Source organism: Sorex fumeus, unplaced genomic scaffold, assembly GCF_029834395.1.
Source record: "Sorex fumeus unplaced genomic scaffold, SorFum_2.1 ptg000007l, whole genome shotgun sequence".
NCBI lineage: Eukaryota > Metazoa > Chordata > Mammalia > Eulipotyphla > Soricidae > Sorex > Sorex fumeus.
The window spans coordinates 364,769-436,857 of NW_026606064.1; the positions used below are offsets into that span (position 1 = coordinate 364,769).

At 39.0% G+C, this 72,089-nt stretch overlaps 4 protein-coding genes across 5 annotated transcripts in view; 2 read left to right on the forward strand and 2 right to left on the reverse strand.

Annotated features, from left to right (window-relative positions):
- The first annotated feature begins 6,478 nt into the window (after positions 1-6,478).
- On the forward strand, positions 6,479-21,921 carry LOC130045492 (membrane-spanning 4-domains subfamily A member 4A-like). 2 transcript variants are annotated; one of them, XM_056138429.1, is made up of 7 exons: positions 6,479-6,593; positions 11,674-11,848; positions 12,868-12,996; positions 15,411-15,467; positions 17,262-17,420; positions 19,941-20,042; positions 21,682-21,921. In XM_056138429.1, exons 2-7 carry the CDS (start codon positions 11,690-11,692, stop codon positions 21,799-21,801), a joined length of 726 nt encoding a protein of 241 aa, XP_055994404.1. In that variant the 5' UTR covers positions 6,479-6,593; positions 11,674-11,689; the 3' UTR covers positions 21,802-21,921. The 2 variants fall into 2 exon arrangements, with proteins under 2 accessions (XP_055994404.1, XP_055994410.1); XM_056138435.1 differs by lacking the exon at positions 12,868-12,996.
- Positions 21,922-31,445: 9,524 nt separating this feature from the next.
- On the forward strand, positions 31,446-43,051 carry LOC130045348 (membrane-spanning 4-domains subfamily A member 6A-like). The gene is made up of 7 exons (XM_056138172.1): positions 31,446-31,550; positions 32,904-33,066; positions 34,178-34,312; positions 35,185-35,241; positions 38,275-38,472; positions 40,979-41,080; positions 42,503-43,051. The coding sequence occupies exons 2-7, from the start codon at positions 32,920-32,922 to the stop codon at positions 42,578-42,580; spliced, it is 717 nt and encodes a 238-aa protein (XP_055994147.1). The 5' UTR covers positions 31,446-31,550; positions 32,904-32,919; the 3' UTR covers positions 42,581-43,051.
- A 5,383-nt stretch (positions 43,052-48,434) lies between these two features.
- MS4A2 (membrane spanning 4-domains A2) lies at positions 48,435-57,519 on the reverse strand. The gene is made up of 7 exons (XM_056107304.1): positions 57,458-57,519; positions 55,953-56,085; positions 54,912-55,046; positions 51,436-51,492; positions 50,250-50,405; positions 49,743-49,841; positions 48,435-48,533 (listed from the first exon to the last, which is right to left on the reverse strand). The coding sequence occupies exons 1-7, from the start codon at positions 57,517-57,519 to the stop codon at positions 48,435-48,437; spliced, it is 741 nt and encodes a 246-aa protein (XP_055963279.1).
- A 7,209-nt stretch (positions 57,520-64,728) lies between these two features.
- Positions 64,729-72,089, reverse strand: part of MS4A3 (membrane spanning 4-domains A3) — an 11,647-nt gene continuing 4,286 nt past the window's right edge. The window contains exons 4-6 of the mRNA XM_056106583.1: positions 67,878-68,036; positions 65,534-65,635; positions 64,729-64,911 (exon numbers count right to left, since the gene is read on the reverse strand). Of these exons, the coding sequence (XP_055962558.1) occupies positions 64,852-64,911; positions 65,534-65,635; positions 67,878-68,036 (321 nt within the window). The 3' untranslated portion in view covers positions 64,729-64,851. The remainder of the gene's footprint in view (positions 64,912-65,533; positions 65,636-67,877; positions 68,037-72,089) is intronic.

The window sequence follows — 72,089 nt, forward strand, 5'->3', positions numbered from 1 at the left end:
CATTCTACAAGGAAGTGATCATCGAATATATGTCACATATAAATATATATTTAATTATAGTTTTAGGCAGAATGATTAAAATGGTGTTTATATTTGTTTTGTCCTTTGGGCCACGTCTGGCTGTGCTCAGGCTTACTCCTGGCTCTACACTTATGGGTCATTCCTGTGTGTCTTGAGGGACCATATGGGTTGCCAGCGATTGATCTTGGATTGACTACATGCAAGGTAAATGCTAGATACCCTCTGTACTATTGTACCGGCCAAAATGCCCAAGACCTTCTACCACCTTTCCTAAATTACTTCTAGTTCTTCTCCTCACATGTCCCTATGCTCCCAACACACACACACATTCCCGCCACTATTTCACAATCTGAGTTCTGTAATCCAGGTTTATTTTTGTTCAATACTATATATTCTATTGCCATTGTATTTTTCTCTCTTATTCTATACAGTCATTCTTGTGGTAGCATCAACTCACTCATTAGACTAAATAGTGTGACTCCTCACTTTACTTTGTTTATGTAGCTAACGCTGCACTAGACAATTTATCAGCTTTCTTAATGTTTCATTTTTTGTTTTTTTCTTTTTATATTTGCATTGCACGCAGATGACCTGGATTCAATTCCTCTGTCCCTCTCGGAGAGCCCAGAAAGCTACTGAAAGTATCTTGCCCACATGGCAGAGTCTGGCAAGCTCCCCACAGCGTATTCAATATGCCAAAAACAATAACAACAAGTCTGACAATGGAGACATTACTGGTGCTCGCTCGAGCCAATCAATGAACAATGGGAGGACCCATTCTTTTCATATAGAATAGTCAATATAATATTTCTGTAGCACAGGATTGAGAATGGTAAAATCCATTAACATCCATTTATCTGTAAATTATTTTATTTCTCCTTCATATATGAACCATTATTTTGTGAGGTAGAGTACTTTTGACAGTTTTTATCTTTTGGAATTGTCAATATTTCACTCCACTTTCCCCTAGACTCTAATATTTCTGCTGACAAATTTGATATAATCAGAACTGAGTGTCTTTGTACATTATGTATTCCTTCCATTAAAAAATATGCTGAAATCTTTCTTGTAATTTTGGGTCATTTAACTTGTAACTTTGGATAATCAAACAATGCTGTGTTTTGGGGTATGTCTTTTTGCATTAAAAATCTGGGCAAAGGAGGACTGGTGGATAGTAGAAAGCTTACCACAATGGGGTATGTCTGTGATTAGGACAGAAAAGAGACACTATGACACTGATAGTTGGAAATGATAATTCTGTACTAGAACTGAGTGCTGAGAGGAGGTAAAGTGATATGCGTGATACTCTTTAAGCAGCAATATTGCAAAGCACAGCGCCTAAAAGGAAAAAATGAAAATAAAAAGAAGAAAAAAGTATCTGGCAAAGAGACAGATTCCCTCCTACTGGGAGTAGGAGAAAAGCTAGGGACATTGGTGGTAGGAAATGTACACTGGCGAAAAAATGGGTGTAGGAACATTGTATGACTGAAACTCAATCATGAACAACCTTGTAACTGTGTATCTCACAGAAATTCAACAACAAAAAAAGGGGCATTATATAAGCTTTGTATGTTGATGTTTTCCTTAGGATTTGGAAATTTTTAGTTATTATTCCTTTCAATCATTTCTTTGCTACCTTCTCTCTCTTTTCACTTACCAGTTTACCAATATCCTTCAATTTCCTCATACGCAATCTGACAATTCCTGAAGGATTTCTTCACTATTTCTGAACTTCATTTATTATTATTTTTCCATAAGATTATTGCTATTATTTTACCTCTGGACCCTCTGCCACGCTGTTTCATTCAAAGCACCCCGGAGTGGGGCAGGCGAGACCCTTCCCCACCCCAAGTGACCCAACCTCGGCAGCCAAATATCTAGAACTCCACTGCTACCATGCCCACGGCTGTTCTCCATGTGCTTGGGCTGAACTTCAACCATGAGTAAACCTCTCCCTGGACTGCACAGCCACATTTGCGGCTGCACAACATCTCATACCTCAGACCACTCATACTCCAAGAGTAGTGCACCACATTTGATGGATTTTAAAGTAGAAGGCAACCAATCTTAGAGGGAAATATATTTTTACAGATATATATATACACACACATATATATGTATATATATATATATGCACACAAAGCTCAGCCCTATATTAGTAGTCTCTTATAGAAGGGCTTGGATGAAATACAACAATCTTCACACACTCTCCTCTAAGAAAAGTTTTTGGAGCATTTTCAGTGATTTATTCATAACAAACCTTGCCAAATAAATTATTTTGATTCTGCTTTGGGGCAGATGTTGGGGTTCAGGATGGAAATATCCAAAATATGGTGATGGAAAGGTGTAACGGTGTTGGGATTGGTGTTCAAATATTAAATATAATCAAATATGTTAACTGTAGCACTGTATCACTGTATCACTGTCCTCCCGTTGTTAATTGATGTGCTCGAGTGGGCACCAATAATGTCTCCATTGTGAAAACTATTGTTCCTGTTTTTAGCATATCGAATACGCCATGAAGAGCTTTCCAGGCTCTGCTGTGTGGGGCGGGATACTCTCGGTAACTTTCTGGGCTCTCAGAAAGGGACGGAGCAATTGAACCTGGGTCGCCACGTGCAAGGCAAATGCCCTACCCTCTGTGCTATCACTCCAGTTACTTTATAAAAATAAAATAAAATAAAACACTGTCCACTGTCCTCCTGTTGTTCATTGATTTGCTCGAGCGGGCCCAGTAATGTCTCCATTGTGAGACTTCTTGTTACTGTGTTTGGCATATTGAATACTCTCGGTAGCTTGCTGGGCTCTCCGAGAGGGGCGGAGGAATCAAACCCAGCTCTGCTGGGCTGGCTGCGTGCAAGGCAAACGCCCTACCACTGTGTTTTAATTGAATGATTTCATTTATTTTGGTGCTCTGATCATTGAACCCAGAGTCTGACACATGTGAGATGTCCAATAAACATGGTGTCAACATTCCCAGATCCATGACTGCATTATTATCTTGGCTCCTCTCTTCTTTTACTCACAAGTAAAAGCCTTTATGATATGATTTCCATGGAAATTTTTGAGTTATTCTGTCTTATCCATAAATTTCAGTCACCTGTCACCTTCCCCAGGCAATCTTTTCTGACACTGACAAAGGATTAATTGCTCCTTGTGTAAGATCTCTGAGAATGGTTAATTTAATCATATAAGGGATATGAATAGTTCTCCAGTAAGCTTTTGGGGTCTGGTTCTATTTCTTATTCTTTGCTACCATTTGATTTGTATCACTCAGAACTTGCTTGGTTCAGAGCAATTTTCTCTAAGGATATGTGAATTGAATAAGAATTAAAATTCTTTGTTTTTCTCTTTCTCTTTCAGATAAATTATTGATTTCACTTTGAAAATGAGAATCTTAATTTCAACCAAACAACTAGAGCATGCAATGAATGATTGTATTTTCTTTGGGGTTTGTTTTAGCCAATGGTCAGTTACATCTGTAATTTCTGATGGCATTATATAAATTACTGCTACACAACTACTTTGTTGTCATTTTATTGCCATTCATCTCTAATGGCAACATTTTTGTAAGCAATGTATTCATTTTGTGGATAGAATGGTAAAATACAGTTACCAGGCTTTAGCGATAGTACAGCGGGTAGGGCGTTGTTTGCTTTGCATGAGGCTGACCTGGGTTTGGTCCCCAGCATCCATTATAGTCCTCCAAGCACCACCAGGAGTAATTCCTGAGTGCAAAGCCAGGAGTAACCCTGTGCATCGCTGGGTGTGACTCAAAAAACAAAAACAAAAAAAAAGTTACCTAGGAAGACAATGAAAATTTGTAAAATTATGTGAAATTATAAAAATACTTTTTCCTATTAAGGATTGAATGAGAGTGTCAAGACTGGAACACTGCTCAGTGGCATAGCCTTGCATGTGGGGGAAAGAGAGAGAGAGAGAGAGAGAGAGAGAGAGAGAGAGAGAGAGAGAGAGAGAGAGAGAGAGAGAACAAACTGGGTTTGCTGCATCTGCTGCCTGAGCCCATGTGCAGCTTGTGTCCATGTGGCCAAGCATATATGTTGCCTGAGCACATGTGTCACCCACGGCTCCCCTCTTGAGATGTGTACTGGGGCTCTCTCCATTTCTGGAGATGCCCGTGCTCTCTCTTGAGAGCATTGCTCTCTCTCCCTTTTCTCTCCCTCTTTTCCCTTCCTAAAAGTCTCTGCATATTTTTTTTACTTCACTGCTTGTCTCTGCCTGAAGTTCTTTTCTGTGAGATAGGACAAAGACCTTGAAGTCCTGAATAAGGCTTAGGACTGACTTTTCTTTCCTGCAAAGTGTTAATTCCTCGCTCCAGTCTGAGTCCGTGACTCTCAGAGAAACCCAGTAGTGGGGATTAACTCCCATGCCTAGAGGTCAAACAAAAGTCAGATGTTGCTTGATGACCATCTTGTGGGGCTGATGGGACTCAAGGTCCGCAAGTGAAGGGGTTCATCACAGATTTTATCGGTCCCAACTTTCTCAGCTGGTCCCAGGGGAGCAGAGGTGGATCAATAAAGAGTGACCATCTCTCTCCTCTCTGCCTCACATAAGCTACCCATGGGGGCCTACTTTATTCTTGGTGAGCCAGCCAGGAGATTGCAGTGAAGAACCCCACGAGGAAAGAGGTAACCTGTGAAAATCTGCTGTGGAGGTATGCTCCCTTTGAACACTCTAAAAGGGGATGGGAGCGGACTGTAATGACCTCTAAGTGAATGTGTGTGTGCATAGACCCTCATTTTGGCATGATTCTGTAATCCTGACCATTATGGGAGAGACAGGAATAAGCCCACTAGCGAAAAGATCCTGGGAAACTCAGGCAGGGAACTAGAGGCAAAGAGGTTTAACTCTAGATGGTTTAAGAAAGAAAAAAAAAAGGAAAAGGAAAAGGAAAAGCCCAGTAAAAGACACAGCAAGCCAGCAAGCCAGTGGAAAAGATACAGCAGGGCAGAATTTTTTCCCTCTTCTTTCAATTTGTGGCAAGTTTTCTTAAAAGCCACACCCAGAATAGGTGAAGCTCCACAAATAAGCTGAGATTGTGTGTTGAAAGTCAGATATCTACCCAAGGATGCTTGGAGGTAGATACAAAGATCACTGTGGAGACATTCAATTGGATGATTCTCTGTCAATCTGAGATACGGGGGTGGCATCCTCTCCCACAGCTTTCAGAAGACTCTATGCCAGGGTATGGGAGAGCATCCTCTCTGGCAGCTACTAAAGACTCTACACCAGGGTTTTGGGAGGGCATCTCCTTCAGCTATTTTGCTAGTTTGGGAGGGTGTTTCTTCCAGAAGAATTAAGGGATTAAAGGTTCCTTCACCATAGAAATGAGTCACATTGGAAAGGCTAATGTAGGAAGGGGTCAGATCCTCTTGGGAGAAATTAGAGACCTGGAGAAAATATTTGCCAAGGAACCATCATGGGTTATTGGCACAGCGGGTAGGGCATTCGCCTTACAAGCGGCCAACATGGCCGACCCGAGTTCGATTCCTCCGCCCCTCTCGGAGAGCCCGGCAAGCTACCGAGAGTATTCGATATGCCAAACACAGTAACAACAAAGTCTCCAATGGAGACGTTACTGGGCCCGCTCGAGCAAATCGACGATCAACGGGAGGGCCTTTACCTTTACCTTTATTAGTGAGACACCATGAGGCACAGTTGTAGACTTACAAATTTTTGTGCTTGGGTTTCAATTATACAATGATCAAATACCCATCCCTCCACCAGTGCCCATTTTTTACCACCACGGATCCCAGTATCCCTCCCACCCACCCCCCATTCCCCCATCCCACCCTGCCTCTGTGGCAGGGCATTCCCTTTTGTTCTCTCTCTCCTTTTGGGTGTTGTGGTTTGCAAAAGAGGCATTGAGTGGCAATCATGTTTGGTCTATAGTCTACTTTCAGCATGCTTCTCCCAACACCCTTTATTTGGTGCTCCTTTCTCTATCTGAGCTCCCTTTTCCCCTAGCATGTGTGTCTGGCCTCCAAGCCATGGAGCAAAATTCCTGGTACTAATCTCGGCCATTGTTGGGTGTTAGTCTCCTGTTTTGTTACTTTATGGAACCATCATGTTTAAAGAAGTGTCTTATCAACCTTTGTAATGTCACATGTCCTATGTATAAACTAGAGCACAGGGAAAGATGGCCAGAAATTGGCAGCCTGTGTTATTATACTTTCATGCAGTTAGACATATTTTTGTGAAAGCACCTGGGTTTGCTGGCACCACAATCTACGACAACAGAAGTCTCTATTTGACAGTCACTTCTAACTCAGCAAATTCACAAAAGATAGCCTCACCCTTGTTAGAGCTACAAATCTCTTCTCATTTCCTAACATAAAGAGGAACTAGGTACCAAAAGAGGGAACTGATTATGAATTTTAGAAATACTCAGCTCAGTGTTTGAGCTCAGAAAAACTGACACGAGAGAAATGCAGATTTACACTGGGTGAGGTTTGAAGTTCGAGGAATTCAAACTTATTGATTGCACCTGAACTGAAGCCACTTTCTCAGTCTTGACACTCAGCAGACATCGCAGGCTTGAAAAAAAAAAGGTAGGCCCAGGGAAGTATTTTCCTAAGCTTTGTGTAGGATGAATTTTCCATTCATTGATAGTGGGATCCCTATGGTGGAATAAATGGGAAATCTACCTTTCATTAGACAAAACTGTTCCTGATTAAGGTGCATCCGATATGTTTGGGAAAGAAGCAATCATTTCTGCAGAGAGTAGCTTCTAAAGGTTCATAGAAGATTATGTATCTTGAATTATTTTAGTCATATTTATTTCTAATTTTTCAGGATCTCAGAAACTTAAACCATTACCCTACCCTTAAAAAACATATGATGAATTGTTTCATTGCTCTTTATGTTCTTTTTCTCATATTTATTTTCTATCTCTGACCTGTTATTTTTAGACATCAACATTTAAGATAAATCTGATGAAGAAGTGGGAAAAAGATGTTTTAGGGCAAAGATAGGCTTTTCATATAAACCTTGAGACACATGTGGCCTGTCCTAGCTCTCTATCATAGGAACCATTAGTGAGCTTAAGGTGAATCTAAACTTCTTGTGAAGAAGTCTTCTAATAGAAGAGATTTCAAATATTTTCAGCATTGCTGAGAGCAGCAGAAAGAAGCTTAAAGGTAATGGTGTCCAGTGCAATCCAGAGAAGGTAAATAACTTACCAGAGTTTGCTGACAGAATAAAAGAACTAAGAGGAGATTCCAGTTTTCAGTCTAGGTCTTATCCTCATAGGTCATGTTCTCTATAATGCCATCTTCTCCACCAGCAAACCCTAGGAGTCATTTTAAGACTATTATGTTTTGCATCCATGTCAAAGTGAGAGGAATAATCCTTTTCAGACCACCCTCTTCATGTTTCTTTGTGGTAACTATGATGGGATGAGGATGTGGGGGGAACAAGGTAAAGGTAAAAGGTAAAGGCCCTCCCGTTGATCGTCGATTTGCTCGAGCGGGCCCAGTACCGTCTCCATTGGAGACTTTGTTGTTACTGTGTTTGGCATATCGAATACTCTCGGTAGCTTGCCGGGCTCTCCGAGAGGGGCGGAGGAATCGAACTCGGGTTGGCCATGTTGGCCGCTTGTAAGGCGAACGCCCTACCCGCTGTCCTATCGCTCCAACCAGTGGGCGGGGGGGGGGGGGGGGACAAAACAAGTTAAAAAATAGTAGTTTTGTACAACAGATCAGTGAGTAGAAGAAAAAAAAATTCTCTTTTATTCACCTTTGTAACAGAAAGCAATAGTGAAACGACAGGAAGAAATGTCTATAATTTTCTCTGGTGTTTGGGTTTCCCTGATATTTGAATGGTTGAACCTGGGAGAGGAAACATAAGCTTTTGTCTCTAGGGAATTTATCTTCTCTCATTTATACATGAATGTCTGTAGTTTGATTTCCAGGTACGATCACGTGAATTTTTAGCTAGAGTTCTCTCGAGGGACAAAGCAGCAGCCTTTAGTGACTAGGATCTGGTGATAATATCATAGGACTATGCACTGACCATTAGAACCAATTGAAAATGTTATGTTCATGTAGTATCTCTGCTCCTTGTAGATTCACATTCTTATTCAATACTGAGGAATAATCACCAAAGATGGTTGAAAATACAGAAACTCTCTCTCCTAAATATTTAGCCTGGTTTTTTTTGTATGTGAAATGTCAATGCAGAGATTCCTTCGCATTAAGGAGAAACTAACTGAAGCACATATTTTATTGGACTAATAACAATCATCAGTTAATTATTTTAATAACATTTTTGGCTTCTATGATGCAAGATGAAAATAATGGATGTTTATAAAAATGCTTTTTACCATTATTGTTTAAGTAAGCAGGAATGGGGAGCTGCTTCTGAGAGAGATCAAACTTTGGTCAAGAACAAATTCTGAGGTCATTTGTTGCAGAATATGGAAGGGGTGGAACATTCCTGACATGGGGTCAACATAGGTAAATGCTCTCATATAGAAATGAAACTGTTGACTTGGAAATACAGAAATAAATTTTAAAAAGCATTGATCACTCCAAAATAAAAAAGAAGAGAGTCAAAATAAGGTTAAAACTGTATATGTGGGCTGAAGTAACAGAATCCATTTTGATTTTATATTCCAGCAAGAACGATGAAATGCCATAGGTAGACTGTAAAGATAGAAAGGGCACAATAATGTTTTTTCTCTCAACATTATCATTTTAGCTACAAAGGGGGGAATGAACTGGATTGAACTGGATTTAAAGGATTATAAATGGGTGCAGGAGAATATCAAATGGCTATGAAGCATTCTTGATCAGTTTCTGCTCAGTTGGACCAAATAGGTGAGAGAGAAAGAGAGTTTCCAGAGTTGAAAAGTGGTTGAGTAGAATCAGAAAAAAAAATATATTTACTAAATCTGAATTCAATTAGGATAGATAGACTCAGGGACAAGCTAAAGGCTGTTAAACATGAATAACTGAACTAATAATGGCGCCTTCCTCTGCAAAAGAAACTACCTGGAATCCCCTAGTTTGACTATGGTTCCTTTTACCCTTAGATCTTGTCACTGAGTATTTGGATAATTTTAAGGCTATAGATTCATGCATTATAAATGCACTTTGTTGCATCATATTAATTTTTTAAAAGAAAATTGTCAAGATAAAAGTAGCTTCTGTTTATGCCGAAATGAAAAAGTAAATGAAACAGTTCTCTCTTAAACAAGATGGAAATGAACATTACTATGAAATTTATTTACAGTAATCTTTCTCAGTGAAGCTCAGTAAAAAGATTTCCCAAAGTAAAATATGAATTAGAAGACTTACATTACATTTAAAAACCAGAAGGAATATTTCAATGTTCTTTTCTCTAAAGCAAGTCCTTGCATTCTCCTGAGAGGACGCTCCAAGTTTCAAAGTCTGAATACACATAATAGTTAGCTTGTTAGGTTTAGTTCATTTATTTATTTTGGTTTAGGGACCACATCTGGCAATGCTCAGGGTTTAGTTCTTAGCACTGGTGTGGCCCAAAAACCAAAATACTACTAATAAATTAATAATAACATAACCATAATTATTATTATGATGAAACAAAGGAAAGGGGAATTATGATTATGCTTTATATATTAGATTTATGTTTTCTTTTATTATTTTATTATGTTTTCTTTTATCATTTTATATTTTCATTATTTCATTTTAAATGGACTAAATAATGAATTATAGTTTTTCCTCAAATATTTAACAAATTTCTAATCTAATGACACCAATTGTCTCTCATCCTTTTGATCAGAAATCACAAAGGAAAAAAGACTTTTTCAAGACTTCCTCATCACAGAACTGAGAGTCAGACTTGGGGGATTTGAATCTTAGGGCTCAGGAACTCAAGAGTCTACTTTGACTTCCTTCCTTCTTTTGGTTTTTTTTTTCCTTTGCTCTGATATTGGGCCAAGAAAATATTGCCATCTGTTGTGTATCCCAGGCCATTTTAAGGGGAATCACTTTTCAGGCTGTTGAATTATTATGAAAAATTCAAATCGATGCATAGGGTTGGAGAAACCTTGTCCTCTTTGGAATTTAAATCCATAATTAAAACAGTCCAAAGAGAAGGAATTTCACTGTCACTGTCACTGTCCTCCTGTTGTTCATCGAGTTGCTGGAGCGGGCCCAGTAATGTCTTCAGTGTGACACTTGTTACTGTGTTTGGCATGCTTTACCGTGCAGGTGACATACTCTCGGTAGCTTGCCAGGCTCTGCGAGAGGGGTGGAAGAATCGAACCTGGCTTGGCCAGGCCAGACGCATGCAAGGCAAATGCCCTACCACTGAGCTATTGCTCCAGCCCAAGGAGGAAGAATTTAAAATTTCTTTTCCTTGACAAGAATCTACTTCTCCATTTAAGAGAAGATATAAATTAGAGATAAACAAAAGACTTAATAGAACTCTGGACAAGTCTAGGCTAACACAAGATATATTCAACAAATGTTAAGTTCCTTTGCTAATTTTCTTGACAATCATGTTGCCTTATACCTTGCATCAAAGGAAGAGATTAGTTCTATGAGACTCCTCTTGGGACATGAATCAACATCCTCTTTCATGTAGATTTATTTATTTTAAATTTATTTATTTATTTTGAATACCCATCCCTCCACCAGTGACTATTTGCCACCACCATGGATCCAAGTATCCCTCCCACCCCCCACTACCCCCATCCCACTCTGCCTCTGTGGCAGGGCATTCCCTTTTGTTCTCTCTCTCCTATTGGGTGTTGTGGTTTGTATAAGAGTTAAGCCTGATTTTCAGGGAGAAACGTTGGATGATTTACTTTCCATTGAACACTTTGTATATAGGGAGATGTCGCGCGGCCGCATAAGTGGCCGCGTGTTTTGGAGTAAAGGTCCTGGTTCCCACATACTCGAGCTATGCTTGTAGAGGTTCATGGTCACCGGGGTTCCATCTGGAGGAGGCGGGATGCGGCACCTACCCCATCTGGGACTTCCCGGTAGAAGTTACTGATCAATTTGTACTATCCAAATGCTTTCTAGGACATCCAAATTCCCCATCCTACTGGTTCATCTGATTGAATTTCAATTTTTTAAAAATTTTCAATTGTTTAATAAATAACCTAGATGCCCCACTAAATTCAGGACTCTTAAGGAGGAGTTACTATTACTCTAGTTAAATTTAGAGGAGTTAACTATTACAACTCAAGTACTGAGTCTCATTTCACACTATCTTAGGTTGCTTGAGTAGGTGCGTTAATCAAACCCTGAACCTCATTATAAATTTGAGATGCAAATGACTGTGTTCTGTTACTATTTTAGCATCTATCCTTCAAAGAGGACAGGGATAGGGTTTTCTTGTGAGTACATAGAATAGAATAGATTAGAATATTCAAGTGAGTATGCATAATCGTGGTTGAGATAAAAGCTGAGTGCAGATCTGAATTCATTCTCTAATCTGAGAGCCCCCCCCAAATGTTATTTACCACTTTCACCTCAATTCCATCAATATTTAACTCTGCAATCATTCTTAGAATTTTAAAGTCATATGGCATTTATAAAGATGTTCTGATAGCTGTAATGCAGAGAGGATCAGAATGATGCAGATTGAGGCTATCCTGTCATTCCCATAATCTTGTGCTAAATTGCATTTCTATTGTAGCCCCTCCTTAGCTGCCATGACAACGATGAACGGAATGGAACAGACCATATCAATACCTGGTCCTGGAATGTCCTTCCCAGTACCTTCCCAGCCAGGGAAGTCTGCTACTCTACATTCATATTTGTGGAAAGGGATGCCAGAGAAATTCTTAAAGGGAGAGCCAAAAATCCTTGGGGTAAGTTATGGATCTGGGTAAAGAGCAGTGGTTTTGTGAACTCTTAACTACTCACACCTAATTCCTACTTAGCTCTCTGCCAGCCTCACACTATTTTAGTCTATGGTTCTGAACTTGATGGTCAGCCTTGATTTCTTAAAATGTGATATCTTAGTATGCTGAATAATGCTCCTAACTTTATTGGATTTAAAAAGTGACTAAGTTCCACTGTAGTGTTGTGGACCTTGCCTAGAAACTGAATTTCATATTAGCAGGAAGAGTACAAAGGAAATAGTTGCACGTGTCTTAGGTCTATACCCACCAGATATTGCTAGCGGTCTATGCTCCTATATTGTTTCTTCCTGTCTTCAAAATCTTCGCATCTACTCTTCAGAGGGTGAAAATTCTTCTGCTACCTGCTCTGTCTGTGTTTCAGGAGGCTATCCCTAAAGAAAGGGACGATTTAAAGAAAGACAAGGTAGTTCAGGTAAAAACAGTGGATAGAGTTTATCTTTATCCTAAGATTGAAAGCAGTGAGTCTAAGTCATAGCAATATGATATAACTTCCTCATTACTTCTGGATCATTTAATTCAGTTCCTCAGTTTTTACACCCAGCAGTCATGTTTGCTGTACACAGACCTCATTAGAATGTCACAGTACTCTTCTCTTTTCTTCTAGATATATTTTAATTTGCAAAACTTCTTTTTAAAATCAGCTCTTTTTAAATTACAGATTCCATTTTTCTGAACACTAGTGAAATGGAACAATAGTTGTGAAAGGAGCTGAGTATTATTTACAGAGCTCTGCTGGGAAGTTTTGGTACATTGTTTTTAATGCCTGGAAATAATTGAAGCCATATATAGATATGCTAGAAGATGTTTTTATTAATATAGTATTGGACATTTCTTTACATAAATAAATCTTACACAAGCCTATGAAGAAGGTTCTCCAAAGAAGAAATGAACAATAACTGCACAGAAGAATGGACTGGTGTAGGCATCATTTTTTGCAGTGTATAATAATTCTTTACCATTTCTAGGTTGTACAGATCCTTATTGCCCTGGCAAATCTCAGCTTTGGAATAATAATGATGTGTACCACATTTCCTTTTAATGAACCGGTTCCCTTTATAGCATACACTGGGTATACGATTTGGGGGTCTGTGAAGGTAAGCAGAATTCTTTCTAATATAGTTAGAAATAACAAGACCGTGTCATTTATCTCCTGAACTTGGGTGTCACATCTCAGTCCTACATTGTGGTTTAACATTTGAAAATAGTTAGGGAACCCACTTGTAACTCAGTTTTCTCCAATTTATTAATAATATATAATTTTTAAAAAACACAGAAAGTTATGCAGACTTCACATATAATGTGTGTCAATTTCAGAATATTATAGAATTATAAAGCAAAAGACGTAAAACAGAATGGATTAAATATGAAAGAACTGGTTATTTTCCCAAGAATTCTAGTGGCTATGCATTTAGTTCATTGACAAGGAAGTCACAGAGGACAGCTGACATACATGTCAGATTTGTTGAAGATGATTGTTTGTTCATTGTTATTTATATGCACAAACATTTTCATGTCTCTAAGCAGATCTGAGCAAAGGCAATGGTTGTGCCATTGTTGATTTTGTGTCATGAGGTTTCACCTCTAGAGTTGGGAAGGGTTCACTGAATCTCAGGGGAAACTAAATTAAATACTCAGAAAAGAAGAGAAGATATAGTTGGTATAAAGGCAAGTTATACTGTTTAGTCAATCCACTATCAAGACAAGAGCAAATAAATAGTATTCTAATAGATTTTCTCTTATAAATTGTATCAAAATAATTGTAATTAAATTAAAATTTAAGAAGGTTTTTAGATCTCCTAGCACAGAATTCTGGAGGGTTTCTCTGCAAGTTGAAAGTATAAATTAAATATGAAGTATTGTGTTATTTACTGATGAGGAAAATTGTTCTAGCATCTTGTGGTTTCCAACTATCAACATTTGAGAATAAAGTACTTTAAAGTCTTATTGGATTTTATTTTTATTACATTTCCTCATGTTTTACCATTTAGACGATTATAAAGACTTCTAGACTAAAAGGTATTTAGTCTAAAAAACACCTATGCTATTAAAAAAATTAGACTTGATAGTCTACAAATTTTGTCAATGTTACAGAGGGTACAGTAACAAAATTTATTTAGAACTATAAACTTGTGGTTAAGTCATAAGTTTTGATTAAAAGTGATTAATTTGGAAGAGTATTAATGTTGAATTTTATTAAATGTCTTCTCAAATTAAAAACATAATATTCATTAATATTCATCAATATAAACAAATTTATGAATATTAATGTAAATATAAATAAACTATCTCAGATTTATTAGTTTTATGAGTTACAATAATTTCAAATTTAAAAATCTGTACAATTAAAGAAATACCAATATATCTATGATGGATTTTTTTTATTGTAAGATGGATAATTCTCTGCTATTTTTTCCCCGAGGTTATTTTACATCTGTTTATCTTTTCTGTACCTTCTGACGTTTGTTGAAGATCATACTACTTCATTGGATTAGTCTTTTTTTCTTCTTACATTAAGATGCAATATCTAAAATTTAATGTACAGGGATTAAGGCATCTGCCTTGTACAAGGCTTATGCTGATTCAATCCCCAGCACTGTGTATGGTCACCTGAGCACCACCAGGAGTCACCCTTCAGCACAAAGCAAGTAGTTGGCTTGAGCACTGTCCAGTATGTCTCCCCAAACCCAACATAATTAAATAGCACTGTAGCACTGTCCTCCTGTTGTTCATTGATTTGCTCGAGCGGGCCCAGTAATGTCTCCATTGAGAGACTTGTTGTTACTGTGTTTGGCATATGGAATACAGGCTTTGCCATGCGGGCGAGATACTCTTGGTAGCTTGCCAGGCTCTCTGAGAGGGGTGGAGGAATCAAACTGGGTCAGCTGGGTCGGCCAGGTCTGCAGCGTGCAAGGCAAATACCCTACCCACTGGCCTATTGCTTATTTTTAAAAATTACTTAGTTTTTTAAAATAAAAGGAAAATTGGAAACCCAACACAAAAACCCCATTAGTTTAGGACCATGAGTCCACTCAACCTCATTCTAGCTATTTGAGCTGAATGGAAAATAATTTCCCAGTTGATGGAACCAAATTGGAAGAATAACCTAATGATGATCTACTATGGAATTTAAAAGTTGCCTGATACTATTTTAGTTGTAACATTTGATAATCAGTTAAATAAAATAGTATTTATTTTTTTGATTGCCTTATTAATCTTGACACTCGTTAATCTTGATTTATATCAGGAAGTTGGATACTTTTTAATTATTTCATGATCTTCAAGCAGTTTAAATTTCATCACATCTGATGCTTCTACATAGCTTCATAAATTCCCTGAAGCCATCTATAATGATTTCTCCATTCTGGGGGAAAGTCTTAATTACTTACAAAAATTTATGTTTCTTCAAATATAGTCTCTTACAGACATTTATTAATTTTGAGGTAAAGTATAGTTATGACTTCAATTATTTGGTAAAAATTTTTTACCTGAACTTTTTTCTTGCTACCAGTTCATTATTTCAGGATCTTTGTCAATTGCAACAGCAAAGAGAACTACAAAAGGACTGGTGAGTAACAGTTCTTGTTTGTTGGCATAGTTGTTCTAGAAGAATTTTATTATATTAGAATTATATTAGAATAGAAAGCATAAAATTGCTTTTTAAAAATCCTAAGAGATTAGTTTAAGTCACGGTCACGGTCCTCCCGTTGTTCATCAATTTGCTCGAGCGGGGACAGTAACATCTCCATCATGAGAATTGTTACTGTATTTGGCATATCGAATACGTCATGGGTAGCTTGCCAGGCTCTGCTGTGTGGGTGAGATACTCTCGGTAGCTTGCCGGGCTCTCCGAGAGGGGCGGAGGAATCGAACTCAGGTTGGCCATGTTGGCCGCTTGTAAGGCAAACGCCCTACCGCTGTGCTATCGCTCCAGCCCTTAAACTAAGAGATTATTTTAAGTAATTCAAATATTATAATATAGATGGTAGAAAGTAGAATTCCTACTGGGAGAATGAACAGTTTGGGTGAGAGTTGTAGAGACTATAAAAAATTCAGAAATTCTTAAGAAAAATCCAAGATAGGAGTCAAATTAAGTTGCAGCATGATCACAGCCTATAGCACAGACTTTTGGTATGGCATATAATGTTTTGACTTATTAATAGAAAACATATCCCAACTATATGCAAAGGAAATTTTGATTCCACTTGCAATTGAAATAAATTCACAATAAGGTCACTAAATGAAAAGAAATAAAGAATAAGCCTCAGACAATATGTCTTTTACAAAGCCAATTAAAAGTAAAAGTACAGAACACCAGTTAAAAGTAAAAGTACAGAACAACAGATTTTTTTCTTAGATAAAAATATTTGTGTTTTCCGCTCTCAAAGGATAAATATCAATGAGTGATTGTCAATATGAATCTGAATATCTCTTCAATCTGCCTCCCTCTCATCTCCTGCAAAATCTGTCTCATGCTACAGCTCTTAAACCTCACACCTCCTGTGGAATTTCAGTTCATGTAAAAGGCATTCAAAACTTCACTAGAAGCAGAGCGTGTGAGGAAAAGGAATACAAAACACAAGGAAATGAGATGTAGAAATGGAGGTCTAACTCTCATGGAGGTGTGAGAGTTAGACTTAATGTAGAAAATCATTGAAGGTTAAACATCTGAAACAGACCATGCTAAGAAATGGACCCACTTGGGATTACACGTCTGGCAAGCCTTCTGAGGAGATTGGAGTTTACCCCAAAGACTTACCTGTGGAAGTCAGAGGGTCATATTTTAGGTTAGTCAAGTGTTTTGAAATGAAACACTATGAAGCAAGAAGCAAGTTAAGAAATTGATATAGAAATCCCTCTAGGCTTATTACTAAAGTATCAGAAATCCAAATTTGCGTGGCCACTATTGTGGCCACGCAACATCAAATGCTTTTCATAATCAGCAATAGAAAACAAATTATCTAATGATGTCTTTTTGGCAGGTCTGAATGTTGGGGAAAATTCCAAATAATAATGTTGGGTCTTTTGTTGTAATATTGAATGTGATCAACGGAGAGAGAGAGAGTAAAGTGGAAATCTGCCACATGGGTGGGGTGTGTGGGGGAGGGGTTGGTTACTGGGGTTCTTGGTGGTGGAAAATGTGCACTGGTGAAGGGACGGGTGTTTGATCATTGTATGACTGACCGAGACTTAAAGTGAAAGGCTTTGTTACTGTTTTCACGGTGATTCAATAAATAAATTAAAAAAAAGAGAAAGATTGAGATAGAGAGAATGGACCTTGGTGAGCAAGAAGTGTTGGGCATAAGGTAGAAACAACTAAGGATGCTGTTGGATTGTATAATTGATTTTCATTCCTTTCTAGGTCCGAGGTAGCCTAGGAGTGAACATCATTAGCTCTGTCTTGGCTGGAATAGGGATCATACTGAGTGCAATCAGCTTGAGTGCTTTTCCATTCCATTATCGTTACTGTCACTATTTTAACGCGTTAGACAATTGTTCCATGGTAGCATTTATTTTAATGGTAAGTACTTCCTCTAATCATGGAATACTGGAGGCAAGTCCTGAGAGTCTTGATTCTGATAAAAAGTAACAAGCAGTATATCCTAATTAGTGAAACACTTCAGGAATTTGGATATGATTGAGAAATGAGACAACATGCTATTGATGAGTTGGACACAGATTTTATTATATCCTCTGAACCTTCTCTATGTTGTTGAAAAATTGATAATAATGCTCATAGCTATATAACATATAGTCTATAATAGTATTTTAAGCATTTTGCATATATTTTCTATTAATTTTAAAGCACCTATATGTATGCAACATTAACCTATATAAATGTCAGTCTTCTTGCATCCCAAACGTCCTGATGGGGACTGATAGTCCCTTGATTCTCTAATAATCAAATTAATTTATTTTGAAATATTACTGACAAGCGGTAAATAATCCAGTATCTCCCTAATCATCTCTAGATGTTCTTACAAGACAAACCACATTTAACCTCAACATCTCCGTTCTGGCAATTTCTCAACCTCTGTTCTGCATTTGTTACTTTTTCTGCATCACATTCCCTTCTCTAGGTGTTATTTAATGATTTTATTTTTCAAATTCCATGTTTACCAAAATCATAGGTAATAAAACTTTTGGACGTTTAGACCATTGGTCAAGGAATGAGAAAGTTTCTGTAACACAGCATAGACAACTGACATTCAATTAAATCTTTATAATGAACATGCCATTACCTATTTTGACATCACTGAGTTTTCTGTTATTTCCCTTCCATATGAGTCACCGGATTATCACAATACTGTTTACTTTTTTCTCATTGTCTCCTTATCTCACCTGAATTGGAAACTTAATGTCCTTCCTATTTTATTATTAAGAATGGTTATTATCTTTTCTTTATTCCTAGACCTTCATAGATGAAATTAAGTATCACTCTCACTGTCCTCCCGTTGTTCATCGGTTTTGCTCGAGCGGGCCCAGTAACGTCTCCATTGTGACACTAGTCACTGTGTTTGGCATATCAAATATGTCACGGGCAGCTTGCCAGGCATTGCTGTGTGGGCAAGATACACTCTGTAGCTTGCCAGGCTCTCCGAGAAGGGTATCGAACCTGGGTCGGCTGGGTCAGCCTGTTTAAGTGACTTTCCTAAACTACTTTACTCCCTTTGATATTTCTATAGGGTATGGACATCTTTGATCCATTATTTTGCCTACAGCTATTTTGAGTTTTATGTTTATTTACCATTTGTTTACAATTCAAAATATTTGTGAAGTACAGCTTCATACCCCACCAATACAAAGTTCTAGTGCCATTCACCATCATCAGATTTAAGTCTCTTTAGCCATTATTCCCAACCATTTCATATTCCTCTCTGTTAACCACCATGCTTTTACCAGTTTGAGTTCATTTTGTGGTGTTTCATATTGTTTAATATATTTCATACGTGCATATGATTATTCTTTGCATCTATGCTTTTTTAACATAGTAAAATCACTTCAAGTTCAATTCATACTGCTCAATGGCAAAGATTCCTCTTTTATAGGAGCTGACTCATAGTCCACTGGATATAGGTACCACAGCATCATTACCTATTCATGGAAATACTTTTATTTTTTATCTACTGTGATTAGTGTCGCAGTAAAAATAAATTCATATATACTCCCCAAATAATTTTATACTCTTTGGATTAATACCTAATATTTAAATTGCTGGATCATATGCTATTACTTTTCTAAATACTTTTAGGACATATTGTTTTTTGTTGGATCAGTTTATATTACACCAATGTTACATTTAAGCTATCAGTTTGTTTACATTTACTCAACTCAATACTTAATACTTGTTTCAACTCTTTTTCGGCAGAAGAGATTCTCACATATATGAAGTGAAACTTCATTGTGGTTTTTAATTTGCACTTCCATAATGTTTGACATTTTTCTTTGTCCCTATGAGCCATTTGTTTGTATTCTTTGGAGAAGTCTTTATTCAGATTTTCTGTCCCATTTTTACTGGGTTATTTGGTTTTGGTTGTGCTTTATGAGGTTTTTTTTTTATATAGTTTGGATAAAACCCCTTCTTGGATATGAGATAGACAATTACACCAATTTGTAGTTACCTTTTTGATTTTGAAGTTTCTTATCTCACAGCACAGTTATGATCTCATTATAATTACTAGGTATGAGATCATACTATTATTTCAACTACACAAGAGCGCCAATATTTGAAAGGAATTTGTTGAGACTGTCTTTTTTATTTCATCCTTTTAATAGAATTTTCACATTCCGTAATTACAACATAACTGGGATGGAAAATATGAGGGCAATGATTGTTTTGTTAGAGAAAAAGATGAGAAGTGGAGGATAAATCACATTCAGCAAGTATATGGTGTGTGGTCAGGTCATATTGAAAGCAATTAAAAGTCAATTTTTCTGATATATGACCAATGTTTTTTTCTTTTTAGAGTTGCAATAAGTGATCGGTGTTTTGAACTTGTCATCTCCAATCCTAATATTTCTTTCTATGAATTTGTTCAAGGGACTAGATGCAGTAGTGCTCATCTTAAGTGTGCTGGAATTCTGTATTGCGATATCCCTCTCAGCCTTTGGGTGCAAAGTAATCTGTTGTAATCCTGCTGGAGTGAGTATTGGTATCCTTTGGGGATGTTAATATTTATTTCCTATTCATGTAAAATATTGTATAAATTCATGGGCTAGAATAAAACACATTTATTATCACCTAGATTCAGTGGGTGAAAAGCCTGAGCATCAATACAAACAATGTGACTCTAAGTAATCATTCATATGTACTTTGCCGAGCTTAATTCCCAGCAGTTAATGCATACACTTACACCAGCACCTTCCAGAGTAGTCCTCGTGTCTCCTGTGCATTTTCAGAGTGGCCCCCACAACAACTAACTAAAACAGAGAGTCAGTTAGTTTGGTCAGTTGTCAACTCACACGAGTGACATCACGTTATACACACAGGTTCCACCTACACTCAAGGGAAAGATTCACACAAGGCCATGGATCACCAGTATAGTCTTAGAATCCTGCCCACCAAAGGCGATAAAAGCTGATTTTCCCCATTCTTAACACTCCCTCAAAGTTTCTCCCTTCCCAGTGCAGATCTGGGAAAATTCGCAATGGGAAAGTCTCCATAAAGTCAGATTTCAGACATTTTAGCTAATATAGTAGCTTTCCCTAGGATACAGAAGTCAGTATTTAACTTAGCTATCAGTTCTCTTATCCTAAGATCTATAATGGTTCTCCCTAATTGCTAAGCAGATGGAATATTACATAGTAACTCAAGGATCAGAAAATGGAAGGGGAGAAAACCAAACAAGTCACTATGAAGAATAATGCAAATATTTTTCAAGATCCAGGGTAGACAAATCCCAAAACCAAATTATAGAATAATCATATGAGGTTAATTGGTGCTTGTTGCCATATATGTGTGCCTACTTTGGTTTGTGTGTGGGGGGAGACATATGCATTGTTTTACCCTTTTACAGCCCTTATCCCCAAAAGAGACAGAGCAATTCCATGGAAATTCCCAATGAGTTTGTAATTTCATTAAGGGAAGCATTTAAATTTTATTAAGTAAAGCATTTGGTCACGGATCTAAGTTCTCCTTAATAACTGTCATAGCATAGTATAGGGTTTGTCTATCCTTCTGCTGCAAGAGTAGTTACAGAGTTGGGAAATCTCACTAAAGTTGATTCCACTAATCCCACTGCTCAGAGTTGCAAAGTATCAATACAAAAGGGCACTGATTTTAAGGCATATAATGCCAAAGTCTTTTTCTCCAGGGTTCTCCCAAATTTCTTCTTTATCTGATCATGTCACATCCTGTGAACGAAGAGATAAGTCACAATTCTATAGTTTCCCAATGACTCCTTCCTATCATTCTGAGTCAGTGTGGGTTTTGAAATGTCTTAGTCATGTCTTAGTCAGCAAACCATGATTTGAGCAAGTTATTGCCATCAGCAATCAACTTTATTTTGTAGAAGAGCCTATATTTTCTACAGAACTAAGTTTACCCAGTTGCTGGGGTCCATCATCAATCTTAAAATCAACTTACTGAAAAGACAACAACTGTCAGTAACTCATCTAGCTCAGACTTGATCCAGAGAATGCCTGAGTAATAATGTTAAATTTAGCTTGAGACAGAATTCAAAGAAAACTTGATTCTGCAAATGATGGCATTCTGTGAACAAGGGAAATACTAGGAATAATTGATTTAATCACCATTTATGTTTTTCTGATTGATCTCATAGGTTGTATTCATTATGCCATCAAATTCCCACACGGCAGAAATAGTATCTACTGAACAGATCACAGGCAACTTGATGCCAGCAACGGATCAACAGAAGAATGTTCCAGAAGAGTTATGCTGATAATTGTGTTTAAACCCCACTTGAAAGCATATATAATTTAAATCATGTTCCTTTTATCCTGCTTCACAAGAACTCATCAACTCGTTTCATTGGCATTTCATCAACAATAGTAAAAGTTAAATAAATTATTTCATGAATCAGTGGTGCTTTGAAAGTTTTTCATGCATCTTTAGAACCTGATATAATGATACTAAGATGGTAAATATTTGAAAAAGGGTAAGAGGCATTGTTCCATTCAAATTTCCCTGAAAAGTACATATTTCTACTTCTCAGGACATTTTCCAACACTACAGCTTTCTTTCCATAACTTGGAAATATAAAATATTTCTATGTTGAAAATCACGGCTTCCTCCACTATTCTCTACTGCTATGTAATATTGATTTTTGATGTTTCTGGCTAAAATATTGTGTGTGCATGGTTTGGGGGTCACACCCAGTGGTACTAGGTATATTGCTCTTTGTGATACTCAGGGGACCATGTTGTGTTGGAAACAGAACCTGGGTCTCCTGTATACAAAACATGCTTTCATGCTAAAATTTAAAATTACTTTAAAGAATTTTTTGTTACATGTATGACTTTTATAGGCGTTCTAATTTTTAATTTCTCATCCCTAGAAAATATCTTATTTATATCTTCATCCATTAAAATATCTTCCTTAGAATTCCATTTCATGCTTTACAGTTACGCATCTGCAATTTATTGCTGATGGTATTGCTGAATTGTGTCAATCACTAAACAGCCTCACTGTGGTGTCACTAGAGCCATTCTCAGCATTTATAGAGCTGGTTGGTGTTGGTTGAGACTTCCATGCTATTATTTTCGTGCTTTCAACTTAATGGGCTTCTGTGAGTTTTCCCTCGTGGAATTTGCAATGCTGAGGGTGATACTTTGCAATTAGCCCCCCTCCACACCCCATTCAAAAACCTACCTCCCACCCCATCAAGACTATTGTGGAGCATGGCAATAGGTGCCAGAGCAGATAAGATCTATCCCTGCATATCTACCCAGTAGGGATTGTCTGGACACATTTTTTAAAAAATTTTTATTAGTGAGACACCATGAGGTACAGTTGTAGACTTACAAATTTTTGTGCTTGGGTTTCAATTATATAATGATCAAATACCCATCCCTCCACCAATGCCCATTTCCCACCACCACAGATCCCAGTATCCCTCCCACCCTCCCATCCCCCCCATCCCACCTTGCCTCTGTGGCAGGGCATTTCCTTTTGTTCTCTCTCTCCTTTTGGGTGTTGTGGTTTGCAAAAGAGGCATTGAGTGGCAATCATGTTTGGTCTATAGTCTACTTTCAGCATGCATCCTGCATTTTACATGCACCAATATCTGGCTTTGAGTCTCACCCAACCCCCCAAAATTGTCACCTACATTTAGTGACTCATGAGTCATTCCTAACTTCAACATCTATCCCTAATTAGGATTGGGCCAGGGGCAAAGCAGATTTGGAAATGTCAAGTAATGCTAAATTTTATGTAATTTGTAATTGGGCCATCCTCTTAAACCAAGACTCCCTATAAAAGATGTGTGTATTTGGCAATACAGTGAGCTGAGCGGCCATAGCTGTCTCCCAGAGTGGTTCCTCTGCATGCTGGTCATACTTCGCCCCATGTCTGTGCAAAGTGTCTGGGCACATTGGGGAAAAGTTTTCCCCAACAGACTCTGAGGAATTAGACTGGGAATTTCTCTTTTCCTTCCCCCACTGTTTTCACCCAGTGACAGGACGTATAACTTTGAGGAGTGTGAAATTTGATGGATAGAACTATTGCCCACTCGCATAGGCAGCCACTTGGTTAGGAAAAGTAGTGCTGGACCTCTTACTATAGTAGTGATGTAGGCAGGTAGATAGGGAAAGGCTCTCTGCAATGAAACAAAGTCTCATAGAAGAATTCTAGGACCAACCCACCCTGTGGAGACAGAGAATAAGGACTTGATAAGACCATCCCCAGACCCTGAAGATATGAGCCTCCTCTCCATGAAATTCCTCCTTTCTGAGAACCCCCCTTTCAATCCGGTTAACTCCAGCGACCCAGCCCCAAGGAGATTCCAGGACATTCCAAGTCAGATGATTCTCGAACCCCTTTTAAATCCGGTTGACTCCAGCGACCCAGCCCCAAGGAGATTCCAGGACATTCCAAGTCAGATGATTCTCGAACCCCCTTTCAATCCGGTTGACTCCAGCGACTCAGCCCCAAGGAGATTCCAGAACATTCTGAGTCAGAAGGATCTATAAGAACCAGTTCGAGAGTCCACTTGGCGCTCTCTCCACCCTCGGAGAAGCCCGCGTTCCCTCTGGACGCGTTACTCTCTCTTACTCTCCATTCCCCCGCTTATCTGCTTATCCCTTTCTCTCCCTCTCCAAAAGCCTCCAAATAAAACCTGTTACTTCACTGCTCGTCTACTCCTGAAATTCTTTTCTGCGAGCGAGACAAGAACCCCAGAGACCTCGGGTAAGGCTTGGGACTGGTCTCTCCATTCCTGCGAAGAGCAAATTCTCGCCCCAGCTTGAGTCCGTGGCTCCGAGCAATCGGGTGGCGGGGATTAACTCCCGTGCCGAGAAGATCAAGCAGACTTCAGGTGTGGCTTGACGGCCACCTTGTGGGGCTGGCGGGGCTTAGGCCCGTGCCGAGCAGGTGCTCACTGCAGACTTTACCGGTCCTAGCCTACCCAGGGTTCCGGGTGGCAGAGGCGGGTGGGGAGAAAGTGACCGTCTTTCTCCTCCCCACTTCACATAAGTCACCCGTGGGGCCCACCGACATCAGTAGAATTTGGGCATGGAGAAAGCCAGGACCTAGCGGGAAGGGAGGAAAGACTGCCTTCACTTGGATAAACAGCAAAGAGATATCAGTAGTAAGGTTAATCTCACTTGAAAAGTGGGAAAGTAAGCAGAGGATCTGCATGGGTTGCTATCTTGAACAACTCCCTTTTTTTCACTTTATATTTTCTTTTCCAATATTTCACTAATATTTTAAACTTTGCTGTCAGAAATCATTTCTGACAGTGCTCAGGGGTTGCATTGGAATGTGATGGAGGAATCCAGCTTTGCTGGGTGCAAGACAAATGCCCTACCCTCTATACTGTGGCTCCAGTCTCTCAAATGCTGATTTCCTTAAGCCACCTTATTGTAGGTGCTTTAAGAACTAATTCATAAGACATTTGCACATTTCAGCATTACATTTACATTAAAATCTGGCATTGTGGTACCTGTTAATCTCAATGTCTTTGTTTAGTGATGCCCTGAAAGTTCTAACTCATGTTCAAAAATAGTCTTCTCCTACAATACTATAAAATGTTCAGATCAAATATGTACATATTAAAATTATTACAGGGCTAAAGAGGTAGTATAGGTATTAAGCATCTGATCCGAGCATCACCAGGTGTGGTCCCCACAAAACAACAATAAAAAAGTTAAATGGGCTCTTTCTTTAATATAATCTTTTAATTTGTCATACAAAAAACAAACTACTTTTACAAATCATATCATCTTGATTGCATGGTGAATAGGAAACAATGTTAACCACATTAAGTCTTGTATAATAGTTTTAAGAAAGCTGATGCAGCATTGGATTTCCTTTTTGAAACTCTGAGCTCAGTAATTTTTTCAGACCGATTTTTTTCACTGACTTTGTGAGATTGCTACAACTCATATGACTTCTAGGAACTTAACAAGCTGATTGACTCTGTAGCAGTGATAACTTTTTTGGTGTCTAATACATGCATACATTAGGCAGAAGAACAAGCTCTTTAAATCCCCTGTGGAAACTACTGGGTATTTTTGTTGTTAATTTCTGCAAAACAGCCATTTCACTCATCAAAATGGTCAGAGAAACTTGTTCTAATCCTTCTCTGTCTCCAAATAAAGTTTCATCCAAATCAGTAGTGCTGACATTCAGTACTGGAATATCCACATATCAATCCACATCACAAACTGGAATCATCCAAACTGGAATCATCCACTTCCCAACCTGGAATGTGTAATCATTTATGTCATATGTTCCCTCCTCTTTCTCTATCTTCATTCTTTCCACTCTCTCTCTCACTCTCTCTCTTTCTCTTTTTCTCACTCACTGTATAGATAAAATTACTTGTTTTACTTCCTAAAACAAGATTACATTCAGAGTAAAAATTTCATTTCACAATTAAATGGCCTCAACATAAATCTAGTTCAGTTCTAGTTTAATTTGTTTTGAAGCTAGGAATGAGCTTTTGAATGATGCAATTTGCTTATTAATTTCTCATGTACATGGAATCCAAATTCTGACATTTAAAGTAGGCATCATTAGAAATTTTACAAGAAATTTGGTTTAGTTCACTTAATAAATGCAGATTCCATGTTTCAAATACTTTTTTAACATGAATGATAGCTGGTCCAAAAGAGAGGATGTCTTCAAAGTTTGTGTTGATATTTTTGCTATCTACTCTTAATTAGATTATCCAAATCAGTTCCCTTTGGATGTTTGAAAGAAGTTATCAGACTCCACAGAGCTAAAGGCGAAAGATAAAGTAGAACAAGAAAGATAGTGCACGTAAGGACTGAAAACATTCCATAATATACACACTCCCTGATCCTACCTGGTCCATGTGCCATACCTGCCTCTGACTTTAATTATCCAACTCTGCAAAGATTTCTGCAAGAAACCCTCAAAGTTCCAATAATTAGACAAGCCCAGCTTACCACCAAATCATTAGTAAAACTGAGCCTGGGAGGTATCTCTAAGGACTGAATGCAAACTTTGCATCTGGAAAGTCTGGGTTCAAGCTCAGATGTTGCATGGTTCCCTATGTACCTTCTGGAATACCCTGGAGCACTGATTTTGGAATACCACTAGGTCCCTCCCCCCCCAAAAAAACAAGTAAATTCTTAGTAAAACTGATGGTAATTCCCCAAATAAAGATAGATCTTTTTCATTATAGTCATATATCCACAATACTTTTATTCAACAAATATGTATTGTTAATCTACTACCTGTCAATCATGTAGTAGTGAACTAGCCACGCTGTCTAGCTGTCTATGACCTTATCATAGACATTCTAATTGTATATATATATATACATATATATATATATTTGCTTTTTGGGTCACACCCGGCAATGCTCAGGGGTTATTCCTGGCTCATGCCCTCAGGAATTGCTCCTGGCGGTGCTCGGGGGACCATATGGGATGCTGGGAATCGAACCTGTGTTGGCCATGTTGGCTGCGTGCAAGGCAAAGGCCCTACCCGCTGTGCTATCGCTCCAGCCCCTCTAATTATATTCTTGATGTACTCTGAAGTACATTCTAGTTATACCTAATTATGTAATTATATTCTGATTATATTGTAATAATGTCTAATTAGATATTCTAATTATATTCAGAATTTACTCAGGAGGCAGTTTTAACATGTTTTTACCAGCATTCTCAGTAAAAAGTGATTACAATTACTGACAGTATGTCTATATTGAATTTTTCAGCCTTATAACTAGTATTTAGTCACCATATTAAAACTTCACTTATGCAGAAATTTAAGAGAGGCATAAGATCTTTAATTTAATGACAGTTTTTTTTGGTTATTTATCACTCCACAAAAAGAAAATAAGTCAAATTTAGAGTTTATGTTCTATGAAACTATGGAGTAAAATATCAAAACCTGAAAAACCATAACTCATATTAAAAAATCTGTATAGAGGTTACTTTTGGAGGGAAAGACAAGTACAGTGTGCTTCCTAATGCTTAAAACTTCTGATTTTTTTATCTAGGAGAGATTAATACAGGTATAGATATTCTGTGGAAAATCATTGAGTTGTCTATTTATGATCCGTGCACATTTTATGTTCTTCTAACTAAACACCAACACTGAATCCCTGTCTGTGGTTCTACTTTCTAGAAAACAAGGGCTAAGATGATAAAATGTTGTCATTAAAAAGGTATTATGCATCCCACGTAAATAGATTACACACCCAGAGATTTACATACATGTACGATACACCTAATTCTTTCTGTGTTAATGATTTTTCCCAGGATGTCTAGGCAGGGACAGAAGCAATACACCATCCCTTGTGCTTTAACTCTTGTTAAAAAGGAAAGAAATTGCAACAGTCATCAGTGAAAAGTTTCACATAAGGGTTGGGGGATTTCAAGTTATGCAATGTCACAGTTTTCGATGCAACAAATCTGAATCTACTTCGTGTCCAAGCCTATTGGTACAAATCTTTGCATTCAATCAGAAAACTACTACCTTTCAAGTTCACTTGAAACCACTCTTCCCACAGATCATAAAATAAACCCATCTCTTCTTTTGTTTTTAAATGTCTTCTGTTTCTTGGCCTGGAGATTTGGTAAGCAAGTAGGATATTTGCCTGGCATGTGGCCAACCTAAGTTCTATATCTGGCATCACCATATGGTTACCTAAGCACCACTTTGAGTGATACCTGAGCACAGAACCCGGATTAAACTTGGTGTGACTCAGAAAGAAAAATAAATAAATATATAAAAATTTTTAAAACTCCTTTATTTCTTTTAGTGTCTGGTATTATTGTGACAAGAAGTCAATAAACACATTTCCAGCACAGCCAAAAAAAGAAAAACATAAATATATATAAATGTAATATATATTAAATATATAATATATAAAAGTATAAATACATATAAATATAAATAAATGTATACACACACACATATATATAAATGGCCTGATCTCGGAAAGATGTTCCTATATCCTTACTCTCTATAGACTATACACAGTTATCAAGAGGTAGAACCCAAATGAGTTGTACCCATTGAATGAAGTATATATATTCATTCAGTAAGACAAAATTCAGTCTTAAAAGTAAAGAAAACCCTATCTCATGTCAAAATATAGATGAAACTTGAGGATACGATTTTAAGTGAAAGTTGGCAGTCAGAAAAATTTGAATTCTATGTTTCTACTGATGAGACATATCTAAAGTAGTCTACCTCGAAACATAAGTAGAACAGGGACTGCAGGGGGGAGGAAATGGGAGCTGTCCTTGCAGGTGTTGTTTTGGTTTTTCAAGAAAATGAGAACTTTCTAGAGCTGTGCCACACAGCAATGTTAATATATTTCTGATATGAAGAGTATACTACCGAAACAGGCAGTTAAAAATGGTTACAGTAGTACATTTCATGTGCTTTAAAAAAAATTACATTTTAAATAGTAATTGGCTTGAAAGGCCAGAGAGATTATACAGGGCATAAGGGATTTAAGCCTTAAATCAACCCTAATTTTTTTCCTGGCACTAAGCCCCACAGGAATGATCCCTGAGCATAGCTGGATTGGTCTCAGACCCCAAATAATAATAAAAACAATAATAACTACAGTAAAATTTTTAAATAAAATATTTGAGGCTAGAGAGATGAGATAGCTGGAAACTTGAGGACACTGTTTGTCTCATTTGTTTGAGTGAAATAAAAACAAAGTTTTGTTTTTTTTTTGCGTTTGTCTTTACACAACAGTCACCTAAAATCCTTTTGTTTCTTGATCAGTATTTCTCTGTATGGAACTGCGAAGACTTTGTTCCTCTTCCTTCAAGAAATATTTGGTAACATCTGGTGTCATACATGATTGTTACATCTGTTTGTGGGTTGTTACTACATCTGGAAAGAACCACAAATTGTGTTAAACATCCTGTAATATATAGGACAGCACCCCTCCACAACAAAGTAATATCCAGTCTAAAATGTCACTGATGCTTCTTTTGAGAATCACTGTCCTGAATTATAAACCTAAAGGTATTACTACTTTGTCAGTCCTTCTCCTTCTAGTAGGCCTCATTGGGTTGGCAGAGCTGACTCTGGAAGCAACTGATAATGAGGCCAATGGTCAAAGAATGATGAATCTAAACTGAAAGAATGGAGAGGAGATTTTTGTTCAAATATCACTGAAATTCAAAATGAAAGAAAAGGCGGAAGAGAGAGAGATGGGGATTAATGGTTGGGACGCTTGCTGGTTTGGAAAGATTGGATAAGAAGAGGAAAAATAAAGTAGATCACTTGGGGGCCATTACTTTGTAGGAGTGTGCAATAAAAACTTTATATCCATTGCCTTATGCAATCCTTTCAACTTCTCTCTGTATTCTGAGTAGAATTGTGAAAGAAAAAAATCAAAGAGAGGAAGACTTTGCTTGGGTTGGTAGGTTTGATTGGTTAGTTGGAGAATTCCACCAAACGGAAAATGGCTGAGATTCTCACTAAGAAAGTGGGATCCTTCTTTGTCAAAACCCATGAAGAGCACTGCATCCCGCGATTTGGGCATATGGAAATAATGCAAGGAATAATGGGATAGTGCCAGAAGGCACCATAGGAAGTGTGGAAGGATACCAGGAGCTCAGATGCCGGAGGGCTAAAGGTCCTTCTGTCTCTCTTTCAGTTTTCTGGGCAAGTCCATTGCTATCCCCAGGTTCATTTTAGAAATTAAGGCAAGGGGATTGCATTTAGTAAACCATGGCTTTCTGGTTCTGGGGCCTAAAGCAACTTTTTAAATGGTTTTCTCAACTTCTTTCTTGAGCAGAAGAATGAGCATATGAACTTAAGTGTAGAACCCAGAGCCCCCTGAGGGGACACTGATAGTTTGAGCCCTGCTCCTGGGCTCCTTCTTGCATGCCTGATGGAAGCAAACTTGTGAGTGTTGCTGTTCAACAGATATGACTGGCTCAGGTTCTGGTACTCTTGCCCAATCCATTAAAATTAGCTCAGCTTCACAGAGCTATCCAATGTAGGAATTTGTTAGATGTGTGCAGAACCTTTCCCATCTATGTCCCATCCAAATCAACGCTTCTCTAAAGAAGTCAATGTCCATCCTTTGGGGAGAGTGAAATAACCATAAAGAAAGAAATCAGGGGCTGGAGCGATAGCACAGCGGGTAGGGCATTTGCCTTGCACGTGGCTGACCCAGGTTTGTTTCCCAGCATCCCATATGGTCCCCTCAGCTACCTCCAGGAGTAATTCCTTAGTGCAGAGCCAGGAGTAACCCTGTGCATTGTCAGGTGTGACCCAAAAAGCCAAAAAAAAAAAAAAAGAAAGAAAGAAATCAGATGAGGACGAGGGTGCTGGAACGGCATCTAAAAGTCTGGGAATAGCTTACCCAAAGTCTGAAAAATTGAAAAAACTAAAATCACACATGAACAACAAATAAGGTTTTCATTTTCTAGAATTACAATTGGCTCTATGTTATTGAATTCTCCTTGAAAATAGAAAAATATTACTGTTTTTTATTATATAGTTAATTTTATCTCACTAGATTTTTAATCTATCAAAATTACAACTATCATCAATAGTACTACTAGTAATTATATATTATCCCATTTTCTTTGGAAGTAACACAAGCCTTTCAAAAACATTTACTGTAATCTTTATAGTAAATCTCCAGTGTGGATATTGTTTCTTACTAAAAATATTGGAAAGCAGAGAAGCAGATAATGGATGTGCTTAATAAAACAAGTAAGTACTAGGGTGACAATTCAATTCACATGAAAAAAACAATTATAGGTTGGTCTTTGGGGGTGACTTCTGAAGAAGCAAAAAGTTTAGGCAAAAAAGGAAGTGCTGGACAGCTTGTAATCAAAACATGAAAGGATCACATCCTGTTTGGTCCTAAACCTCAAACTAAGGCAAAGTTGGCAGCTTTCAGAAGATAAGAACAAGTACGAAATTCTAACAAGTGTGTGCAAGAGATCCCAGAGTTAGACTCTCCCAGAATTCTGAGAATTCCGCTGAAACGTTACAGACCGGACACAGGTAGGTGATGCTGAGATTATTTTTCAAGTCAGCGCTCCCCTCACTGTGATTTTATTAGAGGGGATGGTAGGTGGTCGTATTTTTGTGAGAAGTTAAGAGACTTTACATTATTTTGGAAGCAGAGTGGGCAAAGGGAAAGTACATCTGGTTTGGTTGGTTGCTCTTTCCTATGGTGCGACCTTAGTGGGGTTCTTACCTAATGTCATGTTCATAGGAACAGATTTCTCCAGTATTCAAACTTGGCTGTCTCTGGGATGGAAGTGGTGCAGTGAAAGGGGAACCACGTCCTAATCCCAAAGACCGCCTGGTTCCAAAGGTTGAGAAGACCAGTGTGTAGGTCTTAAACCCAGGTTGTACAATGCCAATTTCTATTCTCATATCCCTGCATGCTGCAATTTCCTCAGACTAGTGTCTGACACAGGCTACTGTCACCAGAAGGAAAGGAGAAAAACAGTAACACAATCTGATGGAGGGTGCGAAGGATCCAGATTCAGGGAAAGCTGGGGTCCAAGTTCAGTTCTAGAGCTTACTAGCTGTATAGATGTAACTGAACAATAATTTCATCTACGACTATTTCTTCAGTACTAACTCTGCCATGTGTAAAAAGAAAATGTGTATTTTCTCATTCATAGACAATTTCTTTTATTCTGAGTTTTCATTTTGCATGGTTTTGCCAAAGAGCTAATTACCCAGTTATAAGGATTAAAGGCATTAGAGGATATTGCCTAGTAAATATGATAAAAAAAGATACCAAGGATTAATTCTAATATATTTTGCTGTTAGATATTAAAAGTAAATAATTAGGCAATTATTAGTAACGAAGGAGACGTTGCTGGGACCTGCTCGAGGCAATCGACGAACAACAGGATGGTCATGATCGAATTAGGCAATTATTAGTAACGAAGGAGACGTTGCTGGGACCTGCTCGAGGCAATCGACAAACAACAGGATGGTCATGATCGAATTAGGCAATTTGAACAGTATAGAATATGATAAGGAAAAGCGTCATGAGTAGAACCCTTATTGTGACCAGTGTGATAAAAGTTATATTTCATAATTGGGAGTAAAATTTAAGGATAAAATTTATCAAATATATGGCAATTCAGTTGTAGGGAAATAGAGATTTTGATGTATTGCAAATTTTTGTGACCACCTGTCTCTGAACACTCTGTTCCTGCCTCTTTGTGACCTGTTTATTTTCTACGTGGGAAAATAACCATAAAACCAACATTTGGGGTTTTCACAGTTTCATGCTTCCCTAAAGGACAGGAAATGGTAAAATACTGACTAAAAATCTGGGAACCAAACTTGGGAGCTCTCTGATGTGGAACCTGAATTTATTTTCTCTTCCAGTGTTGCTAGCCTCATCATGACATCGCAACCCATGACCCATGAGAATATTGTGATCATCTCAGCAAATGGCATCAATTTCCCCCAAACAGAGAAACCCGTGTCAAACAACCAGAAGCAGGACAATCTCTGGAAATATCTAAAGTCAAATATCAGATGTATTGGGGTAAGGTCTTCAAGATATGTTGGACTGGAATGGGGAGTGGGGGTGGGCAAAGGGGAGAGATTATGTACGTTGTCTTGGGATGCGACAGCTATTGTGAATGTGGAGACTCCTTTGTTTTGTCAGAGGTTGAAGCACGGAGCAATGGAAACTACTTAGAGAACCATCTGAACCAGTCTAAGGTCATTTCCACATGAGACAATGTTAAACATGCTTTTACTCCCACTTCCAAATATGAGCAATAATTGAGTTCTTTGTTATTTATCTATCTTTGGATATGCCTCATCAATAATTATATCCACAACTTTGCAACATTGAAGAAATACTTTAGGAGCCAGAGGAGTATAGGGGTTAAGGTATTTGCTGTGTGTGTGACTGAACCTGATTTGACCATGGCCACTACTTATGCCCCTAGAAACACAATCAGGATTCTGAGTATACCTGGGGGTGGCCCAAACTTCTCCCCCTTGAAAGACCACTTTATTGATATATAATAAACAAACAAACAAAACAAACACTGTCCTCCCATTGTTCATCGATTTGCTTGAGCAGGCCCAGTAACGTCTCCATTGTGAAACTTCTTATCACTGGGTTTGGCATATTAAATACTCTCGGTAGCTTGCCAGGCTCTCCCAGAGGGGTGGAGGAATTGAGCCCAGCTCAGCCGGGCTGGTTGCACACAAGGCATATGCCCTACCACTGTGCTATCACTCCAGTCCCTGATATATAATGGCATACAAAAAAGATGAGCATTTGTCTTTTTGATGGTGGTAATAATGTATACTGTAATGTAATAATAATTAGTATTAATGCACTCAAAAAGCAAAACAGAACAGCATCACTGGCCATGCTGATCAGGGGCGAACAAGGGCCATAAAAGCAGAAATACCTGAATGCAAGCTAAGCACTTGTCCAGATGTCCCAAGACAGCAATATTCAGTGATGCAATAACTCTCTCTTCCGAGACATTTTGTACATAGCTCTCACTCCGGAGCTTTTTCAGTGTATTCCTCACTAGGATTCGGTAGAAAATGATTGTGCATGAGTTGCATGAGAGAGATAAAGTTCTGTCTTCACAGAATCTGCCTTGGGTTCTCCATTTCTCTTTCAACAGAGTATCCAAATCATGTGTGGAGTGATCATATTGAGTTTGGGGATCATTTTGGTGTCTGCTCCATCCTCTCCATACTTTTCTAAAACATTTTTCCCCCTGTTGAAGACTGCACACCCTTTCATTGGAAGCTTGTGTGTAAGTAGAAATCCTTAAACAGGCAAGACAGGGTGTAAGTGGAAAGAAGATGCCAGAACTTAGGTGTCTCACCTTTACTTTCTACCTTTCCATCTTCCAGTATCAAAGAGCCCATGGTAGAACTCATTCTCTTATGTGCAAGCAAAAGTTGTTTGGGTTTGGGGCTGGAACAATAGCACAGTGGGCAAGAGTTTGCCTTGCACATAGCCAACCCGGGCTTGATTCCCAGCATCCCTTTTGGTCCCCTGAACACCGCCAGGAGTAATTCCTGAGTGGACAATTAGGACAAAAAAAAAGCTTAAAAAAAAAGAAGAAGTCCTTTGGCTTTACTTCTTTAGAAGGTCATCTAACTCTTCACCTCATCTTGGGCTATGTGGAAGCTGGGTTTTTTTTTTTTTTTTTTTTTTTAGAAAATGTAAGTGTTAGAAAAGGGAAAAGTGCCACAGAGGTAGGGTGGGATGGGAGAAAGGGGGGTGGGAGGGATACTGGGACTGGTGGTAGTGGAGAATGGGCAGTGGTGGAGGGATGGGTATTGGATCATTGTATAACTGAAACTCAAGCACAAAAATTTGTAAGTCTACAACTGTACCTCATGGTGTTTCACTAATAAAAATTTAAGAAAAAAATATATAAGTGTTAGGCTAAAGTTCTCACTTGTCCTTTGAAATAGCTACCTACCCTCATCTCTCCTTTCTTGGTGCTTTTCTAAGCGTTCTAGACAAAGAAGTTACATCTATGAATTTAATTGTAGCTTGCATTAATATTCATTTGTTCCTTCCCCACCACTTTGTTTTCCATAAATGTCTTGAAAATATTGTAGCTACATTTGAATATAGAAACTTACCTAACCATTGTCCATCCTTTCTGAGTAGCTTATCATCTCTGGACTTCTATCCATCATCACGGAGCGAAAAACAACTAAAATTTTGGTGAGTCTAAGAGACATAAGTCACAACTGTATATACTGAGGAGGAATTTAGGGAGAAATTTTTAGGGTGAATTACTGTGTTGAGTTTAAAAGTAAGTCTCATAGCATCTACTTAGAAGAGTTGGGAGTTATTCCTACTTAGTGCACGTTTTCCAACTTCAAGACCTGAATCAGACAACATTCAGAATATTGTATCATTTTTATACCAATGTTGTAGAGTCTATTCTAGAAAAAAGTCCACCTCATAGGATTCCCTTTTGGTATCAATGGAACTTCAGATTTAGATCATCATGATGAAGACACAGGATTTCAAGCTTTCATTCATGTGAACTCACTATTTAAGCCTCTCTATCAAAAGTCATAAGTAATCCAATTAAAATGCCTTGCTGTTCAATTTGATTTTATTTTTCTGAAAGATATTATTTTTGTTGGGCTAGAGTGATAGCACAGAGGGTAGGGCGCTTGCCTTGCACACAGCCAACCTGGGCTGACCCGGGTTCGATTCCTCCGCCCCTCATGGAGAGCCCGGCAAGCTACTGAGAGTATCACAGCTGCATGGCAAAGCTTGGCAAGCTACCTGTGATGTATTTGATATGCCTAAAATAGTAACAACAAGTCTTGTTACTGATGCTCGCTCAAGCAAATCGATGAACAATGGGAGGACAGTGCTACACTGCTATTAATTTTGTTTAAATTCAATGGAAACTCTTGGCTTCTAAAACTTGCATTAGTCATTAGTCATTTCTCCAACTCCTTTGTTGGGGAAACCCATTGGAAATGGTGTGGAGAGAAAAACCAACTGGCTGAAAGTAGCCTAATCTATAAAGATTTGCTAAGTCTTCACTCAATCTTATATCTTTCAAATAGCGAAATACAGCTGGATCAGATGTAAGAATGTCATCCAATACAAGAAAGTAAATTTGTGAACTCTGGCTTAAGACGTTTTCCAATGCAGTCAGAATTTGTTTTAAAAAAAAAAGGTGTTCAAAAATGTGAAAACTTGAATGCTAATATATTTTTAATCAGAATTATTAGAGGTATGCTCTCCAATAAAACTTCAGTGATAAAGGAAATGTGATCACTTTATTATCTGACATGACATGTACATATGTCTATAGATCATTTAAATTGTGACTAGTACAATTAAAAAGGGCTGGAGCGATAGCACAGTGAGTAGGGCATTTGCCTCGCAGGTGGTCAATATGGCTGACCGGAGTTCGATTCCTCCGCTCCTCTCGGAGAGCCCAGCAAGCTACCGAGAGTATCTCGTCCGCATGGCAAAGCCTGGCAAGCTACCTGTGACGTATTCGATATGCCAAACACAGTAACATTTGTCACAGTGGAGACATTACTGGGCCCGCTCGAGCAAATTGATGAACAATGGGAGGACAGTGACAGTGACAATTAAGAAATTGAGATTAAAATTATATTTCACTTCAAGTATTCATAGACTGTAGTGACAATCATATTGCATGACATGCAAATGTCATATTTTTGGATTTTCAGATGGGCGAACATAGCGCTCTTATCCTAGAGAAGATGATCTCAAAGATGCTGGTTGGGGTCTCAAGGAAGATCCAGTCCTGTCACAACTATCTATCATCTAATGATTTCTGCTATGATCACACAGTATATAAACCTTTTTTTGCAGTTGAAAAATACACTATTCCATTACAAATCAAATTATCCTAAGAAATAACTCTTGAAGAATCATGTCTACTGCTGAATAGCAGGACACCAGAAGCATATACTTTTGGTCATTATTTAGAGGATCTGAGGAACAAAATGTCTTCTCTGTCCTCTACTTTGCCCCCAGATTTCCACTGATGAATCAACAGAAGAGAGGTGGAGATGGGATTATGTCACGGTCACTGTCACGGTCCTCCCGTTGTTCATCGATTTGCTCGAGCGGGCCCAGTAACATCACCATTGGAGACTTTGTTGTTATTGTGTTTGGCATATCGAATACGTCACGGGTAGCTTGCCAGGCTCTGCCGTGCAGGCGAGATACTCTCTGTAGTTTGCCGGGCTCTCCGAGATGGGCGGAGGAATCGAACTCGGGTCGGCCATGTTGGCTGCTTGTAAGGCAAACACCCTACCGTTGTGCTATGGCTCCAGCCCATTACATAATCCAGCCCAGGGATTATGTAATGGTTGAATTTTAGCTACTAGGGTACAGCTCAGACTGTACCTACCTATGACTATAGCTTTCATACGATCTTAGATCAGGTTCCCCTTCTGTGAGTTGGAGAAATATAGAAACAATGTCAACAATCCTTTGATTTATCCTGCTCATGCCATAAATGTAGAAACGAGACCAGGTAACTGGGTATTCAGGACTACAGAAAAAGTAGAAGATAACGTTACTTTTATCTGATTTATAATATCTTCATCAGCTTTCTGACATCCTGTCCAAATCTCTTTCTCTTACCACACACTGCGACTCATTACACCATACTGGGGTCTAAGTCTAGAATTCGGCCTAGAGCTGATCATAAAATTCCCCTGAAAACAGTCAACTCCAATAAACCCGTCCATACTCCAGGCCTAAAATCAAAGATTATAACCCCATACTTGTGTATGTGTGTGTGTTTTTATTCTTAAGAGAAATTGCACACAATGATGTATGACTTGCTTCACCTGGCATATATATGGCTAATGCTTCCAGAAGTAATTCTGAGGGATAGGAATGAGAAATCATGTCAACCTTAAATCATACTCTCCTAGGTATTTTGCAGGCCTGGCTTGATAGACCCTTGCTATCAGCTCAGGGTAAAGGATTTAGGAAAGCAACACACTCCACAACCCTGGTACAATTTTGTCTAGAGAGAAACAGTTCATTTATTCATTCACTTAATATCCTTCTATTGTCAGAGAGGTGACAAGGCACCAGGAATACACACAGGTTAAGTTCAACCAATTCTAACTAGCTGAGGGATACAAAAAGAAAATAAAATTTGCAGTGCCCTGAGAAATAGACATAAGACATTTGTTGTTCACTTGTAGATATTCTTACTCAGGATTTCTCTTTCAGGTTCAATGCAGTGTGGCTACAAATATTATGAGCTCTTTATCTGGCATAGTGGGTTTCATTATCCTTTCCATCAACCTGACTGCTTTGGGTCCTGTTACATCGAAATGCCTCCTGGATGAAGAGAATAAACCAAAAGAGACCCATTATTACCACCATCAAGAAACTGATTACTGCTCAATGAGCAAAATTATTCTGACTGTAAGTATTTTAAGGTGAAATGCTTTAAGACTTGAGTTTTTAATCACTTCTTTTGAAAACTTCAAGTTTTCTGGTTTTGGCATGTGGGGTAAGGCAAGGATTATGTAAAGGATCAGGGACTTCAGAGATAAAGGGGCTAGGCAAAGGACTCACAATAGAGTGGAATAGAACCATCAATATAAGGTGATGTTGTGATGAAAAAATTAAAACTTTTGGTTAATTCTTTTCCTGGTCAAATAGATTTTATTCTTTGAGGCATTAAATAGGAGTTTCATCAAGGCAAAAATCTTCAAATATGTAATTAGGAATTACAAAAGGCAAAGATGACAGAAAGGAGGGGCAATATTACAGCAAGCAGGGCATTTGCCTTGCATGTTGCTGACCTGGGTTCGATCCCTAGCATCCCATATGGTCCCTTAAGCACTGCAGAGGTAACCCCTGAGTGCCAAAGGAGTAACCCTTGAGCATCACCGGGTGTGACTCAAAAAGCCAAAAAATGAAAACCAAACAAAAAGATAGCAAAAAGTTCCAAGTGATCATGAAGTGCCAACAGGAAACATGATAGATATATAGGATTGGGGTTTCACTTGGTCTTAGTAGACATTGGGTCTTGCACTGATTAGTGAAGAGCAAGAACTATAAGAGGTTAAAGCTAGGGTTTCTTCTTCCTGACACCACAGAGATAAATATTATTTATTAGGTAAGAAGCCAACACCACTGCATTTTTGCTATGCCATAGAAAGGAGGTATTTATTAAATTAGCATGTAATGAATATGGGAATATTAATGATTATTATTATTGAAGGGGAGAATAACCGTAAGTTTGGCCAACAAAATGATATATCTAACACTGAAGCATTGAGGAGATCGGTCAGAAATATATTGAGGGAAAGAAAAACAGACCACATGGGAGATGAAGATAAGACTACAGTAGGCAAGGCAGATGCCTTGTACTTGGCCAAGTCTAGTTTAATCCCTGGCATGGCAAAAGGTCCCCTGAGTACTACCAGGAATGATGTTAGAGCACAGAGCCAGGAGTAAGCCCTGAACACAGCAGAGTATACTACTACATGCCAAAAAAAAAAAAAAGACCACATAAGGATAGTGCAAAATGATCGTTAACCTGTGGTCCTAAAAGTGAATTAAGTCAAGAGTATGATTGGAGGGTGGCCACAAAAAAAAGCAGAGCTGATTAAGTTCATGCCTTCTTACCACTCCAAATGGAGCTGGCCACAGACATGTCTGCCAAGTCAGTGATGCTGAGAAAAGATACATAAATGAGGGCACTAGTAATTGGGACAAATCAACACATGGCAAAATCAAGTTCACCTTGGGAAAAATTCTTCAGGGAAGTCAGGGAAAGACCTGCATGGTGGGAAAAGTTAAGATTTATGGGATAATTTTACAGTGTAAATAAAAGGTATTATTATTATGATAGAATAATTTTAAGGTAATATTCAAGTTTTATTTCCTTTTCGGGTGTAAATAAGCAAGGCACATATGCAATCACATTTTCTCTCCAGTTCTATCAGATGGCTAGTTCTGCAGGAACAGTTAGAATGGTAGAATAATGAAATCTATAGTCTTGCAACCTTTTTGAGAGTTGATTTGGCTTATTAGTCATTACAGCCGTTTGCAGACTCAATAATTCTGTACAACTCTGACGGCTTTCAAGAAAAGCTAAGGAAAAAGGGTTCAGATATACAGTAGGGTTGTTAAAATTGGGTTCTTTAAAAGTGCCTGCCCTGACCACCACACCCAAAATGAGACAGAGAACAAAAGGGAATGCCCTGCCACAGAGGCAGGGTGGGATGGCGGGGGATGGGTGTGGGAGAGATACTGGGATCCATGGTGGTGGAAAATGGGCACTGGTGGAGGAATGGGTATTTGATCACTGTATAATCGAAACCCAAGCACAAAAATTTGTAAATCTACAACTGTACCTCATGATGTTTCACTAATAAAAAAAAAAGAATAGGGTGAAAGAAATCTGTGTAGATGGAAATTAAATAAATATGCACTCATCCTTTGAAAAAAAAAGTCCCTGCCTAGTGAAAATCTCAATCAGCCTCATAAATCTCTCAGAAAGAAATATCATGCACCCTTGATAAATGAAGAAGAAGCAGGAGAAACTGAAATAGTTCTAGACTCACACTGCCAATAAATAATCAAGGTAAAGCTGGACTGGGAACTATAGCTCCTCAGACTCAGCTTTTCCTTGCAAAGCCTTGTCTCCACACTGAGTGGGCAATGTAATCAGAAACAAGTGTGTGAAGGAGTTCATTGATTTTGTCACTACTCAGTTCCCCTCTTCTTTTTTTTTAATTTTTTTTAAAAAATTTTTATTAGTAAAACACCATGAGAGGGGTTGAATTGTGGCAACCACTAATCTCAGAAGGAATCATGTTCCCCTTCTGCTAGTGATTTTCTTCCATTTTCTGAGATTTGAGATTCCATTCCTATCTTCTAACAAGACACTGCCAATTTCATGTTTTCTGCATTGTAGGGAACTCTGTCTATGATGCTGATTTGTACTGTGCTGGAGTTCGGCCTCGCTGCTCTCACTGCTACGGTGTGGTGGAAACACGCTCAGTTTGACTTTCCTGGGGTGAGTGTGCTGGCCAGCCTCCCTGAGTCTTACCAGATATAGTTTAGTTTCTGATTTCTATTGAACTATGTTAGCAAGAGTAGTAGAAGGGACAATCAGTGCCAGGTCATGGGTAAGCAATGGTTTGATGGGAATGAAAGACAGATGAAGGAAGGAAGGGTAGTGAAATGGGAGACTTACTGGCTATGAAGACAGCTCAATGTGAAAAATAAACAATTTACTTCTCATTTTGAAAATGCAGAAATCCGAGAAGTTGACTTGCTCATCATTGTGGTAAGAGTTTGTGTCTGGACTCAGATCACTGGAACTTGGTGTACCTTTGTTCCTGGCAGAAAATGCATTCTGCAGGAAATAGCCTCTGGTCTCTTTACCAGTCTTAACTTGGTAAAGGGCATTTGCACATGTGACTACAATCAGTCAGTGTTGTATGCTCTGATTTTCCCTTTTGGTGACTTAAAATTTATTTTACCTGAAAACATATTTTAAAAATTCTGTCTGTCTGTGTGTCTGTCCTCCCGTTGTTCATCGATTTGCTCAAGCGGGCCCAGTAACGTCTCCATTGTGAGACTTCTTGTTACTGTGTTTGGCATATTGAATACTCTGGGTAGCTTGCCAGGCTCTCTGAGAGGGGTGGAGGAATCAAACCAGGTTCGGCCGGGCTGGCTGTGTGCAAGGCAGATAGCAGAGCTGTAGGGCGTTTGCCTTGCACACAGCCAACATGGCCGACCCGAGTTTGATTCCTCCGCCCCTCTCTGAGAGCCCACAAGCTACCGAGAGTATCTCGCTCGCACGGCAGAACCTGGCAAGCCCCCCGTGATTTATTCGATATGCCAGACACAGTAGCAACAAAATCTCCAATGGAGACGTTACTGGGCTCACTCGAGCAAATTTTAAAAATTATTCAGTGAAATTCAATGGTTTACCACTACGATGAGCTCATGTTTTTATTTAAATAAATTAAATTATTTATATAAACTTTTATTATAGGTAGCAGAGTGAATATAGATTAATGAATATAATCATTAAAAGAACTTAATGGCTTATCATTATCTCAGAATTGCTAAGAATTCTCTATGCATAACATTTGGAAGATATAGGAATTTCATGAAGAAATTTATAATTTCATAGAGAATTTTTATAAAATTTATTTTATAAATTTCATTGAAATTGCAAGCTACCGAGAGTATTCGATATGCCAGACACAGTAACAACAAAGTCTCCAATGGAGACGTTACTGGGCCCGCTCGAGCAAATCGACGATCAACGGGAGGGCCTTTACCTTTACCTTTACCATTGAAATTGCATATGTGAATTTCATTAAAAATTTCATAAATATATTTGTATTTATGTGTACTCATACTATCAACTTACTGGCATAAATGAAATAAAGTTTGAAGAGCTAACATACCTTGTTTCTTCTAGAGTGTGCGTTTCATGCCCAAGGATACATTTTCACCAAAGGCAAGATCTTCATCTACATATCAAGAACTCTTAACTTAGGAAATAAAGAAAATTTACCCAGAAATCTGGTCTTGATGTGAAAACCAACCAAAGAAAACCAAACCAAGAAAGGTTTAAATTCTCTTAAATGTAAAGTTTTATGTAATGTAAGATTAAAAGAAAATATTTTTGACCTTGAATATATGTTGAATGATTTAATAATGTAAAGGGGGTTCTTGATTTGTTATATACTGTTTTCTGTAAGATCCCAGGAGTGCAAATTACCATTGACTAAACTGATAAAAGAAATCATGTTATTCCAAGAAAACTAGATAAAATAATGAAGTAAAAGAAGCAACATTTTCTTATTCCCTTTAATTGCCAATAAGAATTGATTTTTTTGTTTAGAATTTTACAGTAGATTTTATTGTTTTGTCTGTGTGTTTGACTCATTAGTATGGATGGACAAGTGTCCAACAATTAAGTCTTAGAAATTATGTGAATAATTAACTTTAAAATAAAATTTTTATTCGATTATCACGTTGTATACTCTTTTAACACCACCAAGCAATTAACTCAATTGGGATATTACTTGCCAGGAAATAGCACCAAATTCTACAGGTCAAGTTTTCAATCTTACCTGTGTTCCCTTATTTCTCCCTGCCCCTTGCTCTAAGTGTATTTCTATCCTACTGGGAAAGTCTATTGAAGGCTCCTAAGGACCCTCTCTGGGTTGGATTAATTTACTATGGTGGATCACAGAACTCAGGAAAATTTTTACTTGCTAGACTACTGTTGGGTAACATTGCTTTGTCCTTCAAGAAGCTTAGGTTTTATCTGGTTACACCCACCACAGTGCTCCAGAGGCACTTCCACTTCCATTGTGTTTACATGTAAACATGTAAACAGTCTTTCCTATGCTCTCCTTCCTACCCAGTTAATCAGCTTTCCCCTTAATCAGACTTTGTTAGTTTGTAAGATCAGTTTCCCAGAAATCTATGATTTTATATGTATGAGTGAAATATTGCCTTTCTCCTCTCCTTATGCCTTATGAACAATTTACTTTAAGGTAATATCCTTTTTGTATAGATACAGAAAGACCGTTAACATTATGCTTTGTAACTTAGGATTTGATTGGCCTTGAATATTATTCACTCCTGGGCATCTGCTTTCTCGACTTAAGCCTCAGTTGCCCTTAGTTCCTAACACCCCAAAAGCAGGGTCCCGACGAGGGACTGAATGGACCCAGGGCAAGCGGTGAGCTACCCTGGCAGCGAAATGGGCCAGGCCAAAGTGCCACGATTCTTAACTATAAGTTAAGAGTTTGATCATAGACAAATGCTGTCATGATCCAAAGGTAACGACAAGACTAGGATCCTGCTAGGGGTGGGAAAGACTATCTGGCCTGAGCACCGTAGTCTGAGATCGAGATGGCCCTAGGAGAGCAATTCTATAAGTTTAAGATATTTCTTACTGTATCCATTTTTTTTTTCATCATCCTGTTAATCGTCGATTGCCTCGAGCAGGCCCCAGTAACGTCTCTTTCATCCTAGCCCTGAGATTATATTCAAGGCTTTTTAGGTGAATGAGACCCATCATTGTTACTGGTATTTGGCATATTTGGTGCGCCACGGGGAGTTTGCCAGACTCTGCCCTGTGGGCAGGCTATATTCGATAGCCTGCAAGTTTGTCCAGAGTAGGAATGGGATAATGAGATATCATAAAAAGATGTTTTGATAAGATGTCGCGCGGCCGCATTTGCGGCCGCGCGATTCCGGGAGCTGCATTTTGTAGTCTCTGAGTCTTGGCCGCTGATGGGATTACACGGCGCCAGGGGGCCAGGTGGTGGGTGTGACCCCCGCCTACTGGAATTTGGAGGATCTGGGTGGAGGATGCTCGACTCCAATTCGAGTAGGCTTGGAGATCTCGGCCCCGGAACCCGCGTGGCTTTGTCCCTCTGCCAGTACCTTCATGTGTGCGGAGAGTGGTCTCAGCATGGTGGTGGCTGGTCCTGGAGGTCTTCGGCTGCCGGAGCCCTGGTCGGGGTGGGGAGGAAAGCTCAACCCGCTCCCCTCCAAGGAGCTTGTCAGACAAGGAGAGGAGAGGCACGCCCATGGGATTCTGCTCTAGGGTGGGTCCTCCTGCTGAGGGAGGATCTGTCCTAGGAGTGGTCTTCCCTGAGGCTAAGATTTCTACCCCTGTTGATCTCCACCCATATTGATTGCGACCGCACCTAATTGTTTCCCCAATTCCTCATGGAGAGAGGATTTAACTGTACTGTAGGAGTGGGGAGAAGGAAGGAAGAAGAGAGTTCAGAGAGGATCAGAAGAGAAGGAGGATGAAGGGGAATGGAGAAGGAGAATGAAGTAGCTGGGGGAGGAAGAATGGGGGCAGAGAGATAGAGAGACAGATGAGGAGAGAATCAGAATAAACTACGACTAATACCTACCAGCCTGGCCCTCGTTCCTTCCTCTGCCTGACCATCGCCATCGACCTCTCCGGGGTGATAGAAGGGTGAGACTACCGAACGCGGGTGGCGGGAGAGATAGAGCCACCGCCGTGTGGGTGCCGTGCCCCCCACCTTGTGTGAGTTTACACAGACTACCTGTTTATTATTGCAGAAGGAATATCCAGGAATATCCAGATAGAAGAGGTACAAAAAGCAAGAGATAGGAAGGGATGCACCCTCTCTATATGTTCTCTGGATGCCCCTCTCTATCTGAATTTCTATATATATGTTCATGTAATATCAAGTTCAAATGTCAACAGTGCTCACTTTCAGAGGAGGTGCAGGAGAAAGAGGATTCACTTCTCTTGGACTAGGAGAAGTCTTCTGGGAGGTTTTGGGAACTGAGGAAGGATTTGGGCCATAAGTATGGAATCTTTCTTTGAGCATCTCAGTTTGGTACAATTCAATGCCCCAAATTTATACTCTCTAAATGTCAACATCCCTAAATTATTTTGGTAAACTTTCTTCACTACTTTCAATTCACAACCTAAACTCATTTTTCCACTTCCCATCTCCCTCCATTCTCTTTTCTTATTGCCTTTGCAGATGTTTTATTCATTGGCCCATCTCATCACCCTGATTTTAAATTTCCCTGACCTCACTCACCATTGCTGTTTTCAATGTCTCATTTCCAGAGAAACCTGGAGTTGACTTATCAATATACACTTTTCCTCCCAGGTCATCAGATACCATATCTGATGGCTAACTAGTCTCTCATTGTGTAATCATTCTCTCATTAGGACTACCTGATGTATACTGGTCACAAGGTACTTTTCTAAGTCTTGCGCCATCTTTCTTTCTTTCTTTTTTTGTATGTAAAGTTAAAATTTGATGTCACTTTTATCTCAAAATAACTCTGCTAGAAAGCTCATCTGTTTCATTTAATAGTGATTTATCCAAAATGACACCGAATCTCTACCACCACATTTTATCTTTACCAGAACTCTGTTAAATACCATAAGGTCTTCTTCAATGCATTTTTCTTTGGAATCCTAAAAATGAAAGTCTAAAACTGAACTTACTTTAGGTTTATTCATTCTCTACCACCCCAATACTTAGCCCTAAAATTCCCATCAGCAATTTCAAGTGCTTTTTTTAAATCTTAGATATAACATATTAATCAGTTCTTTGTACAAAAATTTTATCTTTTAATTTGCTTTAACAAGATTTACCAATTAAAGACTTTTTCCATATTTTAGATATGGCCATTTTTTACTGTTATTTATCTCAGACATTCCTCACTTTCATTTCATTTCATTTCATCATCCTGTTATTCGTCGATTGCCTTAATCAGGCACCAGTAATGTCTCTTTCATCCTAACCCTGAGATTATACTCAAGGCTCTTTAGGAGAATGAGACCCATCATTGTTACTGGTATTTGGCATATTTGGTGCGCCACGGGGAGTTTGCCAGACTCTGCCCTGTGGGCAGGCTACATTCGATAGCCTGCAAGTTTGTCCAAAGTAGGAATGAGATAATAAGATGTCATAAAAAAGATGTCCTGATAAGATGTCTTGGTTCCAGGAGCTAGATTTTATAGTCTCTGAGTCTTGGCCGTTGATGGGATTACACAGCGCCAGGGGGCCAGGTGGTGGGTGTGACCCCTGCCTACTGGAATTTGGAGGATCTGGGTGGAGGATGCTCGACTCCAATCTGAGTAGGCTTGGAGATCTCGGCCCCAGAACCCACGTGGATTTGTCCCTCTGCCAGTACCTTCATGTGTGCAGAGAGTGGTCTCAGCATGGTGGTGGCTGGTCCTGGAGGTCTTCGGCTGCCGGAGCCCTGGTCAGGGCGGGGAGGAAAGCTCAACCCGCTCCCCTCCAAGGGCCCCCGGCGAGGAACAGCCAGGCGTGGGGGCAGGAGACTGCCATTCCTCACTTTATTCTTTTTTATTTCAAATATATCAGTAAGTGACCTTTCTAGTTATGGTTTCCAAAATACTGAGTTATTCCCTACTGCCTATAAGCAGTTATAGGCAATATAATATACTGCCTATAATGTTGCTGAACATTACTGTGCCAGTAAATATGCTACTGATTTAATAAATACACATATTTTTGTGAGACTTTAATCATTTTATTGCAAAAATGTGTACTTTTGTATCGTTGATGGGACATAAAACATATGCTATAGAAAGTAATGTATGGCATGCATATTTCTGCACATATTTGATTTGACAAACTGATAATTGAGGGAGAGGGACAATCTTAACTGGAAAACTTAAATGTTAAAGTGGAATTTAAGGTAAGTGTTAAAGAAGAAGTGATTCAGGCAAGCAAAGAACATTTCAATCCAGGGAACATATGTGAATTGGTGAAACACAAAGTACATTAAAGTTGAAGTTGTATTAGAGAATAGATCCTTTTGAATTAATATAAAATACATTTAAATTTAATACTATTAGAAATTTTTAAGATTTGCATGTTGCTTGTAGATACACATGAATTAAAGTAAATTTTATAATGATATTTTTAGGACACTTTCAATTTACACCATGTCTGTTTCTGTAATATCCTTTTAAGGATGGCAGAAAAATTATTAGTAATATTTTAATTTTACATGTGATATAACCCAGACTATGTGAAAAGATAATGAAATAATGTTATAACTCCTTCAATTCAAGAAATAGATCTAAGATTCCAGTGCATAATCCTTGCATTTTGTTATCAGTGATAAATATACCATAAGAATGAACATAAACAGGAATCATCTATTGACAACTTCATTATGACATTAGGTTCAATACTGGCCTGCAGAGACTCTAGTCAAGTCTCCTCTTAATTCAACTCCTGTGATCTGGCATTTTGTCTTCCTGATTGCCTCCAAATTAACTTCAGGGTAATTTCTTTTTCCTTTTTTCTTTTTCATACTTTAAGATTTCCATCCCATAAATATGTATTCAGCATCCACAAAGTGTGAAAGAGACAAGTATGGTCAACCTCAAACACTATTGCATTATCAATTAACTTTTCCCTCAAGCTGCCCACGGTCCAGTAGAGGGTTTGTATATCATGCATATCCGTAGCACTTGTGAATTCCCATAAAGGATTCATAAATAAATGTTATCAAACTTTCCAAGTTTAATGCAACTCTCAACAAATCTTCTCCTGTTTTTCTATTCCCACAATTATTAGCATATGGTAAATTATTACTTATTACTTATTGAATTTCCAGAAATAATGGGTGTGAGAAAACAATAGAGAACAATAGGAGTCTATCATATCTGAAAGTGTCAAGAATATGTTTAGGTCAACAGAAACAATTAAAGCCAGAAGATTCTAGATTAGCAATGTTGTTAATATCCCCGTAAACTCAGCTGAGAAATTTTGTCCGTTGCCCTTGAAACACAGATCTTGGTTTTTTGGACCATTTGCTGTAGTTCAGACTATTGTGGACTCATGATTTTATGAATCAGTGGGAGAAGATATCTTCCCTCTGTCTTCCAGCTCACTGTAAATCGATGAATATATATTTACTTCTTCATAAAGACGATCTTCTGGAATCTAATAAGGGAAAATTATTATATATTAATAACTAAGAAATGTCCACCACTAGAAATCTTTTTGAGAGGTTTATGTCATCTCCTTTCTTTTTCTGAATCTTCCTTTCTCTGCACTATGTTGTACATTCCCTCTAATTCTAACAAAACAAGATGGATTGACACATTGGTGATACTGTTGCATCTAAACTTTAGTGTATCTTCCATCTTATTTGTCTTCAAAGGAAATGGTCAAAAGAAACTGTCAGACTTGAATCTATAAGCAAGTGGACAGTTTGAGACATTATTTATCTTGGAGATTTGAGATGTGTATATGTATTAAGTATTGGTCAAGTATAGGCACTATCCTTGGACAGAAAATAAACCCATATACTATTTCCATCACTACCAGCACTTTTACTTCTCATACTCAACACACTTTGAAGTATAAGCATTTCCTAAAATTACCAAGATCCCTTTTTTCTCAACCCTCAGTTGAAGGCCTAGACTATGAGATGTGTGCTGATTTACAGTATGAAATTGGGAAACCAAAATACTGAAACTTGAAGAAACAATTGCCTGGAAGAAATGTTCAAAAATAAACATGTTAGGAAAGTATCATGCTAAGTGAAATGAGTCAGAAAGAAAGGGACAGACACAGAAAGATTGCATTCATCTGGGGATCATAAAGTAACAAAATAGGAGACTAACACTCAAGAATGGCCGAGATAAATACCAGGAGGATTACTCCATGGCTTTGAGGACAGCCGCACATGCTAGGGGAAAAGGCAGCTCAGATAGAGAAGAGAGCACCAAATAAAGGGTGTTGGGAGGTTCCTCTCAGGATGGGAAATGCGTGATGAGAGTAGACTATAGACCGAACAAGATTGCCACTCAATGTCTCTTTTGCAAACCACAGCACTCAAAATGAGAAAGATAACAAAAGGGAATGCCCTGCCACAGAGTTAGGGGGGAATGGGGGTATGGGGGGAGGGAAGGATACTGGGACTGGTGGTGGTGAAGAATGGGCAGTGTTGGAGGGATGGGTATTTGATCATTGTATAACTGAAACCCAAGCACAAAAATTTGTAAGTCTACAACTGTACCTCATGGTGTTTCACTAATAAAAATCTAAGAAGGAAAAAAAAATAAACATGTTATTTTTTTTTCATTGTATAACTCAAATCCTTTTAGCTCGCCTCTTAGTGGGATTTAAAGCCAGCTTACTCCCTACCTTATTTCGTTTGAGTATATCTCCAATTCCATAGATTGTAAGTGACATAGCACAGCAAAAGCCCAGAAGGGTGAGACACAGGATTATTGCTACAATTTCCTGTTGGAACAAGAACCAATGGGGGGAAAATGAATCAATGAAAAAGATAGAGTTAATAGCATATTCTCCACAGTGGGCTCCCTTACAATTGCACTGTAGTCATCATCAACCAAGGTCACTACTTATAAAGTGAATGATTTAAACACAGGAAACCAATCTAGAGGTGGTAACTCAAGGTTCACCTGGGGATAAAGGAGTCAGCACCTCTGGACATGAACCGAGAGCACTGAATTATGACATCAGCAACAACAGCAGGTTCAATTCCCAGCATCCTATATGGTCCTCCAGCACTGCCAGGAGTAATTGCTTACTTAGTACAGAGCCAGGAGTAACCCCTGTGTATTGCAGGGTGTGACCCAAAAAGGGAAAAAAAAACTAAAATTTTAGCACTTAGCAAGTAATACATACAGTGGAAAAAGAAGCGAGAAAACAGAAGTTATTCTCACGAATTTTCTGGCAATTGTGAATAGAAGTGAAACTCTTCTTTAGGTTAATGGTCAGGAGGAATGTTCCAATTCCTGAAGCAATGCTGCTGACGCCGTTTGCTCCCAGGCGTCCCCACACCTGGGGGTAAAAAATACATTTAGACCCGGACCACCCTGCATATTCAATAAGTCTACTGCATTTCAGAACTGCAAGCAACCGGTAAATGGCATTGGTTCAAAAGCACAGATAGAATAGAAAACTGTAGACATACAGTTATTGTTTAATGAGTTTCTATCACTTTCGTACTAGGAAAGCATCAGGAAAACACATATACATATTCTCTCCTCACAGTCTCCTTCACTGAAATAAATCATCTTTTTTTTTATGATAGAGGGTTTATGCAAGGACAAGCATGAGGTGGGGACCTTTTTAAATCAAGATTCAAGGTACTGACACTTGATTGCTTTTCAAAAACATCGTTGAGATTTTAATTTGTGTTTTAACCATTATTACTGTATCACTGTCATCCTGTTTTTCATTGATTCCCTCAAGCAGGCACCAGTAATGTCTCCTTCGTCCTAGCCCTGAGGTTTTAGAAAGTGCCACATCCAAGGCTCTTTCAGGGCCAGGAGAATGAGACCCATCATTGTTACTAGTTTTTGGCATATTAAATACACCATGGGGAGTTTGCCAGACTCTAACGTGTGGGCAGGATACTTTTGGTAGTCTGCCAGGTTCTCCAGAATAAGAACTAGATAAAAAGATGTTGCGTGGCTGCAAATGTGGCTGCGCACTTCCGGGAGCTGGGTTTTCTAGTCTCTGAGTCTTGGCCATTGATGGGATTACATGGTGCCAGGGACAGTTGGTGGGTGTAATGCCTACATACTGGAAGATGGGGGATCTGGGTGGAGGAGGCCCAGTCCCAATCTGAGCAGGCCTGGAGATATATGCCCCGAGTCCCGCACACCTGGGTTCCTCTGCCGGTTCCTTCATGCGTGAGGCTCATCTGAATAGCCATTATATCCAACATAAAACAGCTGGTACTTAAAAGTCATATATCCTCACAATATATCCCCATAATATGGGAAATGCTGTGTCTTCCCTCAGACTCCCTCCAAATTCTGCTTTTCTTATCTTCTCCAGGATGGAAAAATGAATGGCCACTCACCAGATAGATTTCTTGCTTCTTCTCACACATAACTGACAAAATTCCAGATATAGCAAACTGTTCAGAAGGAAGAGGAGATCACAGTGAGCCTGGAGTTTTCTTGGCCACTTTACCCCATCCCCGTATATAAGATAAAGTTATGGGTATTCATGCTATGGAGTTATCCATTAATGTTTGCCACAAACTCTTTCTCTTCTGACTCTATTTCTTTCCCCTACAGATTCCTTCTCAAAATTAAGTGAACATATGAAACTTTCCTGTGAAAATGTAGGTTCTTACTCTGGAAGGTTATGAATGGGGCTTGAGATTTTTCATTTCTTCCAGGGTCCCAGGTGAATCTGACATTAATGGTCCATGGAACACTATTGAAATAGCTGGTGCCAACTGCACCTAGACCATGATAACACTCCTCTAGTGTTATTACAACAATTTGTTTGTATCCATGTCCTGTGAGTCGGTGATGGCTCCTTCAGGTAATAAATATGTGTTTGTGGCAGTAGCACTGTAACACTATCCTCCCGTTGTTTCCTCCCGTTGTTTATCGATTTGCTCCAGCTGGCCCAGTAACATTGTGAGACTTGTTGTAACTGTGTTTGGCATATCAAATACATCACAAGTAGCTTGCCAGGCTTTGCCATGCAGGCGAGATACTCTCAGTAGCTTGCCAGGCTCTCCGAGAGGGGTGGAGGAATCAAACTTGGGTTGGCCGGGTCGGCCGTGTGCAAGGCAAATACCCTACCTGCTGTGCTATCGCTCCAGCCCTTTTGTGGCAGCATATATCTATATTTATGAAATATCTTATATATAAATTTAACATTAAATTCAAGTGCATATAATGGGCTGGAGCGATAGCACAGCAGGTAGGGCGTTCGCCTTACAAGCGGCCAACATGGCCAACCCGAGTTCGATTCCTCCGCCCCTCTCGGAGAGCCCGGCAAGCTACCGAGTGTATTCGATATGCCAAACACAGTAACAACAAAGTCTCCAATGGAGACGTTACTGGGCCCGTTCGAGCAAATCGACGATCAACGGGAGGGCCTTTACCTTTACCTTTACCTTATAATGTATATTTCATATATGTGAGATATTTATAACCATATATCTCTTTATATATGCATGTATACACATAAATCATAAAAATGTACGTGATACTTTTTTAGGAATATAGATAAACTACATAGATTTAAATCTATTACATTGTTTCAGATTCTGTGGAGGGTTGAAAGACATATATAAGCTAAGTATTTGGGATAAAGGGACAGTAGAAAAGGGTTTCAAATAAAATATGTCCGCAGTCCCAGGATAGTCCTGAATAAGTGATCTAAGTCATAAAAACCTAGCAAATATAAAGTTGATAAGATAGATTTTAGATTTATATCTATGTTCATTGTAGCAGTTTTTATAATGGCCAAGATCTGTAAAAAATAAAAAATGTACAACAAAAGATGAGTGGATAAAGAAATAAAGTAAGTAAGTAAAGGCCCTCCCGTTGATCATCGATTTGCTCGAGCGGGCCCAGTAGCGTCTCCATTGGAGACTTTGTTGTTACTGTGTCTGGCATATCGAATACGTCACGGGGAGCTTGCCAGGCTCTGCCATGTGGGCGAGATACTCTCGGTAGCTTGCCGGGCTCTCCGAGAGGGGCAGAGGAATCGAACTCGGGTCGGCCATGTTGGCTGTGTGCAAGGCAAACGCCCTACCGCTGTGCTATTGCTCCATGGTAGCACATAATACACAATGGGAGTACTACTCAGTGATAAAATGAAATCTTGCTGATCTTGACGTTCAATAACATGGTGAGATTAGAGGGGCTTATGTGAAGTGAAATAAATCAGAGGAAGAAGAACAAGTAGCAGATTATTTCAATCATATATGGTGTATAATGAAATAAATCAGGGGCCAGAGCAATAGTACAGCAGGTAGGGCATTTGCCTTGCACGCAGCTGACCTGGGTTTGATCCCCAGCATCCCATACAGTCCCCCAAGCACCACCAGGGGTAATTCCTGAGTGCAGAGTCAGGAGTAATCCATGAGCATCGCAAAAAGAAAAGAAAAAATAAAGAAATCAACAGAAAGTGTACTTGGATTTACAGTGTAAATGATAAGAAACCCATGGACTTTCACTACAGAATTGATATTTCCAAGTAATGGGGAATGATGTTGTGGAAGTGGGATCTCAGGGAGAAGCAGACTAGAAGTGATAAAAAGTGGAGAATCGCTGACACTTTGGGGGTGCTGGAAGTGCAGCAACCTAATATACTAATAACTAACTAAATAAACCCAAACCCCATAAATACTTACACTATTGTAACCATGCCACTCATAATGTTACTTTAACTATAATAAAGAACAGTGTTACTTTAACTACAATAAAGATCAATAAGCAAAAATAATACAATTGTCCTTGTGAATGAAGTGTTAATAGAAAAATCAACTTGAGCTGATAAAAAATATGCTGAGCAGAGAAACCTAGACAGTAAGGAAAATGGAATGTGCTGTTGAATTCCTTTTCTATAGAACTCTAGACAATACAGACTACTCTTTTATTTATTTTAATTTTATTTATTTAAATATATATATAGAAATGCAGACTACTCTTAATAACTCGAAGTGATAATGATAACTTAAGGAGGAAGATTATTAAGGAACATAAGAAATTTTTTGGAGGTGATGAATATGTTCATAATAATGATGTAATACGTTTTCATAGTTTGTACAAATGTCATAATCCAAGTACAGTTCTTAAATTTGTGCAATTTATTGATTATACTTTTTTAAGACCAATGTTTTTATGATCTCCATAAATTGTCTAGTTTCTAAACAATATTATGCACTGTAGCACTGTCCTCCCGTTGTTCATCGATTTGCTTCAGCGGGCCCAGTAACAACTCCATTGTGAGACTTGTTGTTACTGTGTTTGGAATATTGAATACGTCACGAAAAACTTGCCAGGCTTTGCTGTGCGGGCAAAATAGTCTCGGTAGCTTGCCGGACTCTTCGAGAGGGGCAAAGGAATCAAACCCTGGTTACTTGGGTCGGCCACATGCAAGGCAAATGCCCTATATGCTGTGCTATATAATTACAAGAATATGATGAGAAGATACCATTTCTAGGGAAATTATAGGAGGAGTCCATCAAACATCTTTTGAGCTGATTCTTCTCATTGAAACAGTCTTCCCTACTTTCACTGAGAAAAGTTAATTGATGAATTGTGTAAGGAGAATTTTTCTTCTGGATTTGGATTCTGAAAACTTAGATCCAACTTTTAATCATTTAACTCTTATTAATCTCAAGTATTTGAAGTGACAAAAGTGTGACAGATATTATGACTAATACTTCATAAAGTGCATATATATTTACATATATAATCAAAATCCAAATACTGTAGATAAATAGCAATTGGTTAGGAGGTCTGATCTGAGTAAGTGATAAACCACGTGGAATATTTTTTCAGAGAATTGTAGATATATACTCACAAGGACCGCTCCCCAAAATGGGTAACCTGCTTTAAATGATGAAAACATTTCTTCCTTAACTTTTGAAACACTGATTACGGAGCAGATGATTATTCCAAAACAAAGACATATTAAAGCAATCATGATTTGTGTTACCTGTAGAGAAAGGCACATGTTTTGTGAAATATAAACATTTGTCCCCAAGGGTGTATGACTGTCCTTAAAATTGAGACCAAGAATTAGAAATTGATTTGGTGGCTCAAATGCGCTATATATTTATCATGCCTAGTATTAAAATTGATCCAGGCATGACAAAATGCAGGGATGATCGCTACATCGCTTTCTCCTGTGTCGTTATTACCATAGTCATGAGTGTCAATGAGTGATCTTTTCAGTTAAGTGAAGATAAAGATTAAAAATTCTTCACAGCATCAGAGAAAAGCCTCTGTGGGTTGAGCACATGGTCCCTCAAACACAAGGAAAAGCCACCCACCCCAAGTACCAGCAGGAAGCAGCCCTTGAGTACCACCAACTATGGCCCAAACCACTTTCCTCCCTCTCATCATACCCACTTCCACAAAGTCCTAATATTAAGATGTTTAATCCACGCAATTAGCAGATCCCATTCAATCCTGTTGTTCGTCAATTGCCTCGAGCAGGCCCCAGTAAAATCTCCTTCGTCCTAGCCCCGAGATTCCAAAAAGTGCCATATTCAAGGCTCTTTCAGGAGAATGAGACCCATCAATTGTTACTGGTATTCGGCATTTTGGGTACACCACGGGGAGTTTGCCAGACTCTGCCATGTGGGCAGGTAACATTCGGTAGCCTGCCAGGTTGTCCAAAGTAAGAATGAGATAATAATATCCCATTCAATATTCATATCCAAACGTCCATGAAGAAATGTTTCCTTGGCTTCTCTACCCCACAGGGCCCAGGAGCATCACCTTTTTATGAGGTTTTCACACCTCAAGAATCAAAGTGGAAAAATTGAATTGGTACAGCAATACACTCTTTCCTCAAGTCCATCCTTTCTATAACTAAGCTTATAGGAAGCTCACTCACCCCCAGGAATTCCAGTTCCCTCTGCAGAAATGTCATCCAAGTACGACGGGGTGGGGATGGGGCAGTAGTAGTGACCTTCTCCAGTAGTGGATTATCATGGGAAGATTCTTCTGCATGCTCAATTACAGATACACTATAAATTTTAAACATCAGTTCAGTCATTCAAAAATTCTCTAAATCCTTGGGACTGGAGTGATAGTACAGTGGGTAGGGTATTTGCCTTGCACGTAGCCAGCCCGGGTTTGAATCCTAGCATCCCATATAGTCCCCTAAACACCACCAGGAGTAATTCCTGAGCACAGAGCCAGGAGGAACTCCTGTGCATTGCTGGGTGTGACCCAAAAAGTAAAAAAACAAACGAACAAAAAACCTCTCTAAATCCCTCTGCAAATTTCTCAGTTGCAGAAAGGGGAGTTCTGCTTGTCTTTGTTTGGGGGCCACACCCAGTGGTGTTTCGAGGCTGTTTCTGGCTCAGGGGAACATTGAGTGTTAGGAATGAAACCCTGTTCCTCTTCCTGCGAAGCCTAAGCGCCAACCTTTTTAGTTATCTCCCCAGCTCAATTGCTTGTCTGAGAAACAATTCTACAATTAAAATTTTCATTGAATTAATGAGAATCTCTGAAACTCAGAGTGCTCAAATTAGTTACCAGTATCCTTGATTAGATGGAACAAAATGAAGGAAAAACAAAGCCGAATTTTCTTATTATGAACCCAGAGTCACTATCAAGCTCTTTTCAGTTATTTTTGCAAAACAGTAGAAGTAAAACCACATAAATGCTTATGCATCTCTCTGCCCTTTAAACATAGCAATGTATCTGAATGCTGTTTTGTTGATGGAAAATCCAATTTTCCATGCATAAAGAAATGGCATTAAAGAATTAGTTTAATTATTTCTACTTGCATGTGATAAGGAAACTAACTAGAAATATTGTCCCTTCTACTGCCCTGGAATATAATGAATATTTTACAGTGATATTGATGCCCAAAACTCTGCATTTCACATCTCCAAAAACCCTTTAAAGATGAAGTTTATTATATATTAATTTTTGGTATTCAAAGGAAAAGTAAACTATGCACCAGTACCAGCTTGTACTGCAAGGACATTTCTTCTCTAAGTAAAGGGTAAGATACAAAAGTGTGAGATCTACAAAGTCTAACAAGGAAAAAGTCCATAGTCATTTTGTAAAGTTTCTGTCATTTAATACACATCAGATACAAATAATATATTTGAAGCACAAATTCCCTATTCCTCAAACTCAAAATAGATTTTTTTTAGAAAATGTAAGTAATTCCTAATTCACATACAAAGTAAAAATTTGCCCTACCCACCAACCAGAGAAAACTCTTGGGAAAGCATATCAGAAAGCATTTTGATACTTAATATTTTAATTTAATCAGTTGAGCCCATGCCTAAGTACACAAATTGTCATCTCCCCAGCACTGTGTCTATCCCTGGTTTATTAAGTGATGAGCAAAAGGGGAAAAAAAATCAGTCTTGTACCTACCTGGAGGGAGCTTGTGGAGTTGGGAGAGCAATATCTTCTCTGTCCCTAATTTCCTCATCCATTTTCTAATCAATCAGGCTATCCAGTGAAAGAAAATTGTTTAATGAGTCTTGGAGATGGTCTCTCACAGTGTGTTTCCAGATGAGCAGTTAAGAGCCTGGTTTACACATGACAATGATGGCTATCTTCACACTTAAGATATTTGTTAGACAGATAATGTTCTGAGCTGATTAATATCAACAGAGTTTTTCTAGTTATAATGAAGAGAAAAATTAAATAGAAGACTGAATAGGAACTACAGTGAAATAAGGACATTTGAGGTACCCGCAGAACAATTCTGCTGGATATTAGTAGGATATACAAAACCATTTATTTTTATTTATTGTTATGAAGACACTGTAATTGACGAAGCTGTTCACAATAGAGTTGTTCCATGTAAACAATGTTCCAACACCAAAATCAGACCATTTGTAGAGCTAGAGAGACAGAACCGGGACTAGGGCACTTACCTTGCATGCAGTTGACCCCAGTTTGATATCCAGCATTGCCTATGTCCCATGAGTATTACCAGGAGTAATCCCTGAGCACAGAGCCAGTAGTAATCCCTGAGCACAGTCAGATGTGAATCAAACACACACACACACACACACACACACACACACACACACACACACACACCCCCAACACCCCAGACTCTGCCATAGAGGCAGAGTGGGATGGGGAGGATGGGGGTGGGAGGGATACTGGGATCCATGGTGGTGGAAAATGGGCACTGGTGGAGGGATGGGTATTTGATCATTGTATAATCGAAACCCAAGCACAAAAATGTGTAAGTCTACAACTGTACCTCATGGTGTTTCACTAATAAAAATATATTTAAAAAAGTGAAGGGATAGGAGAAGTTTATTGGGGTGCACTCCTGGGTGGGACCCCACCAACCTCTCTTGAAGTTGGGGCAAGGGCACACCCTGAAAAAGACTAAGCAGGCTTTTAAGTTGTCTTGGGTGGGAAAAGAGAACAAATACCAGTGGGACCAGTGGTTTGGCCTGGCCTTCTTTATCTGTAGGCAGTTAACGTGAGGAAGACAATGGCCTGTGTTACCATCACAGGCCACTCCTTCACCTCACCCACACCTCGTCCTCTCCAAGTCCCCCGTAGGGTTTTTTACCAATACCTCGTACTAGTCAGTCCTCTGTGTCACCTGCAATTCACCCCTCTCCAACTCCCTAGCGTGGGGAATTTTTGTTCTCACACATTTGTGTCCCCAGTGTCCCACTGTTATTTGTTGTCTACTGTCACCAGTCTCTTCTTGTTTGTCTTTCTATATTGTTTTCTCTGACCCTCAGCAAATCTCCTCGCCCATTTTGGTATCTAGACCCAGCAAAATTCCCTGCAGGCATTAAAATTATGGTCTATACTCAGTTTCTCCCTCCAGATTGGTCATGCTAAGAAAGATTTTCCCGGTGTGCCCCTTCATTTGATCGTCTTGGCTCCCTCTTCTCATACCTTAATATCACCTGCAACTTGTTCTTGTATCTCCTTCTCAAATTCCTATCATCTTCTGGGCCCATAAATTGAGTCTTTATAGCACAATAATGGCACAGACACATATCAAGAAATGAGTTTCTTTGGGCAAGTGCAAAATTATCACGAAGAGTGTTGTGGAATACAGTTGAGCCCACAAGAAGCAAATTTGCAGGCCAGCCATAGAGGAAAACACTCCTTCTCTTTTAGGGTGTGAAAATCCTGCAAATTTATCCCTTCTGCTTTCCTTCCTTCTGCTATGACTGTATGAAGAGACCAAACCCACAGCAGCATTAATAAAGATAGGAGTCAAATGTTCACCTGACATTATTTTTTTTTTCTTCCTTTAAACCATGGGTTTACTATAAGAAAAACAAAGCAAAGAGCTCCTCTGATCAACCACTAAGAGAAGGTGGTGAGGCACATTGATCTCTATTTTTCTTACATGTCAGTTTTTCCCTGTGAACCAAACATATTTGACATCTCTGCTGTATTCCCACAAGCTCTTTTCACACTTAAGTGAGTTCTTTGACTTCATTTATGTACTCCAGATCTTTTACACATACTCACTGACTAAAAGTCAGGTGACTATTTATGATTTTTGCCTTCCTGCTTTAATGACTATGAACCAATCTCTACTTCTTAATTTTGATCCCAACTCAGCAGAAGCAACAGTTTAGAGGGAAACATGCAATTTGAAATTAAATAGTGTGCTGGTCATATGATGAAAGGGGTGGTATTATTTTTTTTATTAGTGAAACATCATGAGGTACAGTTGTAGATTTACAAATTTTTGTGCTTGGGTTTCTGTTATAATGGGCACCTAACATTCTTCTTAATGTTATTGTAATTCTTAGATAACCATCTGAATGTAATTCTTAGGATAAGCATCTTTCTTATTTAGCCAATGTACTAGAAATTATCATATAACTATGAGAGATAAAATGCCTGAATACTTTGAAATTGTTAATATGATATAAACATTCTCCTATTAATTATTGTCTACTTATTATCAGAGTAATGTAAATTGGGGTTTCCATTGGGAGAATAAGAAAGCAGTTCATCAGAACTCTCTCTCTGTTAGCTTTTTCATCAAAGAAACTCTAAATTTAAGCTTTGGGGACAAGAAGAAAATTTCTTCCTTTCCTCAATGCCACAGTGATATTTAATTTTAGTTAACATTTTGATCATGCCTCTATCTGAAAGGAAGAGATAAGAGAGCCAACTCCTCCTTCCCAGTCAGTATATTTCCTCTTTTTTTGTAGAAATAGTCTGGTTGTGGTTGAAGTGGTCAGGCCTGATCTGGTGACCAGCTCTGTAGAGAAGAATTTAAGCATGAGTCAGAGAAATACTGCAGAAAAAGTTTATTAAAGGATAGTGTTTACTTGGGGATCAAAGAGTAGCATTATTTCTAAGATAGGCAGTTTACTAACAGAAAGAGCATATACTCAAAGGAAGTATAAGTATGCGTCGGAGAGAGCAGTATTATTTCTACCCAATCCAGGTTACATAGGCTTAGAAGAGGGAACAATTTACAAGTAGCAAAATATTCATGACATTTCAGAAAAGAAGGAGGGCTTGATGGTGGTGATTTCCTGGAGTTAAGGTGCCACTCAGATTCTAAGCATATCTGATCATCTCCTGGGGTAGCCATGGTAACTATCAACTATTATAGCCATGCATTTTTACTATGCAACTGAATTTTTAAATTATTTTTTTATTAGTGAAACACCATGAGGTACAGTTATAGACTTACAAATTTTTGTGCTTGGGTTTCAGTTATACAATGATCAAGTGCCCATCCCTCCACCAGCGCCCATCCTCCACCACCACAGGTCCCAGCATCCCTCCCACCCCCCATCCCCCCAATCCCACCCTGCCTCTGTGGCAGGGCATTCTCCCTTGTTCTCTCTCTCTCTTCTTTTGGGTCCTGTGTTTTGCATGAGAGGCACTGAGTGACAATCATGTTTGGTCTATAGTCTACTTTCAGCATGCTTCTCCTACCCTGGGAGGATCCTCACAACACCCTTTATTTGGTGCTCTCTTCTCTATCTGAGCTTCCTTTTCCCCTAGCACGTGTGGCTGGCCTCCAAGTCATGGAGCAAAATTCCTGGTACTAATCTCAGCCACTCCTGGGTGTTAGTCTCCCATTTTGTTGCTTTATGTTCCCCAGATGAATGCAATCTTTCTGTGTCTATCCCGCTCTTTCTGACTCATTTCGCTTAACATGATACTTTCCATGTAGTACCACTCGTATGTAAATTTCATGAATTCATCTTTTCTAAAAGCTACATAGTACTCCATTGTGTAAATGTACCAAAGTTTCACGTTTCTTTAACCAGTTATCTGTTCTCAGGCATTTAGGTTTTTTCCAGATTCTGGCTATTGTAAAGAGTGCTGCAATGAACAAACAATTGCAGATGTCACTTCGACTATACTTTTTTGCCTCTCTGGGATATATTCCCAGGAGTGGTATTGCTGGGTCAAATGGGAGATCAAATTCTAATTTTTTGAGAATAGTCCATACTGTTTTCCAAAAGAGTTGGACCAGTCAGCATTCCCACCAGCAGCGAAGGGGGGGTCCTTTTCTCACCACATTTGCGCCAGCATCGGTTGCTTTTGTTCTTGTGGATGTGGGCCAGTCTCTGTGGTGTGAAATGATATCTCATTGTTGCTTTGATCTGCATCTCTCTGATGATTAGTGATGTAGAGCATTTTCTCATGTGCCTTTTAGCCATTTGGATTTCTTCTTTGCGAAAGTTTCTGTTCTTTTTCTCGCCCCATTTTTTGATGGGGTTGGGTGGTTTCTTCTTGTGGAGTTCAACCAGTACCTTGTATATCCTTGATATTAACCCCTTATCGGACACATACAATATATGTATTGTATATGTACAAAATATATACTATATGTATAGTATATATATGTATATATGCTATGTATGTATTGTATATATGTATATGTACAAAATATATACTACATATAAATTGTATAAATTTCTCTCAATGCTCTTCACATTGTTAACCGTGGAGAACAGCGTATCACTCATTTTCTCAAAAAAGCATTTATCCACTTCATGCTTTAGTCTAGATTGCTTGCTTCCATGAGGAAAGTTGACCCCCAAAAAGCAACAGATGAGTCTAGATTACAGTGATAGACTCAGAGAAGAGTTCACTTGTTCATTTATTAATTTTTTGGTCTCCCTTGTCAAATACTAATTTGTTGTAAACACAGGTCTTATTTCTAGACTTTATTCTATTACATTGATCTATGTGTCTAATTGTTATCTTGGTAGCATACTGTTTTTATTTATCATAGTTTAGTGGTTTTATTTGAAAAGTCCAGCAATGCCTCTGGAATTGTTCTTTTCTCAGGATTGGTGAAGGAACAGGTATTGGAGCATATTATGAATGAAATGCAATCATAAACAATTTTGTATCTATGTATCTCATGGTGATTCAATAAAAAAAATAAGAAAAAGAAAACTCTGATTGAAATTTTGTTAGAAATTGCATGGATTCTATATAGGGTTTTGAATAATATTGAACATTTCACAATGTTAACTCTTCCAGTCATAAACACAGAATTTTTATTTGTATCTTCTTTTTTTTTTGTTTTGCTTTTTGGGTCACACCCAGCATTACACAGGGGTTATTCCTGGATCATGCACTCAGGAATTACTCCTGGTGGTGCTCGGGGGACCATATGGGATGATGGGAATCAAACTCAGATCAGCCATGTGCAAGGCAAACTCCGTACCCGCTGTGCTATCACTCCAGCCCTCTTCAATATTTTAAAATTAAATATTTTACATTGGGCAGATCTTTCACTTACTTGATTAAAATCATTCTATGTTAGTATTTTTATTCTATTGTAAATAATCAATCTTTTGCAGATTTTTTCATGTATGGGACTACAATTAGTTTCTGTTGGTTTTAAATTTTGAAATTTTACTGAGCTCATTAACTAGTGGCAACAATTTTTTTAATTTTAGGGATATACACACACGTATGTATGTATGTACATATGTATGTATTCTGGGCTAGAGGGGCATGTCAGAAACAATATTTCAGATAGGTAAAGGTAAGGTAAAGGCCCTCCCGTTGATCGTCGATTTGCTCGAGCGGGCCCAGTAACGTCTCCATTGGAGACTTTGTTGTTACTGTGTCTGGCATATCGAATACTCTCGGTAGCTTGCCGGGCTCTCCGGGAGGGGCGGAGGAATCGAACTCAGGTCGGCCATGTTGGCCGCGTGTAAGGCAAACGCCCTACCGCTGTGCTATCGCTCCAGCCCATATATTTCAGATGTTTCATACAAACTGAAATATTACGGGCAGGAGCGATAGCACAGCAGGTAGGGCGTTTGCCTTGCACGCAGCCAACATGGCCAATCCGAGATCGATTCCTCCGCCCCTCTCGGAGAGCCCGGCAAGCTACTGAGAGTATTAGATATGCCAGACACAGTAACAACAAAGTCTCCAATGGAGATGTTACTGGTCCCGCTCGAGCAAATGGATGATCAACGGGAGGGCCTTTACTTTACTTTACTTTAAAATGATTAGGAGCTAGCACTACACTGTCTTCAATTTGCTCGAGCAGGCCCAGTAACGTCTCCATTTTGAGACTTGTTGTTACTGTGTTTGGCATATTGAGTACATCACAGGTAGCTTGCCAGGCTTTGCCGTGCGGGCAAGATACTCTCAGTAGCTTGCTGGGCTCTCCGAGAGGGGCGAAGGAATTTTAGTTTTATATCTAACTAGGTTTTTATAGAATATTGATGGTAAACCTCAGAAGTCTATCTTGTACTTTTTTGTTCTATAAATTTAATAATTGTGTTTATGTTTTAATGATATACAAGTATTTCAGTCAGTTATGAGTATCTAAGAGTATTTGAATAGTCAATACTCAGTATATGACTATTTCTCAATACATGAGCATTTCAATACACACTAGTTTTGTTCCTGAAATAGGTAACCATTGATCTTGATCCTGTAATGACACTGCTTCAAAGAAAAATGCAGTCATTTCTGTGTAACTTGAAATAGAAATTATTCTACTTTTATTCTTTAAGCCTACAGGCAGTAGAATAGATGAGGACAACAAAGAAAAGATTTCTGGGAACAATCTTGAAGTTTGAGGATGGACATTACAAAACTAAGAATTCCTAAAGAATTATATTGTTAGGACAGAAAAGATGGAGTTAAAGGTCCAATTGTTATGGGGTGCAAATCAGAGACTCAGAGAAACAAAAATTTTGAGGTGCTTATAAGCTGGTGACTGTCAATCAAACGCAAATCAAAAAAAAGTCTATTTGCACTTTCTCCAGCCTTTTAAGGGTTTCCATATATCCCTCTATTAGAGTGTCAAGCAAGCAGAAAGCTGATTTACAGAAGCAGAAGATTTGCATCAAGCTAATGGTTTAGCTACAATGGTGGGAAATCTAGTTACCACCACATGGTTAATTTCTGCAGTCAGCACTTTGGAAATTGCTGTTTCTGGTCATGATCAATAAGTGATTATTTCTGGGGTTTACTGTCACAGGAAATCCTTGTCACTGGATTTAAAGATTATTTAGGCATTCCAACTTTAATTACGGTTCTCAGGAAGTGTCACTTACTGGTCATAATCACAAGCCACATCTGTAGGCAGCTATTCATGGGTCCTGGTCTAAGTCAAAATGAAAGAACAAAATGGTGATCATAGGACAAGATGGTTCCCCTGATGCTAAGCTATTACACAATGTTTTCATACTTGGATGTCTGAGAAAATTTCCAGGTGAAAGTTTCTCGTAGTTTGTGCCACGGGTTCATGTTTGAGTTTTTGAATAGGTCTGTGACTCATCGGAGATTTAAAATTGTGTTTTCTTGATGTCTCATTTATTTCCATCAGAAGGCATTCCTTTTTCCACTGAATATGGGAGTGAGAAAGTTTCCTGGTAAAGAAAACATCAATCTTCAAGAATAAGATCATCACCTTTCTTTTCTTCTATCCCTTTCTATTATGTTTGTCCTGGGTAGTGTTCACTCATGCCTTATACTATACTTTATACTTTATACTTTATGCTTTATACTATACTGCGTTATCTACACATTCCTTACAACAAGCATTAGAAGAGAACAAAATATGCCCATTTTGTGATTAAGAGACCTAAAATCTAGAAATAACCTGTGATTTCTCTCCTTTCTGGATGGACAGCTTAAATAAAAATAATTACATTTTAACCCATTTTAATTTATAAATGTGTGCTGGAGAGAAAGAAGACAAGTGTCTGCCCTAGAGGCAGACTGGCAGCGGGGGAACATTAGAGACATTGGTCGTGGGGAATAAGCACTGGTGAAGGTCAGGTGTTGGAACATGTGTGACTGAAACCCAATCATGAACAACTTTGTAACTGTGAATCTCATAGTGATTCAGTTTTTTTAAAAAAGTATGTGCCCTTAAATAATAAGTACACACACCTTTCCTAGGTTTATTTATCTCTAGCATTTTTATAACAAATTCCAGAAGCCCCACACAATATCACATAGAAGTTTGAGTCATTTAAACAAACTCACCTGTCTTGATTCACAGCAGTTTACTTTGAACCACATGATTATGATATACATGGTTATGCATAATTCCAGCAAGGTCAGGATCAGCATTAGGCACACAAGGCCCTAGGGGAAATGATGCCTCATATCAAACCCAGAGAAACCAAATTACAAGCTCTCATTAAACAGAACAAGATGCACCACAAGCTAATCTTAAGACAGCAGTTCTTTACAAGAGCGGCAATGTCAGTTTATTAGACTGAAGATATTTTCCCTGGAGAAATGTGTTATATTTCTATTATAAATCCATTTTAAATAATCATGGGGGACAGTAATGATAGCAGCAAAATTCTGATATTACCACTAACATCTACCAATTTAAGTAATAGCATATTAAGGACATGAGTAAGCAGTTCAGGGAAACAGACAAAATGAATTCTCCACCAATTATTAATAGTAATTCAAAGATCAAATACTGAGATTTGCTCCCAGTTTCAGGGGAACTGGGAACTGAGAACTAAAGGGATGGGGGGTGCCAGTGAGAAGCAGTGATGGAGGGATCTTAACACATTAGTGGAGGAACTAGTGTAGCTGAATGGCAAGCATGAAAGAATGATTTCAATGCTATTATAAACTGTGATAATGCAATTTGCTCGAGCGGGCCCAGTAACGTCTCCATTGGAGACTTTGTTGTTACTGTGTCTGGGATATCGAATACTCTCGGTAGCTTGCCGGGCTCTCCGAGAGGGGCGGAGGAATCGAACTCGGGTCGGCCATGTTGGCCGCTTGTAAGGCGAACGCCCTACCCGAATAGTATTTCAAAGATTTAAGTAAAGGTGTTTCAAAGATTCCTGGAACTAAAATACTGAGTTAAAATATTAAACACAAAATTATTTTCCAGTAATCTTTCTGGTATCACAAAAACATTAATATTGCTCTGCAGGAAAAAAAAATACCATCGGATGCATTTAAACTAGGATAAACTAGGATAAACCCATTCAAACGAGGATAAGCTAAGATGATTAAAAACATACCAAAGCAAAAGAGATCAAGATTTATGAGGAATGTCAGCTAGCAAAAGTATTAGAAATGAGTCAGTAAAAGTAATTCATAAAAATCTCAGACAAATGCATAAATTTTAAGAAAAATATCAATTTCTGAGTAATCTTTAAGAAAGGGAAATAATTAAATTAAAATAATAATTTAAAAATATTATTTAAGGGGCTGGAGCAATAGCACACGACTGACCCGGGTTCGATTCTCAGCATCCCATATGGTCCCCTGAGCACTGCCAGGGGTAATTCTTGAGTGCAGAGCCAGAAGTAACCCCTGAGCATCACTGGGTGTGACCCAAAAAGCAAAAAAAAAAAATGTTATTTAAAAACTTTCACGATAGCACAGCAGGTAGGGCGTCTGCCTTGTATGCAGCCAACATGGCCAACCCGAGTTCGATTCCTCCGCCCCTCTCGGAGAGCCCGGCAAGCTACCGAGAGTATTCGATATGCCAGACACAGTAACAACAAAGTCTCCAATGGAGACGTTACTGGGCCCGCTCGAGCAAATCGATGATCAACGGGAGGGCCCTTTGAAAGTATAAATTTAAAAGTGAAATCATTCTGAATTTCAATCATTATTTGAAAATTCCAAATCACAAAGTTGTAAAAAATCACTGAAGCTAGTTTCAGTAAGCAAACTACTGGATGCATTTTATTTTGTTATTTATTTATTTATTTATTTATTGGTTTAGGACCCACACCCAGCAATATTCAGGGGTTACTCCTGGCTATGAACTCAGGAATCACTCCTGGCAGTGCTCAGGGGACCACATAAGATGGCATGGATCAAACTCAGATCAGCTCTGTGCAAGTCAAATATCCTACCTGCTGCTCTATCACTCCACCCCACTATTGGGTACAATTTAAATGGTTGAAGATAACCACTGCAATGTGATCTCACTCACCGACCCTGCTCTACCGATTCAAGACTAAGGAGATGCAAACCAAGCAGCTAAACTTCATGGGCACATGGTCATCTAGGCTGAAAACTCTGGGGTGCTTCTAGGAGGTGGGCAGGCCACATGCCTGCCGTCCCAAAGCCTTAGCAGCCACACCACACGCCAAGGGCTCAACTCAATCTGCTTCACTAATATCCTCTGTGGAGATGCCAAACTGAGAATAATTTCAGGTACCCTGGTGCCCAGACCTCTGGTGGCTTCTCAGAGGGGGTCGGGGGAGGGCAGAAGCCCCGGCATCCACAGCCACCACCGTGACAACTCGCTGGCTGCTCGAGGCAATCGACGAATAACAGGATGATTTGTGATTTGTGACATATTTTATAATTTAATTAACTGTTATCTTTTAAAACATACAGTTGATGAGGATCCCATGGATATGCATAAGTCCTTTGACTGCGATGACTGACAGCCCTGGAGTGACTTAATATTAACTGCTAAATTCAGTGAGAGGAAAACAATTCCGGTTAGTGCAATTGTAGCACTGGAAATGTTTATCCCAAAGGCATTTTGCACCTAAAAAAGAACAAGGTTTTTCGATTAAAATAGCCACCACATAGATCATTCCTTTGATTATTATTCATTCGAACAAATTGGAATAAGGCTGTCTATACCATCTTAGATGTTGGGCAAACATCAAGCAGCAAGCCAGAGCCCCTCTATCCTCTCTCATGGAACTTAATTTCAGTAGCAGTTAAATCATTGAAAGCACAGATATCACAGAAGACAGTGACATATAATAAGCCAACTAGGATGCATTTTAATTTATGTTTCTTATTGTTTGGGGGCCACATCCTGCAAGACTCAGGGATTATCCCTGGCTCTGCACCCGAGAATTATTTCTGATGATGCTCAGGAAACCATATGGGATGTAGGGGATGGAACCTGAATCCAGTGGAACCCAGGTCGGCTGTGTGCAAGGCAAGCTACCTATGTGGTATATTATGGCTCCAGCCCTAGTGTACATTTTCACTAAGTGACTTAGGTATTATAGGATAAGAGAGTGGAATAAGGAGGACCCAGAAATCCAGAGGGAGGAGTGTAGATGTGTAGATTTAGTGTCATTAAATAGGAATGGTACTTCAGGAAAGACAGAAAGGAGCTGAGGTGAATAGCAATAAAGGCTATCTAAGGGAAGTGCTTGAAGTCAAGAAAACTCTTAGGTTGAATTTCTGATGCCAAAGTCTTTCAGGGAAGCAATGGGGGAAATGTGACTAAAAAGGAGTAACCAGAGTAGATAAAATTAGAAAATTCAGAGGGAGGGAGGGAGGTTGAACAGAAAAATATCACACAGGATGCTGAAGACCATGGAAAGAACATCTTACTATCAATGTAAAACAAATGAGAGAAATAGCCAGGAGATTTTGAGCAAATGGGTAACCAAATAGACTTACATTTTAGTGAGAATACTCTTGATGTCTCAAATGAGACCAGTTTAGACAGGACCAAGGATGGAAGCACATAGACCAATTAAGAGAGATGAGGTGCAATCTTCATAAAGATGAGAAAAGATGCAATTTTGGTGCAGTTGAAACATAGGAAACTGGAATTTTGATGACAAAGTGCAGGAAGAGACAGAAAAGGGAAGAGAGGATTAGAATAAAAGAAGGAAGAAGATGAAGAAAGAGTGGAGGGCATATGGGGAGAGTTAGGAGCAAGAGGAAGGGAAAATTATCAAAGAAAAGGAGAAAGGAGGAGACTTGGTAGCAAGTTAGGAGAAGGTGAAAAGAGAAGAAAAAGAGGAGAAAGGAGGAGAAAGAAGAAATGCAGAGAAGGAATGAAGCAGGGAAAGAAAAAGGAAGAATCCTGAAGCCTCAGAAATTAGAAAGCTAAAATCACCATCCACTGACATGGGGCAGACAATGGATATAGAAAGTCTGAGGAAGAAGACTGAGGAGTTGAGTTTTGGCTTCCTGGATGTTTGTTGTCATTGTTGTTGTTGGGCCATGTCCAGCCCTGCTCAGGGCTTACTCCTGACTTTAAGTTCAGGGAACCCTCCTGGCAGGGCTCAGGGACCAAATGCAGTGGAAAGGATCAAACTTGGATCATTGCTGCAAGGCAAGTGCCTTACCCACTGTACTATCTCTGGGCACTTCTATCTATTTTACAGTCACGTCTGCTTTACACACAGAAGGTCCTGGGTTCGAGCCCTAGTGGAACCACGCAGTGGTAACACGTTGTCCCTCTCGGAGAGCCCGGCAAGCTACCGACAGCAGAGCCCACCCTCACAGCAGAGCCTGGCAAGCTCCCCGTTGCTTATTCAATATGCCAAAAACAATAACAAGTCTCACAATGGAGACGTTACTGGTGCCTGCTTGAGCAAATCGATGAACAACAGGAGGACAGTGCTACAGTGCTACAGATATATTAGTTGGGGCTTAGGAGAGATCAGGTTGAAATATTTATTTCAAGGTTATGGAGACAGATGTTTTTCAAACATATGAGAATGCAGGAGACCACCAGAGAGTGAGAAGATCACAAAGAATTGAGCTCAGGGAATCCAACATTAAAATGTTTGGGAGCAATAGTACAGCAGATATGAAGCCAGTGGGTCTCCATGGGTGGCATGTGTGAAGTGGGAAGGAGAGACGGTCACTTTCTCCAGATCTGTTTCTGTCACCCCAAGGCCGGATGAGAAGGCTAGGACAGGTAAAGTCTGAGGATGAGCCCCTACATGGCACAGGCCAGAGCCCCACCGAGCCACACTAAACCACACCTGTCTTCTGAGCCAGCACAGGAGTTAATTCCCACCACCTCTGAACCATGAAGACTCTGAGCCTCACCTCGCTCAGACTGGAGTGAGGAAGTGGTTTTTGCAGGAAAGGCAAGTCAGCCCTAAATCTGACCCAGGGTTTTCAAGTTTTTGTCTTAGCTCTCAGAAAAGAATTTCAGGAACGAACAAGCAGTGAAGGTAAAACAAACCTTATCTGGAGGTTTTTTAGGAATAGGAAGGAGAGAGAGAGAGAGAGAGAGAGAGAGAGAGAGAGAGAGAGAGAACCGTTTGAAGGGAGAAGGTGGGCTTCTCCAAAGCTGGAGAGAGAGCCTCAGTAAACATCTCAAAAGGGGAGATGAGGGCACCACATGTGCTCAGGCACCTGATGTGCTTGGCCATGTGGGCACAAGCAGTACTTGGGCTCAGGTAGTATATGCACACCCTTCCTTTGTTCAAGGTAGCTTTTTTTTTTTTTTTTTGCTTTTTAGGTCACACCCAGCGATGCACAGGGGTTACTCCTGGCTCTGCACTTAGGAATTACCCCCGGTGGTGCTCAGGGAACCATATAGGATGCTGGGAATCGAACTCGGGTTGGCCGCATGCAAGGCAAATGCCCTACCCACTGTGCTATTGCTCCAACCCCTCAAGGTAACTTTTATAGAGTTTTTCCACCCTGTCCCCATGTGGGGACTTCTAGCTAGGTAAGAGTTCATTATTAGAGCGGCTGCCAAGGGGGGTTGCCTTGATCTGGAGATTTTCTGGAAGAGGTGGGGGTCAATCAGGTGCCAAATCTCCCTCAGGTCCTTAACTGTGTCTCTGTCTCTGCTGAAGCTTGTGCCTCTGTGGGGTCCAGCCTCCTCAGGATCATCACTGGTTCCAGGAAGATCTTATCAGGCCTAGGCCTTAATTCTTGCAGCTTCAGTGTTACTGAATTTATTACTTCTCAGAAATTCCATTGCCATAGACCCTCCCCTTTCAATCTGCCTCAGATAGTATACTTCTCTTGCACAGGTCCATCAAGGTTCAGTTGCCATCACCACATATGGCCAACCACATATGCACCACCAAAAGCAGTCCCTGAGCATGGAGCCAGGAGCAAGGCCTGAGCACAGCAGGACGTAAAAAAAAAATTGAGAGAAAAAAAGAATTGGAAAATGAGTTTGCTACAGAGAAACTAAGAGAAAAGGAGGAAAATAAGCTAATTAAAAATGAAATAAAAAGGCATCCTGAAAGTCAAATAAAAAGTATTGCAAGAAGGAACACACCAACTGTGTGCTAAACACTGTTCATAGAACAAGATTGATGATTGATGATTGTTGACATCATAGAAAACATAGGTGACCTTAAAGAGAACAGTTACAGAGGTGTGTGTTAGTGAAGAAAGTAAAGTCCAGGAACGGGCTTGGTAGAAACTATTTAGAGAGGAACTGAAAACCAGGGCTTAGAAATCTAAATAATCTGCAAGCTGGAGTCAGAAGCAGAAAATAAGGTCTAGTTTTATAAGGTAAAAGCAGTAATTGGTTGCTTACAGGCTGATTTAATAGCTAGTAAAGACAGATGACTGATGCACTTGTGTAGGAAAAAGCAACGGAATCTAGGAGTAGTGTAGATGGGACTGTCTTTTATAAAGATGGCAAAGGGACCACCTAAGGAAAAAGGCTAAAATGAAAAACTACTGATGCAGATCTGGTCCAGGAAGTTGAGGTTGCGGTGAGGACCTGAATGTTCCCTTCTGATGGCTTGTGTTTTCTCAGAACAGAAAGCAAGTTTATCAGCAGAGAGTAAGAATAAAAGAAAAAGAAGATAGGACCAACAAAAAATAAAATAAAATGAAAATGATCAAATAATTGGTGTTG

Coding starts and splice junctions, on each gene's coding strand:
- LOC130045348 (XM_056138172.1), top strand. CDS start 32,920: ATGACATCGCAACCCATGACCCATGAGAATATTGTGATCATCTCAGCA. Junction 35,242..38,274: donor GAAAAACAACTAAAATTTTG/GTGAGTCTAAGA, acceptor TTTCTCTTTCAG/GTTCAATGCAGTGTGGCTAC. Junction 38,473..40,978: donor TGAGCAAAATTATTCTGACT/GTAAGTATTTTA, acceptor TCTGCATTGTAG/GGAACTCTGTCTATGATGCT.
- LOC130045492 (XM_056138429.1), top strand. CDS start 11,690: ATGACAACGATGAACGGAATGGAACAGACCATATCAATACCTGGTCCT. Junction 12,997..15,410: donor CGATTTGGGGGTCTGTGAAG/GTAAGCAGAATT, acceptor TCTTGCTACCAG/TTCATTATTTCAGGATCTTT. Junction 20,043..21,681: donor TCTGTTGTAATCCTGCTGGA/GTGAGTATTGGT, acceptor TTGATCTCATAG/GTTGTATTCATTATGCCATC.
- MS4A2 (XM_056107304.1), bottom strand. CDS start 57,519: ATGGATGAGGAAATTAGGGACAGAGAAGATATTGCTCTCCCAACTCCA. Junction 50,406..51,435: donor AGAAGCAAGAAATCTATCTG/GTGAGTGGCCAT, acceptor TTTTACCCCCAG/GTGTGGGGACGCCTGGGAGC. Junction 49,842..50,249: donor TTCTCGCTTCTTTTTCCACT/GTATGTATTACT, acceptor TTGTTCCAACAG/GAAATTGTAGCAATAATCCT.